We start from the raw sequence: 50,733 nt of genomic DNA on the forward strand, positions 1-50,733 counted from the left end.
ATCATTTTCATAACTCTTTGTATTGCCAAAAAAACTATTTTAATAAATTGGAAAAACAAGAAAAATATAAACATAAGTCAACACAGAAATCTGCTGTTTGATCATATCAGCTTGGAAAAAATGTCAGCCCAAAGCTCAAGTAACTTTGAAAGAATTCAGTCTCTCTGGTCTCCTGTGGTTGACTCCATGACTTAGGGGGTGGAGGGCCTGGTCGTCGCTGCTCCTTGCCCTTCTGCCGTGGTTTGGGGTGGGGGTCGGGGCTTCCGGTGCCTGGCGGGGGCGGTGGGGGGCTCCGTTGGTCGGGGGGTCGGGTCCGGTGCCTGGGTGGGGCGGGCTGGGGCGCTGCGTGGTCCTCTGGGCTTGGGTGTGGGGGTGCGTGGTGGGGGGGTGGGGTGGTGGTCTGGCTTGGCTTGGGGGGGTGGTCCCTTTGCCTGTGCTGGGGGGGGTTGGCGGGGGGCCCTGCTCGGGTGGGGGGGGCCCAGCGGCGCCGGATGGGCTGCCCATCTGCACCTGGGGCTGGGATCGGCCCTTCCCTGGCTCTGGGACGGGACGGGACAACCCTCTCGGGGCCCCCGGTCGCTCTGGGTGTCACCCGCTTCGGCTGCGGGGTCTGGGGTGGGGTGGGGTGGGGGGCTTGTCGGCCCTGTCCTGTGGGGGGGCGTTCTGGGGGGGAGGGGGGGCCCATTATTAGTACGGGTCGGGGGGGCTAGCGGGTCGGGGTCTCCGCTGAGGCAATCAGTGGTTGCCTCGGCCGGTTGGCCTCCTCGGTCCCGTCGAGGCCTGACCAGAGCTCTTCTAGGGCCGGCGTCTGGGGGTGGGGGCCTGGGCTTGCTCCGGGGGGGGGCGACGCTTTCTGGCTCCTCTCTCTCTGTGTGGGGTGGGTGGTGCCGGGCCTGGGGTGTCGGCGCCTCCGGGGGTGGGCCCCTGGGCTGGGTGGCCCTGGCCCCTTTGCTGGGGGTGGGCTGGGGGACGGCTGTTTGACCACCGGGGGACAGTCTACCAGCTGTCCCCAACTTACCCCCTTCCTTATATAACCTCATATTAGGGTGAGGGGGTGGGGGGTTTAGCCTGCGATGCGCCTTGGGGGGGGGCTACTTGGGAGTGGCCCCCCTCCTATGGTTGCCGTATGGAGTGGGCCCCCCCTCTTTCGGTTTTATTTGCACCTTAGACACGTAGGGTCCTTGGTAGGGGGGGTGCTTGGACATCACTGCCAGCAAGCAGCAGATGTCCTCCTGGCACCCTACCCGCCAATTTTAACCGCACCTTAGACATTTAGGGCCCCTTGGTGTGGAGGGTGAGGGGACATCACTGTGAGTAATCAGGAGATGTCCCCTTAGTGCCCTACTCGCCAATTTTAACTGCACCCCCCTTAGTACACACACCCCTCCCCCTTCAATATATACATTCAAACATAAACACACACACATGCACACAAACACCCTCTCAAACACCCATACACGCACACACATTTTACAAGGAAGGTGGGACCTGGGTCCATCTGTCCCCTACCCCGTCCCTGGTGGGGGGTGTGGGCCCCTTGGCGATGGCGGCCGTGTCCCTTGGGTGCCGGCTCCCTGGGCCCGGCGGTGCTCTCTCCGCACGGTGGGGGGGTTCATATTACACCTGAGCCGGGGGTGTTCGTGTCCCTGGGGGGTGGGTCCTGGTCCTTGCCCCTGGGCGCTGGGCCCCGCCAAACTTCCAACATGGCCGAGCCTGGTCGGGCCATATTTATAACATCCCTTATGGGCCGCCCTTTTTTCCCCGGGGTTCCCCCCTCCTGGGCGGGGGCGGCGGGCCCCTGCCTTGCTCCTACCTGGACCAACCGTGGGCCGGGTGGGTGGCTGCCTGGAGTGCGGAGCGGGTCTCCCTTGGGGGGTCCTGGCTCGTACCTGGGGTCGGGGCGGGGGGATGCCCGGAACTCCTGGGTGGTGGTGGGGTGCTCGTCTGGGGCTGTGGGCGTCCCTCTCCGGTGGGGCCCTGCGTTGGGCTCTTCCGGCGCGGCGGGGGGCTGCTTTCCTGGCTGGGCTGGGGCGGCGCTCTCTTTCCCTCTGCGCCTCCCTGCTCTCTGGCTCTGGGGGCCTCGCGGCGGTCCTGCTGGCCCTGGCCTGGGTGGCGGTCTTGGTCGCCCGGGGGGCGGTTGTTCCCTGCCTGTTCCCGTGTGGCGCTGGGGGAATTCCGGCTGCCGCTGCTGCTGCGGCGGGGGTATGGGTGTGGGGGTGGCTGGGCGCTCCTCCTCCTTCTTTTCACATTCCACCATCCATTTTAGAAGAACATAAACACTCACCTGAGCACAGGTGTTAGCTCACCTTTGCACTAATAGTTTGCATGATTGAATGAATGAAAGATTTCACACTAGTTGGTTTAAAGGCATAAGTATGCGTTCGTGAACACTATCTGTTTTGTGTGCATGTTGACATGTGGACATTTCTGCGGCTAGCAGGTGTGTTGATAATATTTGAGTGTGTGTGAACAGGCCCCGCCCTTTTTGTACTACATTTGAACCGTACCGTAACGATAAACAACCAGTAAACCTGCCTGCTCTATGCTGCTTCATGGTCTTACCCCCCTTCCCCTCCTATTATCACCCTCCTACCCCCCCTCTCTCTAACGTCCCTCTCTCTTGTTCCCCTCTTTCCTTTTCCGTCCGGTCCAACACCAAAGATTTTCAAACATGATTGAAATTAATAAAGTTTGGCCTCAATTACAAAAGGGGTTTATTCAGACATACCTTTGGTTTGTCTGAAGATGAATAACCCCTCTTGTTAGAATAAAATATGTCCAACACAAGAGGCCCTCAGCTCTCATCTGTTTGCCTAGCTGTTGGACAGGACAAGTTAAAAAAAAAAAAAAAAAAAAAAAAAAAAAAAAAAGAAAACATGAAGACATAAATAAAATGCAAATGTGAGGCAGATGTTAAATGACAGGAAATCGCAATGTTTTTCCTGTCAATAGTGCACTTTGGCAGCTTCAAAACAAACCTAAATGACAACCACCATCAGGAAAAATGATAAAGAATGCCAAACATTTTGGTTTTCTGTCAATTAACAAGCAAAAATAACCTCCATGAAAAATTGCAGTTGGTAAACAAAATAATCAATCAGATTATTCCCAGAGTCATTTTCCTCGAGCACAGAAGCCTTTCAAATGAGAACTGGGTTCTCTCACAAGTTCCTCAAAAGAAGAGAAGATAAAATTGACTGTCTACTTACTGCTGCCCAACCCACCCAATCAAAATCCACAAATTCTATTTCTCCCCTCAGGTCAAACGTCAGGATACAGTCCTCAACATGATCCTTTTTTTTAACTTCCCACTGACGCTAACTTAGTGCCTGGTCACCCTGCCTCCACCTCTGCTACGTAAACCGCCTCCGTCACTCAATACTCAAGTCCAGTCGACACAAATCCGCCATCCTGCTTGTCTTTCAGCTGTGGCTTACAACCCCCAGCCGGTTTCATTACCCCCCCCCCCCCCCCCATGCCATAGTGGTCAGCGAGAGGGGAAATTATCAGACACAAATACAAAAAGCACAACATCTTGTTGTCAGAATGTTTGTGGAATCAGTTCATAGCAAGCATTGCAAAAAGTCCTTCTAGCCAAAGCAGCTGACAGATGTTTTGTGGTTGAAGGAGACGTTGGGCTTCGGTGTCTCGCCTAAGCACAGAGGGACTGTCACCTCCCTGACCTGTAGTTTGGGAAACAGTTTTTGGTAACCCAATGAGGTACACTAAATAGTCTCTGTAAAACTCAGAGAAACCTAACATCATCATAGTTTTCCTCGAAAAGACAGAAAAACTTTGGGAAATCTTTTGTTAATTTTCCTACATTGGTGAAATGGTTAAACCCTGCAGGGGTGGACTTAGGTGAAGTTACATTTACAACTTCTTCACCGACAGCCGTCCCTACATGCACGACGGCAGGCTTTTACCTCCAGCGATGGGGTGGGGCGGTGGTGTTGGGGAGGGGTCAGGAGAAGAGGCATTATCTATTGAGACAATGTTCAAACCAACACAAAGCACTGGGGGGTTTCCCACAGAGTTTAGCGGGCGGGGGCAGGTCAGGTCCCAGGGACAAAGGCTAGAGGTCAGCTGAGGATCTGTGCCTGGGACCAGAATTCAAGAGGTTCTTTTTGATCGATAACTGAACAAGTTTTTCCTTTTTACCAGTCCTGCTGCCTGAAACTGCTAATTGTTTTGATCACATTTGTCAGATTATTCCAAAATGTGTATTTTTTCCATCGTGTTTGTGTTTTCTGTCAGCACACAAACTCTGAACCACTGCCATGGGTACAGGTGTCTGTTAGCTCTTGTCCCGTAGCTACAGAGAGGCTAACACACGCACTCCACCAAACAATGATCTAAACATCTCAAGAACACAAATAGGCTGTTAAGAACATTCAAACTGTGAACTTTGCTCACAAACTAGGGTCATGGTTTCCCCCCCAGTGCATTTGAGCTAAATAGGTGTTGCTGACCAAATTAAGGACAGCTGACCTGATGTGGGTGTTAAGTGGATGTGGAGTTGTCCCCATAATGGTAATCTTTACGCATGTGGGCTCTCAGCACTTTGCTTAGTCCAATCCTGTTGGAGAATAAAAAGGCTATAAGCTCCTTATTATCACCTTACAATTCTTGTGGGTGAATCAAGAACTCTGGCCCTCTGGGCTCCCAAAAGACCGTCCAGCCTCCCAGATGGCAGAGTTTAAAACGAGTCCCTGCACTCCGTCATTGTCTTCACTGGAGGAGTCAGTGCAAAACAAAGTGGTTTGTTACTGCCAAACAAGTGAAATACCTCCCACACTCCAATTTTCAAGAGCAAATGTCTTTTAAGAAACACAGGGCTGTTTCCCATGGCAAAGAGAGAAAGACAAAAAACACATGTAGCATGCAACGACATCGCCCCTCTCTGTAATCAGAAATATTATGTCACTCCACATTCCACCAAAGCATTAATGGGACCATTTTCAGAGACCATCGCCCATGAAGGCAGAATCAGCACTTTTTAGGATGCATTCAGACTGGAGAAATTCAAATCAAATTCTGCTTTCCAACCACCAAAGTGGGTCAAAAGCAGAATGAGATGTTTGGCATATCCAAGGAAGATTTGGTTAAATTATCTCTTGCCGGATGTATGAAGGAGAATGTTTACTACAAAAAATAAGTCCAACCCCATCATCTCAGTGAAACAGCTGCTTTTCATTAGTTTCTTCCTTGAGAAAAAAACATGTTGGAACATGTGTTCCAACACGCGGGAAGTGTTGGAAACTTCCCGCTGAAGCTCTTTTTCAGACATTTACTTCCTGTCTCTTTGTTCACTAAGCTCTTTATGTAATTATTTTATTGCAAGGAAGGTGGGACCTAGGACCATCTGTCCCCTACCTCTTCCCTGGTGGGGGGTACGGGCCCCTTTGCAACGGCGGCCGTGTCCCCGGGGTGCCTGCTTCCTGGGCCCGGCGTTGCTCTCTCCGCGCAGTGGGGGGGGTTCACATTACATCTGAGCCGGGGGTGTTCGTGTCCCTGGGGGGTGGGTTCTGGTCCCTGCTCCTGAGCGCTGGGCCCCGCCAAATTTCCAACTGTGGCCGAGCCTGGTCGGGCCATATTTACAACACCCCTTGTGGGCCCTCTTTTTTCCCCGGGGTTCCCCCTCCTGGGCGGGGGCGGCGGGCCCCTGCCTTGCTCCTCCCTGGACCAACCGTGGGCCGGGTGGGTGGCTGCCTGGAGTGCGGAGCGGGTCTCCCTTGTGGGGTCCTGGCTCGTACCTGGGGTGGGGGCGGGGGGATGCCCGGAACTCCTGGGTGGTGGTGGGGTGCTCGTCTGGGGCTGTGGGCGTCCTTCTCCGGTGGGGCCCTGCGTTTGGCGCTCCCGGCGCGGCGGGGGGGCTGCTCTCCTGGTTGGGCTGGGGCGGCACTCTCTTTCCCTCCGTGCCTCCCTGCTCTCTGGCTCTGGGGGCCTTGCGGCGGTCCTGCTGGCCCTGGCCTGGGTGGCGGGCTTGGCTGCCCGGGCGGCGGTTGTTCCCTGCCGGTTCCCGTGTGGCGTTGGGGGGATTCCGGCTGCCGCTGCTGCTGCGGTGGGGGTCTTGGGGTGGGGATGGCTGGGCACTCTCCCTCCTTCTTGTCACGTTCCACCATCTATTTTAGAAGAACATAAACACTCACCTGAGCACAGGTGTTAGCTCACCTTTGCACTAACAGTTTGCATGATTGAATGACTGAAATATTTCACATTAGTTGGTTTTAAAGGCATAAGTATGCGTGTGAACACTATCTGTTTTGTGTACATGTCGACAGGTGGACATTTTTGCAGCTAGCAGGTGTGTTTATAACATTTGAGTGTGTGTGTGGATAGGCCCCTCCCTTTTTGTACTACATTTGAGCCTTACCGTAATGATTAACAACCAGTAAACATGTTGCTTTATGCTGCTTCATGGTCTTACCCCCCTTCCCCTCCTATTATCACCCTCCTACCCCCCCCCCCTCTCTCTCGCGTCCCTCTCTCTTCTTCCCCTCTTTCCTTTTCCGTCCCAAGTCAAACCTATTGGCTGTCACTCCACTGATACCAACACCTCCCTCATCACTGAGTCAAAAACTGTCTCGCCAAACAGTCAACGTGTTCAGAACATTTCCAAAGAAATTGAATATTGTGGAAAAGTCAATTCATTTCTATAATTCCATTAAAAAGGCTTTCGTAGAATAGAGATTCAAGGCCCACTGTTTAATTGATTTAAAGTGTTTATTTGTTATTTTTTAAATAAATTGGGGTTCCAGCTCATAAACCCATCAACAGAGTTTAAAATACTCGAATACTGTGGAGATCTGCCCAAATTCTGCAGGATATGAATGTTTGAACCAGCACAGGTTCCCCATATGTCATTACATTGATCTCAGTTCAGTTCAGTATGGTGAAAACTTCAGACTTCTATCCAGAAGACCATCATTGATCCCATCCATAGTCTGGGTAAACTACTAAAGTTCCCCACTAAGGAGGCTGGCTGTTCACAGAGCTCTGTGTCCAAGCAGATCAACAGAAAGTCTGATGGAAGGACAAAATGTTGGAGGACAAGATGCAGCAGGAAAAAAGATAACTGTCAGCGGATTATCAAAAGGACAAAATTCGAGAACCTGCAGGCCTCCAGAAAGGTAGAATAAGGAGGAGAAACAGCTACAAAAGCCGCCACATTCAGACGCATTTAGGAGACGGGCTACAACTGTCTGGTTCCTCGGATCGAGAAACTTCTGAGTCTGGACGAACAGAAAAACGTCTGAACTGGACCAAAGAGAAGACAGACTGGACTGTTGGCCAGAGGTCCAAGGTTCTGTTTTCTGATGAGAGGAAAGACTTTCATTTGGGAATCAAGGGTTTGGAGGAAGACTGGTGAGGACCAGAACTCGAGCTGCTGGAGGTCCAGAGTAAAATCTCCTCAGTCAGTCAGGATTTGGGCTCCAACGTCCAGCACTGGTGTTGGTAAAATCTACTTCTTCAGTCCAAAATCACTGCAACAGTCTAGCAGAAAGTTCTAGAGGACTTCAGGATTCCTTCTGCTGTGGACCTGGGTGGGGATTTAAATGTTAAAACTATTTTATTCTTGAATGATTTGATGTGATGATAATCTCTGTCTTTATCTTCATGCAAAAATGCGTCGGTGAAACCAGGGTTCGAATCCGGGCTGCTCCCTATTCCCTTCTCTGCTTCTGTGCCGGTCCCAAGCCCGGATGAATTGAGAGGGTTGCGTCAGGAAGGGCATCCGGCGTAAAACATTGCCAAGTTAACCATGCGACTCATCCTCGAAGGAGAGGTTGTTTCGCTGTGGCGACCCCTGATGGGAAAAGCCGAAAGAGTAAGAGGAGGATCTTCATGCAAAAACTGAGAAGTAAATGTTGATGTTTCTAAAAAATCAACAAATCAATCCTTAAAATTAAACAGCATTCCCTGAATCTATAGCTCATGAAAGTTTAATTTTTTGAATGGAATTATGGAATGAATACATGTTTCCATGATATTCTAATTCTTTTAAAAGACAGTCTGCCACTCTTCCCCAACCTCCTCCTCCTCCTCACAGAAACTCATAGCTTTGAGTCCTCCGCAGCCTTCCTCCCCTTGACCGTGTTTATGAGTTCCTGCCCCCCCCTTACACACACACACACACACACACACACTCACACATATTTCTGACAAGTCTCACCTTGAGCGGCAGACAATAAAACAGTAAACGCAGAAGCCAAGAGGAGTCAAGCCTTCAGTCGTCCCTCCAAGTTTAAGCAAAAACAAACTGTAATCCCCCGGAAAGCTCCTCAATCTGCACTTTTCTCACCAATCAAACTCACCCCAAAGATCCTTCATAGCAGAGGGTTTGAGATCGTTTAACCAATCGACTGCCATTCACAAAGTTGATGATGCGATTCTCTGGCCTCCACCCCACATAATAGAAAAGATCTTTGTTTAAAACTCCAACCCTCACAATGCCTCTGATGTGTCTGGCTTTGCAATTCTGACTCAGAAAAAGGCAAAACTTTACTGATAAATAAAAAGTTTCAATGTGTGACTCATGCTGGGATGGGGTTTACTGTTTTCTTCCTTTAGAGTGTGACTCAAACTGGATTCAAACAAAAACAGAGAGCAGGTTTGTTCACCCATGTGTCATGCATGTGACTTTTCAGAAAATGACTGTTACAAATATAGTAGAGAAACTGAGGCGGTTCTCTTTGGGGCTTCGCATCGGCGGGCCACCCTTCATACAGGTGGGATGCATACTGGTGGACACCTGGAGTCTATCTCCCCCAGTAGACATAAAGGTCCAGCATCTAAATCCTGTCCTGGATTGCCTCCAAACCCAACATCCACGTCTGTCCTACACTTTTAACGCAATGGACCCGGTGCCCGATATTAACGACAAGGCAACGTCTGCCTTTTACCCCAAAAAAATGGACAGTTGAGGATTGAAGGCAGGCTCTTGGAATCTTTTGGAAGCTAGTCACGGTATAGGAGCGCCAAACAGTGTCAGGAGGGGGCTTTAAAGAAAGCGACTGACATAAGGGTGACAAAGGGCCGTGATTTCCTAGATGCAGAACAGTTATTTGAAGCATTGTGCAAAATCAACACAAAGCTGTAAAGCTTTTCTTTGTGAAAAGTGAAGAATTTGAGGAAGCAATTCAGAAGATTAATTTCATTCATTCATCAAGTTTAATTGTCTGTTAGAGAAGTGACTTTTAGCACACCTGTCATGTCTACACACACATCACACACATAAACCTCTTATATTAAAACTCCATTACACTTCAATTTGTATCTGGTTTCCTATAGTTGTATAATGATACATGTACATACAGTACAGAACAAAGGTTTGGACACACTTTCTCATTCAAAGAGTTTTCTTTGTTTTCATAACTATGAAAATTGTAGATTCACACTGAAGGCATCAAAACTGTAAATTAACACATGTGGAATTATTTACATAACAAAAAAGTGTGAAACAACTGAAAATATGTCATATTGTAGGTTCTTCAAAGTAGCCACCTTTTGATTTGATTACTGCTTTGCACACTCTTGGCATTCTCTTGTTGATCTTCAAGAAGTCGTCACCTGAAATGTTTTTCACTTCACAGGTGTGCCTGTCAGGTTTAATGAGTGTGATTTTTTGCCTTATAAAAGGGGTTGGGACCATCAGTTGTGTTGTGCAGAAGTCAGGTGGATACACAGCTGATAGTCCTACTGAATAGAGTGTTAGAATTTGTATTATGGCAAGAAAAAAGCAGCTAAGTACAGAAAAACGAATGGCCTTGATTACTTTCAGAAATGAAGGTCAGTCAGTCCGAAAAATCTGGAAAACTTTGAAAGTGTCCCCAAGTGCAGTCACAAAAACCATCAAGCGCTACTAAGAAACTGGCTCACATGTGGACCGCCCCAGGAAAGGAAGACCAAGAGTCACCTCTGCTGCAGAGGATAAGTTCATCCGAGTCAGCAGCCTCAGAAATGGAAGGTTAACAGCAGCTCAGATTAGAGAGCAGGTCAACGGCACACAGAGTTCTAGCAGCAGACACATCTCTACAACAACTGTTCAAAGGAGACTGTGTGAATCAGGCCTTCATGGTAGAATATCTGCTAGGAAACCACTGCTAAAGAAAGGCAACAAGCAGAAGAGACTTGTTTGGGCTAAAGAACACAAGGAATGGACATTAGACCAGTGGAAGTCTGTGCTTTGGTCTGATGATTCCAAATTGGAAATTTTTGGTTCCAACCACCGTGTCTTTGTGCGACGCAGAAAAGGTGAACGGATGGACTCTACATGCCTGATTCCCACCATGAAGCATGGAGGAGGAGTTGTGATGGTGTGGGAGCACTTTTCTGGTGACACTATTGGGGATATTTAAAATTGAATGCATACTGAACCAGCATGGCTACCACAGCATCTTGCAGCGGCATGCTATTCCATCCAGTTTGCGTTTAGTTGGACCATCATTTATTTTTCAACGGGACAATGACCCCAAACACACCTCCAGGCTGTGTAAGGGCTATTTGACAAAGGAGAGTGATGGGGTGCTGCGCCAGATGACCTGGCCTCCACAGTCACCGGACCTAAACCCAATGGAGATGGTTTGGGGTGAGCTGGACTGCACAGTGAAGGCAAAAGGGCCAACAAGTGCTAAGCATTCTGGGAACCCCCCCTTCAAGACTGTTGGAAGACCATTTCAGGTAACTACCTCTTGAAGCTCATCAAGAAAATGCTTGGAGTGTGCAAAGCAGTAATCAAATCAAAAGGTGGCTATTATGAAGAACCTACAATATGACATATTTTCATTTGTTTCACACTTTTTTGTTATGTATATAATTCCACATGTGTTCATTCACAGTTTTGATGCCTTCAGTGTGAATCTACAATTTTCATAGTCATGAAAATAAAGAAAACTCTTTGAATGAGAAGGTGTGTCCAAACTTTTGGCCTGCACTGTAAATATAAACTAAACAAATGGAAATTTCTAAAACTGCGTTTCAGAATTAGGAATTATATGTAAATCAGTCTTTGTCCTTTTAACCCATCACCATCTTTAACCCCTTTGTGCTTGTTTCAACCCCGTAACACCAACATTTAAAGATTTTATTTTAACATTTAAAAAATGTTTAAAAAAATATTCCATGTTTGTTGTTTTCTGTCTCAAATATTAAGATCTATTATATAGTGTCAGTGTTTTGGATTGCAATTCTTCAATTAAAAAATTGATTTCATGAAGATGGCGAGTGAGTTTCTCCCTTTAGTTACATTTCAGGATTTACCGTATTTTCCAAACTATAAGTCGCCCTTTTTTTCAGGGGGCTGCGACTTATACTCCGCAGCGACTTATATTAGAAATAAATTGAAATAAATACATTGTTAACCCTCCTGTTATGTTCATTTCTGAGGAACAGAAATGATGTTCCTGGGTCAATTTGATGTATGAGGTATGTTAAGTGTTAAGAGTATGTTAAGTGACTCAGAGAATCAGTAAACTTTTTTTACAGTAAGATCTTGAAGGCTAACAACATAATGTTCTATTTTCCAATGATTTCATAGATTCAGAAATGCAATAAAAATGACAACTGTTTCTACAAATACAGGATGAAAACAGAGTATTAGTTGGCCAATGATGCTTCATGAAAGGAATAAATAAATAAGTATGAGAAAGAATTTCTGTGAAATTATGAGATAAACAGTCTGCTATGATTGTGTCATATGAGGTTGTGCAAGTTATAAGTTCTTGGTCTCAGATTTTGTCAAATAAATTTCCCGTCAAAATGCGACTTATAGTCCAGTGCGACTTATCTGTGTTTTTTTCTACTTTATAATGCATTTTTGGGCTGGTGCGACTTATACTCCGCAGCGACTTATAGTCCGGAAAATACGGTAATTGAACAAAAATATGTTGTTCAATTTTAAGTTTCTAATAAAGTAATCAGAACAGGAAACATCTGATTATGTGAAAATACTGACTTTTTATGAACACATTTTATGATAATATTCAGAGAAGTATTGATGTACTTAAACATCACTGTAACCGCATGTATAAACATGGACCAATAAAAAAAGAAAGCTAATGCTTACGGTGGGAAAATGTTTCTTTCCTGACAGTTACACATATCTGCCTGTGGACTTGGAATATACACTCACTGATCACTAGGCATTCCTTTCAACTGCTCGTTTATACAAATTTCTGATCAGCCAATCACATGATAGCAACTTAATGCATGTAGACGTGGTCCAGATGATCTGCTGCAGTTCAAACCAGCATCAGAATGAAGAAAGTGACTGAAGTGACTTTGAACGTAGCGTGGTTGTTGGTGCCAGACTGGTCTGAGGATTTAAGAAATGCTGATGTACTGGGATTTTCCCCACAACCATCTCTATGGTTTACTGAGAATGGTCAAAAAAGAGGAAATATCCAGTGAGCAGCAGTTCTGTGGGCAGAAATGCCTTGTTGATGCCAGAGCTCAGAGGAGAATGACCAGACTGGTTCCAGCTGATAGAAGGACAACAGGAACTCAAAGAACCACTGGTTCCAACCGAGGTCTGCAGAAGAGCACCTCTGACCGCACAACACGTCCAACCTGGAGACAGATGGACCACAGCAGCAGAAGACCACACCAGGTACCACTGCTGTCAGAGATACCAAATTTGATTCACTGTAACCCTTGTGCTATCTTAGATGACCCCACCCTTACATTGACGTGTTCTCGCTACCATGACAAAGGTGGATAAAGGTGGAAAGATTTCATGTAATCCATGGACACCAGTGAAGATCACAAATAATTGAAGAAAAAAGGTTCAGAGCACTGACTAGTGGGTCTAGATGACCCAACTCCCAACGTTAAAGTGCCTAGAATAGCACAAGGGGGTCAAGTGTATAAAATATGTCCAGTCTGATTACAGCCTTCATGTAAGTTTTTACCATCAGCTAAAACATTTTGGGGAAAAAACATTTTATATGTCAGGAGGCATCCCTGAATGTATTTATACACTTTTGTGTTGATAAAATGTTCTGCTCAGAGTTCTCCATCGGGTCTCCATGTCTTATTTTCTTGCTTCCTACAGTTTTACAGTGAAGATCAGTGATTTCTGAACTGAAGCCACAACGCTTTACCCATCATTCATGTGAAATGAATCAGTTGACTGTGATGTGACTCGACCGCTGCCCTCCCGATCACACGCCACAGCCGCTCTCAGGTATCACACCGACTCCTCCCTCCAATCTACTCAAACTTTATTCATGAAGCACCTTTGTAACACGAAGAGCTTTACAGCAGAAAAACATCCTTCAGACTTAAAACCCAAAAGCAAAAGAAAGGAAAGGAAAAAAATACATTAAACACAGACAACGACCCCACACATTCATCATAATGAAAGATAAAATGAGACATAAATAAAACTAAAAATAGAAATCTGGCTTGATGCTGCAGCGATGAAATGATGATGATCTGTCCACACCAGCAACCCCCCCGGCCCCATGACACCTATGGGGGTCTTTTCTCCAAAGGAGCTGCTGTCAACACAAACCTGCCCCTTTCACAGGCACAGGTCGTCTCCTCTGGCCCGAGCAGACACAGAGGAACCAGGTGCATCATGGGAGCTCAGATCCGTAGAAGTTTCTCCCACAGAGGCCTTCCTCTGACTGAGCTGCTGAGCTCTATGATGGCTCCTCTTCCTGCATGAAGAGTCTGAATGAGCTTTTAAGACCAGGACCTTAGGGAGAGACTGACAATAAGCCTCCTTCAGCACGGTGAAAGTGACAGCATGCCCCCCCACCCCCCACAGCCATTAAACCCTTTCCTGGTAAACAAGGGGCAAGCTCTTTATGAAGATGGAGAGGGTCAAAAGAGGAGAACCATTGAGCCTGTGATGGCCCCGTCTTTGTTTTGGGGATACCAGGGTCTTCTGAAAGGATGCTATGATAAGAGGGGGGGCTGCCCCAGCTTTGTCTTGTGGTCCTCTTTAGTCTCAGCTGAAGGAGATGAAACTCAGTCAGGAGTTGAGTTTCAACAGTTTTCAGGACGACACAAAGTTTCTTGGAGTTAAAGAGCCTGAATTCTCATGGAAGCTCCTCTGTCGTGACTCTGAGGGACACGGAGGCCTTCACAGTCTGATGGCCATGAAAGCTTGGAGAAAAGTGACTGACACCATCACAGTCGTCTGACTGCGGCTGACGGACTGGCAGCCCGCTCCAGACGCGCAGGGCCGGGGGCCTGAGGCACGTTCGATGCCGCTCTGTGAGGGGACTCCCCGCCCACACACCAAGCACACCACGAGTCTGTCAAGTCCAAATGCGTCTCAATAAACTTTTCCTGCACAACAACGACATAGTAAGACCTTAGAGATCTGACATCAGCTTTAAAAAGGGTTTATTTCTCAGCATTTCCTGCATTTATTACTGACTGTCATGAACTGCGCTGCATCAAAAATAGAAAATACAAAAGAAAAACATCTCTCACAGTGTAGGAAACAAACAGACGTGTCTAAATAAGTCTCTCAGCAGGGTTAAGTATTTACAAATGATCTGACAGTATGGTTCTACCACGGCCTCCACACACTGTCTGAAGTGAGGGCGGGCGCAGCGGCTGGCGCTCCGCCGCTGTGCATGCCCAGTGGGGTGAGGCCTGCACTGGGAACAAGCAGAGAAAACTGTCCATCTGGGGATGGCACCACCTGGAAGCCAGCAAACAGTGTAATAGTGTCTGTGGAGGCAGGCATCTGGGAGCAGCTTTTGGTCGTCTGTGGGCCCGACGCCGCAGGAAGCAGGGCGGCGCTCTGTCCTGGAGCGCCTGGATGCGGTCCACACACGTTTACAGTGTGGATCTGGCTCACGCAGGAGGCCAGGTGGCTGAGGAGGCGAGTTCTGGCCTCAGAGTTCACCCCTTCATACGACGACAGGAAGCGGGTCACTTCTCCGACACACTCGCTGAATCCGGCTCTGTACTTGCTCAGGACGGACGGGTCGGAGTGCACCGCCGCTGCAGGACAACAAACACGTGAGTTTAAAAAATCAATGATTATCAGGCAGGTCAGTGCTCCTCAATCTAGTGCCTTTTTGCACAAAAATATCCAAAAGTTCTGTTCAAAATATAACTGTAAAACAAAGACAAAACTGGGTGAGGGGTGGGAGGGTATTAAATAGTGTAAATGTGATATAATAGCCCCCTTAGCCACTCCACTCTTACAGAGTCTAAAGGTTTTACAGAGGAAGACAGAAAGCATTCCCTTTCTAAGGTAGGGATGGAACGATTCATTTCCATGATTCATTTCATATCATAATTTATGGTTGAAGATCCGATTCACTTTGGTTCATTCTGATCGATCCGATTGGATCTGATCCTCTGACCTAAAGTGGATCCAGATCATCTTCATCCAAACTTCCAGCAGTGAGACTCAGACAGAAATTCCTGCTACTGAACAGTGAAGTTTTCCAAATACTTGGATTTCTTCCAGATCATCAAGTATAAATGAAATCTGTGTCCAAACAAACAAGTAAAGTAGAATGAATGTCAAATCCATTCACATGTTAGTTTCCTAAAGTTCAGCCCACTGTTGTTTTTGATTATTCATTACACCTCTTTTTAAAGTGATTATGAGCAACAAACCAATAAAAAGTTGATTCTTGTTGTTTTTATCATGAAATTTTGGTTGTAAAATGTCAAAGGCTCAACAGCAGACCTGTCCAGGTGTTCTGCGCCTTTGCCCCATGATAGCTGGCTTTGGCTCCGACCGCGAGTCAAGACGCAGCTTAGAGCAAAGGATGAACGAGAGGATCTCAAAAACATGAGCGGAAGTCTGAAAGTTCAAAGCTCTAGAGCAGGAGTGACAAACTCATTTTCACTGAGGGCCACATCAGCATAGCGGCTGTCCTCAAAGGGCCAGATATAACTTATACATGTAACTAAATGTAATGAAAAATAAATGTAACTACTCCTTAATGTTAAATAACTCAATAAATTAATTTATTATAACTTAAAGTGACAATTACATTGCACAAAAAACATATGTTTGCTTGTTATTCTAGCATAAATCCTTTTACATTTGATTCTGTCAGGTTAGGTTATATTGACAGAGTTTAAGTCCTAATGTATAGTTGCCCAATCCGATATTTCAAGTCCAATTCCCACTAGGTATGAATAAATACACACCAATTTAAATGTTTATTTTAAGAAATTAAAAACTTTTATGCTCTCGCGGGCCACAAAAAATGACATGGAGGGCCACATTGGGCCTTGAGTTTGACACGTGCTCTAGAGGGAAAACTTCCTAAGGAAACTGGTTCTGACAGAGTTCTGAATGAGGCTGTAACCGGGTCGGTTCCTGCTCACCGCTCACGTGCAGACGCTGCAGGTTCCTCAGGTGCTTGACGGTCATCTCCAGGATGTCCGCCTTCTCCAGCTTGGAGTGTCTGCAGCTCTAGAATCAGAAGACAGAGTTCAGTGTCAGCTGTCAGACTGCGCGTCGCGGTGCGCGCAGCTGCTTACGTCTTTCTTCAACGCGTCCAGGATGAGGCTCTTCAGCTGCGCCAGGCTCTCGTTGATGCGCGCTCGCCTGCGTTTCTCCATGATGGGTTTGGAAGACTGTTAGAAGTAAAGAACAGAGAGATGAAGAGGTTCATGTGGGCACCACAGCATCCCGGCTCCTCAGCAGCCCACCTTCCTGCTCTCAGACGAGGCGCGCACTTTCTCCGGCGCGCCGGCCGGTCTCTCCAGGGGCCCGGTGGGCATCCTCAGGCGGTGATCCGGAAAGCCAACAGCGGGGCTGCGGGACAGCCGTCTGACTGCGCAACTCACGCCAAACTCACGCACAATGAGTCCTGCAGACTTTATGGGGGGGCTTATGGCCCGCACGCGAGGGGCACGGCTCGCGCGCGAGCTCTCTGGGGTTCCCAGTCTATCCAATAAGCACGCGGAACACGCGTGACACACGCTCCCATTGGCTGGTTGACGGATTTACAGAACCTGGTCGGAACCAGCGGCTGCAGAAGAGTTCTGCTGCTGGATAGGAGCCGTCCTCTGCAGGAAAACTCACTCAAAGCTTTTAAGTCTGGTTCTGTCTGGGTCTAAGAGGCTTGAAACTCTGGATTTGAACGAGTTTGACATTTTTTGAGAATAATTACATGTCTTGTTTCCTAAATTTCTTTTCAAATGGTTAATCCTTTCTAATTTTGTCTGACTGTCCTTTGGGTGTTTTGTGCTTTTGGTTTTTTTTTTTATATTTTGTCTGTTTCTGTCTATAAACACATTTTCATATTTTTTAATATTTTATTTGCTTTAATGTGAGGCGCTTTGTGCTTCAACATGAGTGAAAAGCGCTAAACAAAAATAAACAAAGTTTGAAATTGCAACAACCAGCATAAACAAATGATTGTGGAAAATTTGTAGCTGCTTATTCCATTTTTTCTTGATTCACTTTTAAACCTTTCATTTTCTTTTCTTTTAATTTTAAAAATTGCTTTGTTTTTAAAATTTGCTTTTTTCCTCAGCTTCTTTCTTAAAATGAACAGTTTCCACTTCAGGACGAATGCAGACGGTTTTTTTCTTCAAATTTCTCCTTTTTAAACTGAAAATCAAACAGAAAGAGCAAAAAGATCTTTCAGCATTTAGTCAGAGCATGTATTAATGGAAATAAAAGTTGCTCTTCGTCAGACAGTTTTCTATGCTGCAGACATTTTAACTGCTGTGATTTCTGCATTTTTATTCAGCTGAACAGTTTTGTCTGTGTGATCAGGGTTAACAATAGGTGCGTAACAATAAATCAACGTAATACATTTATTTATTTCAATCCAAACAGATCGATCTGTGTGAGGCAAGTTTATTGAATTGACGTAAACCATTAAAAAATGGTTTCAAATTTGGTAAATCAATAATCAATCTTGTCAGATACCATTTGGATTGAGGTGGGGTAGGTTTGTTATTCTAAGGTCTAAACGACCAATCACAGCGGACAACACCCATGTGATGTCATTAACACGGATCAGTCCATCATTCCACTCCAGTCCAATGTGTGGACAGACTTTGTCTAAAGTCACGTGATAATCCAGTGTTTTAGAATGTTCTAAGAATGTTCCCTTTGGATTCTTTGGATGTGGAAAAACAACAGTGGGCTGAACTTTAGGAAACTCAAATGTGAATGGATTTGACATTCACTCTAGTTTACTTGTTTGTTTGGACACATATTTCATTTACAATTTATGATCTGGAAGAAATCCAAGTTTTTAACAGATCTCATTTGAAGAGAAAAAGGTGAATGAAGGTAGTCGTGGGTTCAAATAACCTCTCATTCCATAATATGACGATTCAAAATGATGACAAACGACAAGAAAACCATGTAAAATGATAATAAAATAATACTAAACTTTATTGTATAGCACCTTACAAGATAAAAATCACAAAGTGCTTCACAGTAAAACACAGAATATAAAAAGAATTATGAAAAAAGCCAAAAAATATGTTTTCAGCTGCTTTTTAAAGAAAACACTGAGTCTGCAGATCTGAGGCTGAGAGGAAGGGAGTCCAGAGGGATGGAGCCACTACTAAGCCTCTATCACCTTTAGTCTTTAACAACCAGCAGACCCTGGTCACATGACCTCAGAGACCTGCTGGGAGTGGACGGCTGCAAAATGTCTTTTATGTAGACCAGTGATTGGCTATTAAGACCTGTGTATGTTAAAACCACGATTGTAAAATGCACTTGGTAGCAGATGGGGAGCCAGTGCAGCTGGATTAGTAACAGGGTGACGGGTAAAAATTTGGATGATTTAGTTAAAAGCCTTGCAGCAGCAGAATTCTGGACAACCTGGAGCCGTTCTAGAGATTTTTTGCTGAAACATGTGAAGATGGAGTTGCAGTAATCAAGACAAGAAGATATGAAAGCGTGGATGAGCATCTCCAACAAAAACGAACAAGTGACCCGACATGATCCATGTGTACATTAAGATGGCCAACTTTTCTTTATTTGTTGACATACAAAAAGGAGAAAATATAAATCTGCTTTAGCTCTATCAGATATAAACTTCTTTTGTTAGTTCACCTTTTGGCTCATCCCTTCTGGGGTCGCCACAGCCAATCAGCTTTCACTGATTCTCACTGGTGGTTTGGCAAAGATGCCCTTCCTAACCAAACACAGTATTTTATCCGGGCTGGGGACCAGCACAGGGAGCCCCCCTTGTCTTGTGGTTACATAGTTAGGCAGCAGAGCGAAGGGTCTTGTCCGAGCACCCACACTGGGGGAAGCTCATTGTGTCTCTTGGGAATCGAACCCCGATTTCCCATGTACCACGCATCCAGCTGAACCATCCAGCTGCTTTATAAAATGAAACACACATAAAGACTGAATGCACGGCTGTGAGAGGTCAAACTAACCCTTGTGCTATCTTAGATGACTCCACCCTTACATTGACGTGTTCTCCCTACCATGACAAAGGTGGATAAAGGTGGAAAGATTTCATGTAATCCATGGACACCAGTGAAGATCACAAATCATTGAAGAAAAAAGGTTCAGAGCATTGTCTAGTGGGTCTAGATGACCCAACTCCCAATGTTAACGTGCCTAGGATAGAACAAGGGCTAAAGCTGCAGCTCTGCATGGAGCACGCCGTGCACCAATCAGTGATCTGCACCGCTGCTCTTCTCTGAGCACGCTCCACCATGAGCTTCATGAAACGGTCCTCATCAAAAATATCCGGATGGTGGATGCCTGAAAAGGAAAGAGGAGGCTGGTGGGGGGGTTTGAATGAAGCCTATATTATGGTTCTTGTTGAAAGATAAAAACACACAAACATTGAATTTGGTGTCCTCAGAAGAGTGCTGTCAGCAACTCCGTTTGCCATCAAGCTGTGCAGTAAATTAGTTAAAATCTTAATTCATTCTGTCATCACATCTAGAATAGATGACTGTAATGCCCTCCTTTCTGGGGTAAAGGAAACCACTCTTAATCATATGCAGCTAGTCTGGAACTCGGCTGCACGTCTTCTAACGAGAACCAGGAGGAGGGAGCACATTCCACCTATCTTGAAACCTCTGGCTTCCTGTCAGCTTCAGGATTGATTTTAAGATTCTTTTAATAGTCTAAGAGTGTTCTTGGTCCTTCTTTTATATCAGATTTGCTTATAGCTTATGAACCTCCCAGAGCCCTGAGGTCCTCAGGCTAAATTGCCCGGCCCGGTGTCCCACGTTGGACCCTGGGGTCAAGGGAATATTTATTATAGGTCAGTTAATACATCATTTTTGTTTCAACAAAATATTTTTGCACAAGCAGAATTTTTAGCCTACAGTAGAAAAACAAAAAACAGGGAAAAAAACATTTAATAATCAACTTTTTCATAAGAAATGTAGAGATACAAAAAAACAAAAATAAACAGAGGGGTTCATACAAATTCACACCCTGGCTATCCCAAGATCCATAACCCCTTTTTGTAATAGTGAAACCGGTCCAACACAAAAGGTCCTCAGCGCTCATCTGTTTGCTCACTTGCTGGACAGAACAAGAAAAGAAAAAAAAAAGAACTGTAGAGATGCACCAGAGATGAAAGGAAAAAAATATAAATAAAGGCTTTGTTATATGCAAGAATTTGACGGAGCCGGTTTAGTTTGTGCTGGTTTGCGGCACCTTCCATCTGTGAAACCAGGGTTCGAATCCAGGCTGCTCCCTATTCCCTTCTCTGCTTCTGTGCCGGTCCCAAGCCCGGATAAATTGAGATGGTTGTGTCAGGAAGGGCATCCGGCGAAAAACATTGCCAAGTTAACTATACAACTCATCCTCGAAAGAGAGGATGTTTCGCTGTGTTGACCCCTGATGGGAAAAGCCGAAAGAGGAAGAAGAAGATTGGCAAGAATTTGCATTAAAAAATACTGCAAATGTTTAAAAAAGAATACAAAAATGATGAAGAATATGAATTGAAAACCAAGGCAAAAGTAATAAATATTATTGCATATTTTTCTTTTGCACAAAACCATTCCATGTTCCACTTTCAAGGGTTTAATTCTTTTTGACTTTTTGCTGTCTATTTCGTTCCCGCCTCAGGATAAATGTCTTCATCAGTCCTTCCTCAGCCAGAAGCTGCTGACTGACGTGGACTCAGTCGGGCCTAAACGTTCCTGACGTGACGTCGAACGTGTTGAACGCAGAGATTGGCCTTCCTTCCTCCCATCACTGGTCAGATGCTTCAGCTTTCCTCCGTTTCATTTTTGTGTCCAGGTTTGATGCTTGTCCCCCCGAAGGAGCTGGTCTCAGGGCTGCAGAGCCCCCGTGACGCGGGCAGTGAAATGCCCATCATCAAATATTGCAAAGTTTCTCTTTCAACTTCTGTATGAAAACATCTCCGACCAGGAAGGGAGTGGGCGGGGGGCGCAGACAGAAGGGATCACTTAAAGATCCCATCCAGCACTCTGCTCACTCCTTTTTCCTTTTAATTCCCCCATAAAGAGGCAAGGGGGCTCCCCCTGCCCGCCTTTTGTCCCCCGCCCCACCAGCAGTTTCTGCTCCAGAAGACTTAGACAAGGCCTCCATTAATTGTGAGTCTGTGTGGAATACACAGGGGACAATGGCCCCAACAGAGGGTCCAGCCCCCAGACAAGGCTGGAAACAAGTGGTACAGGAATCTGTCAGAATGGACTCGTCCTGGCTGATGTCACTGAATACATTTACCTACCTCAGCGCACATTCACTCTGCTCTTTGTTTTATTTCCCACAAAAAAAGGAGGGATGGGTGGGGGCATCAATGCTGCGGAGGAGCTGACGCCGAGGGCTTAAGGATGAGAAATACGGAGTTGTCATGGCGACACGCTGAATCAGAAATATGGAGGAGTTTAGCTGAGGCCGAGAAGGAATCAGACAGGGGACGTCCGATTAAACCCGGAGAGAGAAAAGAGGCGCTTTTTCCTTTTTCAGCTGTTTATGTGGCAGCAGAGATTAGGAAACTCGAGTTCGTCAACAGCAACCTGAGCAGCTTCAAGTCAGGTTATTCCAAGTCAGTTCATCTCAGAGGAATGTTGTGCAAGAAAACGGGAACCATAGCAACACATATTTAGAAACCACCTGCCATCTGTCACCTAACGCGAAGGGCTCTTTGATTAAAAAGAGAAAAGCGAGCGTTTCCATCATCAACTTGGTGGCAAAGAGACTAAAGGCTGATTGAGCCGCCTTATCCCTCATCAAACTGAAGACGCGTTTAGATTCCAAGAGAGGCCTTGCATTACATTTTTAAAACCCAGACATGAAAGTAGTGCCTAAAGCACATTCAGCTCTTTAAAGCACTTGTTAGCATGTAGATTATATGCATTTCAGAGCATTGTCTCAGTTTTTAAGTGTATTTACATGTAAATATGTTCAGTGACACTAACATCTTGAAAAGGTATTGGGGGTAGATTGCAGCTCCCTGCATTTTCCCTCTGTGCACCATGGGAAAAGGGATTTCTTTGTGCACTCAAAGTTCAAACACATTCTTGTAAGGCGGAGATTCTGACGGGACGGCACCAAACTCTGCTCCTGGCAGGAAAAGAGCTGATGCTCACGCGTCTTTCCTGGTGGACGCGCCGACGCCGGCTGCCGCGCGTTCTCATCCTCGTCCGTGCCCCCCTTCCCTGAGTGTTTTTGTGTTGGCATTTTTCTATGTGAAGATGCCCCATTCTTGCCGCTCAAGATGTCTCACAAGACCAGCATCACGGCCACTTACGCGGTGAAAGCAGCCGCCTGGGGGACGCCCTTTCAGCACTCGAGGGCCGCTGGCTGAGCCCCCTTAACACCCCAGATCATCCTCACTGTGCAGAGAGGAGCCGTCCTGGGACACCAAGCCATCCTTCACCTGCCGTCTTAGCGCTCATCACTTATGCACATAATCCCTGGTTACTGCATGTGATTCAGCCACCCGGGCGCAGGACCCTGGGCCCTGCGCCTCCCCTGCGGGAATGCTTGCTGGGTGGCTTGTGGGTGGCCATGGCAACCCTCATCTTCTCATGACAGTCAGGCTTCGGCCGTGGAACGTCTGTTTCTGTCTCCCAAAGCCCTCCGCCGTGTGAGCGTTTCGGTGGTCCTGCCCGGACCGTTCCCATGCTCCTGCACAGCCGCACAGAGGCCGGGACTCCCCAGCAGTATGGCTTCTTCAGGGACCACAGGAGCGCATCAATGCCTCTCCAGTCCACACGCAAAGAGAGGATTTGCTCCCCCTGTAAATTAATGCCGCCTTATTGTAGCTGCAGCCTGCAAACCAAGATGGTCAGATACATTTGTTGCCCCCCCCCCAACTGCGATCATCTTTCTGCAGGGCCGGCCTGCAGCCTGAACTGCTGGTTTGTTTGGAGAGCTGAGTGTTGCACAGGCTCTGGAGGGGAGGGGGGGTCAGCGCTGGCAGCCATGTGCAGACTAACAAGTGTCACAGTGATCCATAGCAGGGCCCCCCGCATGTGTGAGGCGGCTCCATCCATGCCCCTGGCACCTTCGCACAAGGCCCTCCATTGACTTCTAACCTGATGAGAGACCGCGGGGGACAAAGAAGCGAGGGGCGGGGCCCATCCCTCCAACAAGCCTGTGAACAAACGTTAACACGGCTGCAACTGTCCACCCCCCGAATCACTGAATTTATTGACCAACCACAGAGCCCATTCAGGCCTGGAAGAACTGATAAATGAGCCGGGCAGAGGTGCCGGGACGTCCCGACTTCCGAGGACAGGAGGGAGGAGAGGGCCTTTGTGGGTCACAGACCTTATTCCAGACGCGGGGGCCTTTGTTTCGCCTGCAAAAGCGAGCGCCGCGTTGGCCTTGTGTCCCGACTATTCACCAAGAGCAGCGAGTGCAGAAACTGCCTCTGCACAAATGAGCGGATGCGCTCAAACGAAGATGACTTGTGTCCACAGATGCCTTCTGGAAAGACCCAGCGGCTCCGTCTGTGGATGCCTGAGCGGGCTGTGTGCACAGACCCAAAGCTGTTAAGTACACAAGAAGTGTTGCTACTTGAAAGAAAGTCACAATCAGTTAGATTGAAAGTGTGTGCAGATCCAGCAGACGCTGCAGCAGCCCTGCTCTGCAAGCATCAGCGTTTACGCAGATGATGATCCACGACGGTCACATGAATTCATGGTGCCTGCTCATCCTCATCATGAATATTCCCCAACAGGGCGCTTCCCTGATCTGTGGGAGATCCTTTTCTTCAGCAACAACAGACTTGTTCACGGTGCCCCTTAAATCCACCCATTCACGGCCCGCAGGCCCTGATCTCCACATGAAATGATGCCCCTCTTTCTGCTCCTCTCTTACACCCCTAAGCGCCCATATGCCAGCCGACGCGGGGGCTGGGAAAGCCCGTAATTGATCAGTGCGCGGCCGATGAAAAAGTCTGACCGAGGTCGGCCCCCCATGAAGACTGGTTCAATGTACAGATTTGTGGAGGAATCTAACCAAGGATCTGCAGAGCAGCACCAACACCATCCAAAGCCTTACTTTAAAAAAAGAACACACATTTTGGACATTTCTATTCAAAACTACCTCGATTTATTTTAGAAACATTCAAAGGCGGATTACAAAGAAGTCGACAGTTAGCTCCCCCAGAAGCAAAGATTAACACTAAATTCCTGCTATGATTTAAAAAAATCAGAGGGAATTAAGGATGGAACAGACTGTAAGACATTTAGGATGATCATTCTAAAAGGATTCCTGCTTTTCTCTTCCACAGGAAGAAATCTCATGTTACATCACTTAAGTTCAGCAGCTTCTACATTTGCTCAAGCATCACTGTTAGGGTGGGTTTGTTACAGCAGCAGCTAACGTGATGATGTGCAGCGCCACACTGATGTTTGCCTCCACGGATAAAAAAGGACTGGGACGGGCAGCGACAAGGCCAACATCCACAGCAATGTTTCCCCTGCAACTGAGAGCAGGACACTCCAGCGTCTGACGTGGGGGGCAGAGCCGGCTCACAGGTGAGCGCTGGTTATTCACCTGTGCTTGCTGGAAGGTTCTGGACTGAGTTGGACTAACATTCATAAGCGTTCAGCTTGGTTTCATGCTGCTAAGACGGCTGCAGTTGTGAATTAATGCTTTATAAATTAACAGAATTAAACAGAATCACAGGTGGGTCACAGAGGGGTCAGAGGGTCTGATCTCTGCTGTCCTTAGCAGCACTTAGTTTCAACACAGGAAATGGAAAACGGGAGGCGTCCGAGTCCGTCGGGAGGCGTCGCTTCTCCGCGCTTCAGCTCATGCTGTGGTGATGGAGCAGGGAGTCGCCGGCGTACGTGACACTGGAGGGTTTGGGAGGCCAGTCGGCATCTTCCTGCAGCTCCAGAGCCAGGTGTCTGTAGCGGCCCTGGGGGGGCTTGTTCCTTCGACGGAAAAGCCGAGAGAAGAGAGCCGAGGCCCAGCGGTCATTGGCTGCCTGCAAGTATGGCAAAACTTGGATAAATCCCCATGGTTCCACAGGCTGCAAACACACACACTTTCCTGTCACAACATACATGTTTTTATTCTTCAAAGTTTACAGTTTAAAGTAAATTCTTTGAATTTGATCCAATCATACATCTCTTGGATCTCTGTAGAAATGTTAAAGAAAAAGCATGCAGAGCACAAGAGAAGAGAGCTGCAAAGACACCACTCTGACAGAAGATTTCCAACCTGTGCTGGGTCAGCAGAGGACGCCTCTGTGGGGGTGCATGAGCCCCCACTGCCTCTGAAAACAAGCCTCCACAAGCAGACGTCAAGGATCAAAATCTACGGGAGAAGTCAGCAGGAAACTGGAAATCAACTCATCGTGAAGACGCTTCCATTCCCAGAAACACTTAGAAAGAGAGTTTGAGAGAACCGCAGACTGATTCGGATTCTGATTCCTGCAGAGGGGATGGAGGGGTCACTGAGGGCTGAGGACAGACGGGATGCGTGCAGACGGCAGGCGCAGGCAGCAGACGGGCCAGAGGAACCCTACCTCCATCAGAAGAGATGCAGCAGCATGTCCGACCACGATGATGAGCAGAGTGAGCCTCCACTCCCTGGGAACGCACACAATCTAAGGGAAGAGGGAGCGTCACAACAGCTCAGAAAATGCACGCACGCACACACACAATCTAAGGGAAGAGCGGGCGTCACAACAGCTCAGAACACGCACACACACACAAACTTTCATCTGAATGGATAAGTGGGTAAAACAGTGGTCACCAGCCTCCTTCAGGCCACAGAAAGGTTTCATGTTGGATAATATTTTCACAGACCCTCTGTATGAGGCTGAAGCAAACGTCTGATTTTTTTTTTGCTTTTTTAGCTTCCATTTTCCCTTAAAAACTCTATGTCCTGCTATTCCTAAGCCTTCTAGAGTAAACTATATCCAGATATATGATCACATATACCTTAAATAAAATATTCGTTTTTTCTGAGCTAATTTTTCCTACCAGGATGTAAGACGACTCGATCTCTGAGGCTCCGCCTTTCTCTCCTTGTGGGTGTCGCCTATGTAACAACATCATCCCAGAGCCGGCCTCAGCAGTGTCTCTGAGTTTCTCCCATGAAAACAAACAACATTTGAACTTCTACAAAGATAGATGTTCGTATTGTTCATATTAATGAAAAGCGTTTAGCCGATCACCACTAGCTCCACTGAGAAAGTGGGCGTGGGTGTTAGCCTGGAGTCGGGGCTGGCAGTGCAGACTCTTCCTGGAAGGGGCGGTTATTCACTTTGTGATGTCACAATGTGAGAACCCACTCGTTTTTGGGTGGATTGGGAGGGGCTGGTGCTCAGAGAGCAGGTTTTTAGAGGAATACTAAGAAATGTGTGAATGGATCCAAATACCACTTTCGGGTTGTTTTTTGTGAGGAATGAAGATTATTATACACTTAAAAGCTCAAAACATTGATTTTGCATGATATAGACCCTTTAAATGTTGAAGGTAGAGTTTATATGAATCCTCTGTTAAAATATCTAAACTTCATTTGTTCACTAGATTTCTTGTAGGAACCATTAAAATGTGATTTCGATTTTAACCCAACTCTCAAAGTGAAAGCTAAAAAAAAAAACAGACGCAAACTTCAGCATCAACTGACTTTTACGGTGCGACGGATAAATACAAAAAGCCACTAAAACAGCTGTTTCTAAATATAATAATGAACATGAATCCACCCTGTGAATAACCTTATTAGCAGCATCTTCGTAACATTAGACACCCCATTGTTAAATGTCGATCACCTTTCGGGGTTGCTATTATTATGGTCTGTGGGAACAGCTGTCCCAATAAATCCACTGTTGAAGTAAAGACTCCTGGTCTTTGTCTGCTAAACACAGATTTATTTTATGTTAAAGTCAATGGTTCTTTTTCGTTTTTTGCTAACTTTGCCATCCTGGGGACAGCTGCTTTAAAGTAACGGATGGATTTTGGACATCTGACCGACAAGAATGAGTCGATGTGGTGGAGAGAATCCTGAAGTTTTCCAAAATAAAACATCCCCCAGAATCAGATTATAAAGAAAACAGAAAAACTTTTTTTATCCAACTGTCTTACGGTCTAATCCCGGACCGATCCCGGACCACGGGGGTCGGGGACCACTGGTATAAAACCCTGTGTTCTGTTGAACGCTGCAGTGGACTCAGACCCAAAGGGCTTTGGGCGAATGTTTACCTCCAGGAAGCGATCGATGGCAGGGACGGGGTGAAGCAGGATGAAAAGCAAAAAGGTGTAGAGAGCAGCGCAGGACACCATGAACGGCCCTGCAAAGGGAATCGTTTCTTTCAAGCAGCACTGAAATCAACCATGAAGAGCTGTGTCCATGAAGGCCTCACAGTTCCTGTAGCTGGGTTGTCTGAAGGGCTTCCCTTTGGAGAAAACGATGGCCACAACCAAATACTGGAAGGAGGACACGTAGAAGAGCGAGGTGTTCTCGTAGTTCCTGATGTTCTTGTGGTCGGGAGCCCTGGTCGTGTTCATGCTCTGAGGGAAACTTTGTCTGGAGATGTTACAGGCGCTGCAGGGAGAGGCAGAGCACAAACGCCATTAAGACTCCACTCCCACTTCTTTCAGTGGAAGCAGGAATCAAGTATTCAGCTTGTTTAAGATAGAATAAAAGCTACTTTTGAATTTTTTTAGCTCCTCTTTCCCTGAAAAACGTTCATAAACCCTGAGACCAAGAGCTTTTCTGTTCCATCATATTATTTTTGTTTGAGACACTTCAGTCTTTTCAAATGGCAAATTTGCGATGACCACTTCCTCTTAACCACCTCCCATTTAAAGACCCACTACAACAAAGATGATGTTTCTTTCATAATGGGGGTCATGTATGAAATAACTTACGATTAAAGCTGCAGCTGAAAACCGGATGTTTGACAAAGCTGGGACTTGTGACACAGCTGCTGCCAAAGTCTCCCTTTCTCCACTCTGATCCTAACTCATCCTCTTGCAGACAAATAGATGCGTTTGTCTCATGGTCTGCAGGTTAGCTATTAGGTGGATGTGTGGACAGGGCATGGGTTGCGTCTGAAACTGTAACAATGCTTTTTTGTCCTGACCCTTTAAAAGAAAAACATCCTCATTTCCGCAGCTGAGCTGCCATCTGGCACTAAACTGTACGGCTGCATAGCGCCGATATTGCTCGCCGTTTTCTTATGCTACACCAATGTTAGCTTGGGCTTTTGAGGTGCACGTCGCAAGTGAGAGAGAGTGTAAACAAATTAGCTAGGCCAACTTCACACCAACAGTCCCGCCAAAACCCAAAAGTGAATTTCTAATGAGCTTCTGCCGCTTTGGAGATAATATGTTTTAAAAACGACACAGCATTTTTGATTATAGCTAAAAACTCCATAATCATAATTAAAAATGAAACACAATTTTAAAAATAGAAAAAAACATAGGTCAAGTGGGACTGAATTATTTTCAGACTTCGACTCTTTCTCAATCTAACTCCGGAAAAATTCATCAACAAATACGCTAAACACAGAGAATATAGAAGTATTTACTGAGGTCAAAGCTAACAAATATTCATCCAATAATTAAACTTCAAAAAAGAGAAATTAGAGTAATAAATAGAATCAAAGCCGCAAGCAGCGTTGTATGGCCCACAGACGCAACCCGCCTTCCACGCCCTTCTCTACGCACCACAACCGCGCTATTACTGCCCACATCTACGCAGCGCCGTCGCCCTAACCGCCCACCTTTTATTAAGGCTTGTCAAAGCGGCACCTCTGCTAATTATGATGAACAATGCAAGTTAAGCTAATGATGTGTTTTGTCAGTAACAAACACACCTGGGGAGGTTCATTAGTTTATGAAGAAAAGACTGGATGGACATGTGCTGGAGGAGAACATGGTACCATGGCACAGCATCCCCACGGCAAAATCTGAAAAGACCTTTGTTTCAAAATAAAAGTGTCTTATTTTCTGTCTTGCGAGTCAAATGATCTTATTAAGACAGTTTTTCCTTTCAGTCTTAATAACTAGAAGTTCTTCAAAGGAATTCTCGGTCAGACCATTCTTTGTCACCGTTTTTTTTTTCTTAAAGAAAATCAGAATTTTTGACTGCTTTCCAACAGGCCTGTTTTTAGAGCGGGTAGCAGCTTTGAAACCCGGCAGAACTCTGCAGAAGTTCTGATGGATGGCGAGCCGTTACTCACTCCGACTGAGGCGTCCACGTCTCGTACCAGCTCTGCTGCTGCACCAGCGTAAAGACCAGGACCTGGAAGAGCAGGCAGGTGAGGATCTGCATCAGCACGGAGCAGAGCAGCGGCCCTGAGATCAGACCGGACGGGGGACGGCGCCGCACCAGCTCCTTCCACGCCGGGTTCAGGCTCACTGCAGATAGAGCACAGGGTCAGGGCGCCCTCCCGGCTCGCTCAGAGGAGCGCCGATTCTCGCGGCCACGGTGCTCACTTGTGAAGGCGATGACGAGAATGATGACCAGGTCAATGAACAGAAACTGGAAGTCCCCCAAATTGCTGAGAATCTGAATTTAGAGAGACGTTATGAGGTCAGCATATTAAAGCAGCGTCATATTTTAGTCCCCACTCTGGTTGCTCTGTCCGTTAGGTGAACGGTGAAGGGGGGACACTGCTGTAAAGGACCCCCCCCCCCATGAATTTCCCTCTCCTTATCATCACTGCGATTTCCTGTCTGCTATGCTTCCACATTGAACTGTAAGGATGAGTGTGAAGCTAAAAGTCTTTAAACTCAATCTATATGACACATCAACACGTTCTTTGTCTCTTCTTATCAACTCATCCTGTGTTTTATAGAGCAGCCGTCCTGAGGGGACCTTTCCTCAAACTATCCCAACTTTTGCATTAATACACCATCCTGTGAAAAGCTGGGGTAAGAGGAAGAGGGGTAAAGCTTTAATTTAAAATGAAAAGGCCTGTATCGTGCAAAATCCACTTTTTGAGCTTTTAAGTGTTTGATAATGTCCATTTCTCACTAAAAAACAAGCCCAAAGTGGTATTTTGATCCATTCATGCGTTTCTGAGTATTCCTCTAAAAATCAGCTCTCTGAGCACCAGCCACTCCCCATCCATGAAAATAACTGGGGTCTCACATTGTGACATCACAAAGTGAGGAACCGCCCCTTCCAGGAAGAGTCTCCACTGCAAGCCCCGCCCCCAGGCTAACACACACGCCCACTTTCTCCGTGGAGCTAGCGGTGATCGACTAAATGCTTTCATTTGTATGAAAGGCTGGATTACTGTAACTCCTTGTTAGCAGCGTGTCCTAAGAGTTCCTTAAGAAGTCTCCAGCTTGTTCAGAACGCAGCAGCTAGATTGTTAGCAGGAACTAACAGAAGAGATCACATCACTCCTGTGGTAGTTTCACTCCATTGGCTCCCAGTTGATTCCAGAATCAAGTTCAAGATCCTCCTGCTTACCTATAAGACCTTACATGGAATGGCCCCATCCTATATTAAGGACCTCATAGTCCCTTACCACCCAAATAGAACACTTCGCTCCCAAAATGCAGGACTGCTTGTGGTTCCTTGAATTAGTAAAAGTACGGTTGGAGTTAGAGCGTTTAGTCATCAAGCCCCTGTTTTATCAGGGGCTTACAGAGAAGGAGGGTCTAAGGGCAGGGATGCCAGTTTAGTTTCGTCTGTTTGGTTAAAGTTTAGTATTATCCTATTGAATTCTATGCATTTATAAACCTTTTTGGTTGTATGTTTACCTTTCAGTTACCGGTACGAAGCCCACTGAGACGACTGTTGTTGTGAATTCGGGCTATATTAATAAAATTGAATTGAAAAATTGAATTGAATGAACAACATGAACATCCATCTTTGTAAAAGTTTGGATGTTGTTTGTTTTCATGGGAGAAACTCAGACACACTGCTGAGGCCGACTCTGAGATGACGTCATGAAATGGGCGACACCCACAAGGAGAGAAAGGCGGAGCCTCAGAGATCGAGTCGTCTTACTTCCTGGTAGGAAGATGAGCTGCAAAAATAACTAATATTTCATTAAAAAAATGATTGTTTAGTGTTCCAAAAGTAATATATGATCATGTTTATGGATATAGTTTACTCTGAAAGGTTTAAGAACAGCAGGATACAGTCCCTTTAAATCTTTCCCAACATTCAGTTAAAAGCAGGAAGGAGCAGTTTACCCAGTAAAGGAGGATGACACTGATGTACTGGATGATGCTGTACAGAGCCATGAACTTGAAGACGCAAAACGATGTAATGAGAGCCGCTCGGCCCTCCCTTTGGAACGAACAAGACAAATCCCTCCTCAAGTCAGAGAATAAGGTACAGGGAACAGCAAAGGTGTTGTGCAGAGTCACGTCGGAGCTGGACTGAGGCCGTTCTCATACCTGATGAGGTTGGGGACGCAGGAAATGTTGGAGGTGGAGGAAGTGAAGGGTGAAGCCACGGAGGCTTCCAGCTCAGACAGAGAGATGCCGCTGTGAGCTCTCTTCAGGGCCTGAGGGCGCAGAGAAAACTCACTGTGGGTGGGTTCCTTCAACATTCACAAAGCCTCAGCTCAAAAGTTTGATTTTAAAAAATCAATTTATTAGTCAAATTAAAGAAAAAATCTGGGTTAAAAATGTCATTCTGCTGCACCTCCACCCACTAAAAAAAACAAAATGTTTTGCAAAATGAATGACACATTAGACTTTCTACCCAAACGGATGAAAACAACAACAGATTCGACTATTTAAGACAAGCCTGTGTGAATAAACAGGCCCTGAGCGGATTTTAAGGACGTTCAAAAGAGGTAAAAGTGGTGCTTACTCCACAGTCGTTGGCTCCATCGCCACACATCCCAACAATGTAACTGCAAAACAAGCAGACGTTCAGACTGTCCCGCTGCACACGGGAAGCGCCCAGGATGGATGCACCACACTCACTCCATGCTCTGCAGGACTTCCACCAGCTGAGTCTTCTGCTCTGGAGCCATGCGAGCAAACACGGTGGTCTTCAGGGCGAGCTGCAGCGCCACCATGAGGAGACAAACGAGATTGTTGTAGAAGCAGCACGAAGAAGAAGAAGAAGCAGGTGTTGGCATGAAGACGAGGCTGCACCTTGTGCATCAGCTGAGGGAAGAACTCCGTGATGACAGCAAAGCCTCTGCCGCTCAGGGCAAAGTGATACGGGCCCTCCTCCACGGCGATCTCAGCGGTCTGCAGGAGAGCGCCTTCAGTGAGGTCAAACCAGGTCAGATTCTCTCCAGTTTCAATGACCAACAGACTTCTGTGTAACCCTTTAACCTAAGCATAAACTTGTGTGACTCCGGAGTGATGACGTCCTGCTAAGAGGAAGAAACTTCCAGCAAAATCTAAGTGAAAAGTAGATGGATGCCTGCCTCTACTTCCCATCATCCCTTTGTTTACATTGACGGTCTGATCCAAATTCCAGCTCAGACCAGGAAAACAAAGACGTTCATGCAGGTGGATGATCAGAATGGAGCAGAGCAGGGAGATTGTGGCCCCGCTGACTGCAGCAGCTGCGTCGCTGCTACGATCTTCTTCAAGCTATATTCACCACAGTCTGACATGAGGAAGTGACAGTTTAGTGTACTGTGAAAGATAGTAGAATAACTCCAGGAGCCAACGCATAGATCCTGCCTGGCTTTGTCAGGTTTGAGGCATTCTGTGTTTGTAGCGAAGCGTTTGAGACCATCAGAGCTAAGCCGCTGCAGCTGGGACCTCACGGTGGAGATGGCGTTCCAGCTTTGTGCAGCTGCTTTGATCTCAGTTCAGCATCATGGATGCAGAACTGAGATCAGCTGCTCTGCATCCATGATGCTGAGAAGAACTCCAGCAAAGCAGACAAAATGCAAACGCTGCCTCCAGGTGGACAAAAGGAGGAAGGACACAGACGTCCGGCTGTGATGTGGTTCTCCATAAAAAATATCCTGCTTCACTGTTGGCCAGAATGTGAACATGCTTGAGATGAGGTCACATGTGTTCAGCTGGGAAGAAAGGTGTTTTTTTGGGTCTCCATCTTATTTTGGAGCCTGTTTCAGGAGCAGCACAGACATCTGCTTGCATTTTAATGGGAAAGACTGCATTTTAGCTGTTTGCTAAAGGTTTTCAAAAGTTACACTACCATATACACTTTCATTAAAGTTTATAAAAAAGGTTTGCTGAAAATGAAAATAAAAATAAATAGAAAAGTACTTTGATTGGGCCTCTTGTGTGATTTTAGGTGAGACGCTACGACGAATGACAAAAGTAGTAGCATAGTCACATATGTGAGGCTGTGCAGAAGACAATCAGGCCAAACAAGTCAAAGTAAACAGCTTTCAGGGTTAAAGTACAAAGGTAAAATGGCCAGTTTGACTCTGGACTCCTAAAAGTTCAAAACCACTAGAACAGCAGGACTGCTGAGGGTTTAGGAGCTCTCATCCTTCATGCTGCTCCCCCTGAGCCTGCGGCCATCTTACCTGGTGGTCCTTGACTGCCTGAGGGGTGTTGTCGGTGTAATTCCACCGGATGCTGGCAGGTTGAGAATCTTTGGGAGGAGCAGCATCGACTATGATGATGGGCTCGTGCGCGTGGACCATTCCGCAGTCGCGGGCCACAGAAATGGCCGTCAGCATGTTATCACCTTGGGAGGATTCAGAGCAGACAGGGATGACCTGGGTCCAGGTGAGGCCGCAGACACACGAGCTGTCGTGGTCTTACCTGTGACCATCAGGGTGCGGATGTTAGCACGCTGCAGGTCGTGCAGAACCCCGGCAGTCTCAGGTTTGATCTTGTTCTGCATGATGATTAAGCCCAGGAAGTCCATGTTGGTCTCGATCAGATCCCTGAAACACAGATCAGTTCCAGCAGGAGATTCAGAAAACTAGAGGACAAAAACCTCAAAACGTCTAACCTTCTGTGCATCACATGTTCCTCTGTTTTCCATGTTTTGCAGAACATGCGTGTGTCTGTCCTCATTCCAGCAAAAGTGAAAATGAAGAAGCATGGAGGCTGAAAGGCAGACTCACCTGCTGAGGCTCTGGACTTTATGCCATGAAAGTTTGGGCTCCAGCTGTCGATGTGCCAGAGCGATGACCCTGAAGCCCTGCCTGGTGTAGCTCTCCAGAGTCTCCGTGAAGCTCTGTGGGACTGTGGACGGGGGGGTCAGAGCAGACATCAGGTTAGAGACCTGCCCTGAAAACCCTTCAGCTGTCTGGATCCCAAACACAAATCTGGTCTGCAAATACCTTCACGCTGCATTCACTGCTCCTGGGAAGACCAACACTCTGTTTTAAAAGACCCAAATCCCACAGAAGATTACCCCCCCACCACCCCTCACCTGTGTGCACTTTGCAGAGGGAGGCCACAACCTCTGGCGCCCCCTTCAGGTAGGCATCCATGTGCTTCTGGCCCAACCTCCTGACCACCACACTCATCCTCTGCAGAGCTGAGGAGAAGGGGAACTGATGCACGATGCCGATCTCACAGGACTGAGGAGGAAGTCACAGGTCTTAGAGTCACTGAATTTTATACTTCAATGACCACACAGAGCTTCAAATGGTCATTTTTCATCTAAGACTGATTCTCAAAAGTTGCAAAAACTCCAAAAAAGTGGATTCCATCTGCCACATCAACCCTTTAACATCCTGGGTGATTCCTGGGTGACCTACCGTAACTCCTCAACTGTTTACGCCATCAGTGTGTATCAGCTCATTCTGATACAGAGAAAAGCAGCTTTACATGTAAAAACCCTTTTTCTCAGCTTCAGAATCCACTGAAATGACGTTAAACGCTTGAAAAGTAACGGTGGTCAAAAGAATGTCAACCCTGGAGCTAAAGCGCTGGTGTTCAAGGTTTAACTTTCATAGATGACCTGAAGATCTGTCCACAACAGAATCCAAGCTACAAGACTGAACTCAAAGCATGACAAGCTAGGACGAGTCCATCTATGGAAACTCTTGAGGAGCGAAACTCTTTCAAAACTCTCTCCAACGGAAATGATCGGTGGTTTTCACATGTTCTGATGATGCAGGACATGTAAAAAGAAGATTAAGCTCAAAGTCTCTGTGTCTTTATTCAAACTGTGGTGATTCAGGAGCCCAAAAGGAAATTTCACAAATTGGATTTACGATAAATTCGCCCAAATGGAAACTCGACAATTTTTTAAAAGTCTCATATTTAGGAGGAGGTGGTTTCTGAGGCGGATTGAAATGGATATATTTCCCAAAACTGCAACGGAAACACTTTTTTTCAAATTTAATGAGTCACGTGACCAAAAAACAGATGGGAGAGCGATTCTTGGTAGGAACTGGCGGCCTTGGGCGCTGCACAGCGGGCGCCACCAGATATCCCACGGCATCACAGCTCTTCAAAGCTGTAAGGCTGCACAGCTCTGATATCGCTCGACTTATTTAATGCACTGGTAATGTTAGCTTGGGGTTATGAGGGGCTGTAAACTAGCGAGAGATAGTTTAATCAAAGGGATGATGGGAAATGAAGTGAGACTTACTCTGTACCAACAGTCCCGCCCACAACTCAGAGGTGAATTTCAAATAAACTCCTGTTTCTCTGCAGAAACTACGTCCTAGAAAACACAGCTTTTTTAATTTCGTCTAAAAACGGCATCATCATTACTAAACACCACGGGGAACGCTTTGAAAGTAGATGAGAAGATGATCGAAGTGGGACATTCAGAACCCAACTAGTCTCCTGTTGACTAAAGGGTCCCTTATGATTGGATATTTATTATTCTGAAAGCTTTAATAATGATATTAACGGTAATGTCAGTCCGACATTTTCATTCCTAGCTTTGGACAAAGCCTTCAGCTGTGAGGAAAAGTGGCGTGGAGTGTTACGGTACCACGTCTCTGCCCGGTGGACGGTCCTGATCCAGCCCAGTGAGGCTCGGCTTTGGGGGATGGACCACTGTCGGCATCAGCTGGTTGTGCAGTGCAGTCTCTTCCTCTGTGGGCTCCTCTAAAATCTGAACAAAAGCATCAAGAACACCTGAACAGGACTGTGACATTACAGGAAGCGTGGACGGCGCCACACTAAGGTCCGTCCCGCTGGCCGCTTCTCCTGACTGCAGTCGTCTGGATTGGAACCTGCTTACCCAGCCAGTCGCAGCAAACATCTTCAGGTCTAAAGGGTCTCCAGAGAGTTCCCCCTCGATCTTGGTCAGGGAGTGGCAGGTTGCCATGCAGGCCACAAAACTAGAATTCAGCAGACTTTCCCCTGAAGCCTCAGACTCAGGAGGAACAAAGCTGTAAAGGCAACAGATGTCAGCTGGAACTAAATCTGCTCAACAACTTCAAAAAATGAAACATTTCAATCTATTTCTGATCAAACCAAAGTGGTGCTAGGGAATTTCAACAACAAAAGTTGGTGATTGTGAAAAAGCTTTTCTCTCATCAACGTATAAATGTCAGAACACGTTTCTGCAGGTCCATGGATCCTGTTCCAACCCAGACAGGAGGGTAGAAAATACCAAAGTGGTGTGTCAGAGAACCGATCGCTCCAAAAACCCACAGAGCAGACAGGAGAGCGTTTCAGACACGGGCGTCTCACCTGCCTGCATGAGCCCTCTGAACGCCCCACAGGTCCAAACCGTCCTCGGTTAGAGTCCCAGTCTGCAAGACCAGAGCAGAGCGCCTGATTCACAACCATTTGAACACAGAAAAACTCCCAGTTAAACAGCAAAAACACCATTTTCATTGGAGTGGGTCTTTAAGAGATATAAAACATTAAAGACAGAGCTAGAGAAACATGTTTTGGGTTTTGGATTGCATATTTGTCCAGTAAATTACTGCAAAAACATGTTAACCCTTGTGCTATCTTAGATGACCCCACCTTGCATTGATGTGTTCTCCCTACCATGACAAAGGTGGATAAAGGTGGAAAGATTTCATGTAATCCATGGACACCAGTGAAGATCACAAATCATTGAAGAAAAAAGGTTCAGAGCACTGTCTAGTGGGTCTAGATGACCCAACTCCCAATGTTAAAGTGCCTAGGAAAGCACAAGGGTTACAGACTACATCAAGAATGTGCTAAGCAAAACCAATTGTAAAAAATAAGGTTATACTTTAGAAATCAAAACAAAATTCCATAAAAATCCACATGAAATGTTTCGGAAAATAAAATTAATTTGTTGAACTAAAAATGAAATGCTAAAAAGACGAAACTGGAAACGTTAGCTACCCTGGAGAATCCCTTTCAACCTTTTTGTTGGAAATTGTGTTTTGATTTCTAAAATGTTGTGTTGCTTTTTGTGATTTGTTTTGGTATTTTTTAATTGTTGTTGTGATCTTTAAAACACGGAGTGATTTGCTTGTTTGCACTTCATGACCACCGTATCAGAATCAGAATCAGAATCAGAATCCTTTATTGTCATACACACAGCTTTTACACTGACATACGATATTGTTCCAGTGCAACCCGAACAAGATCAGACATACAACAAATACACATACAGTTCGAGTTTTACTGAGGCAGCAGCAGCGACTGCGCACCTTTTTCTTAGGATGGGTAGAGATGGTTACAATAGGTGGGTAGGGTGATGATTGGTGACAAAAAAAAAAAAAATGATGATGAAACAAGAAGTAAACAGAAACATCCGATTTTGTCCAAAGTCCCCATTTTCTTTTTGAACTGATCCCTCCTGCTGGATCAATAAATGGCTTTGGCAGAAAAACCTCTTCAAGAGCTTTCAGTCTGAAAAGACATTTCTGCAAACCTCAGAGAACCAGCAAGAACAAGCAAACATGGAACACAAGTCACCAACCGCGGCTTCCAGAGCAGCAGGGGGGTATTCCAGAAAGCATCTTTAAACTCCCCTGACTTTAGGCCTGAACTCTGGCTGAAATCCACCTGAACTTGCTTACTCTGGGTATGTCGGTTCCAAAAGACCGGATATGAGTTAGCGTGATTACTTGGTAACCCTGGGTTAATGCACGTGCACAGCAAGTACATACAGACATTCTCAATAGATCGCCGATTTAGTTACCATGGAAACGCGTGGAAAAAAAAAGAGAGCTCTATACTTTAGTGAGACGGAGTCGGAGATTTAAATGACGGCGTATGAAGATTGAAAGTAAATTAACTGTCTGATAACTAGTTGTTATTTTTAAGTTGACTGAACTCAAAAAAATTATTTATCTTAACTGAAGCAAATATTTAAGTTAGATCAAAGTGAAAAAGTTTATCTATCCAACATCCAAACGTGGTCTTATCACCCTCTCATGGTGGAAAAAGTATTATCTGAGCTTCTTCATCCACTAAATCATCTTCAAATGGACACGCCATGCTGCCTCACCTCTCTGAACACAAACTGGCCTGCGAGCCATATCTGGCTCTTCTGATGGCCACATCTGGCTCGCAGACAAATCTTTAAGTTTTGTTTTTTTAAGTTTCATTAGACGAGCCCTTCTCGGGCGGGATGCGATGCCAGTTTGTAACGGCCTGAAACCTGTGAATTGCCGTCCCGGCAGACGCGCGTTCCTGTCTTTGAGAATAAAAAGGGGAGGGGTAGTGGGCGCAGGCAGCGAGGTGAAACGGCGCTCTGATTAGAACACGCTGCCCGTCACATACCACACACCGCCGCGTGAGTACTGCTGTACTGACAATGTTTGGCTCCACTTTTGCATGTGAGCAGTCTTTCTCACATCTAAAGAACATTAAGACCAACCTACCATCACGTTTAACGGATGGAAGTCTCAACGCCTGCATGAAGCCTAAACTCACTACGTTTCAACCGGACAAGACCATCAGCAAAACCACCATGCAGCACCAGAAGACTTAACCTCTTATAAGGTTCTTTATTCTGGTTACTGTAAGCTGTAACCAACGCTGTACAACTTATTCAGCAACTCCCGAATCTCTCCCGCTGAGAGCGCTCCCCCCAAGTTTATATTCCCCCGCTCCCACACCAGCACTCCTATTTCCTTAATCGGCCCATAGCTGAACCCCATTGGTCCGAACTCCACAACGACAGGCTGAGCGACAGAACTGAGGGCCAATCAGGATCTCTGCTTGATGCGTTCAATGAACTCCGGAATTTAGAACGCGACCCAACAGCCACCCAGTCCAACTCAGTCCACTACAACAACGTTATTAAAAGAATCCACAGACTTATTGTACTTTAAAAGTGTTGAAATTACATATAATCCACACATTCACTTGTAATTTAAGTTTTAAACATATTGTATGGCTCTCACGAAATTCCATTTGACCCTTGTGCAGACTGGTTCCAGCTGATAGAAGGACAACAGGAACTCAAAGAACCACTGGTTCCAACCGAGGTCTGCAGAAGAGCACCTCTGACCGCACAACACGTCCAACCTGGAGGCAGATGGACCACAGCAGCAGAAGACCACACCAGGTACCACTTCTGTCAGAGATACCAAATTTGATTCACTGTAACCCTTGTGCTATCTTAGATGACCCCACCCTTACATTGACGTGTTCTCCCTATAGGGAGAACATGGTATACCATGACAAAGGTGGAAAGATTTCATGTAATCCATGGACACCAGTGAAGATCACAAATCATTGAAGAAAAAAGGTTCAGAGCACTGTCTAGTGGGTCTAGATGACCCAACTCCCAATGTTAAAGTGCCTAGAATAGCACAAGGGTTACAAATATATGGGGCGTTTATGGCTCTCTCGGCCAAAAATGTTCCGACCCCTGTTTTAGAGTCTGGTTTCTTCTGTGTGAAGTCACATGACAGTGTCTTTAAAAAAGAGCCATTAACAGGGATTTGAACTTCACATTCCTGTTTCAGGTGAGTCTTCCTCTCAGTGAGCCCCAAATGCTGTTTCCTTCGCATTTCTTCACTCCTCAGAGTTTCAGAGGCTGAGCTCACCTTGTCGAAGCAGACCAGGTTGAGCTGACCGCACATGTTGATCCTCTGAGGACTGATGCAGAAGATGCCGACACGCTTCAGGCGGCGCTGTGCATACACGATTCCAGCTGTCATGGCTGCGGGCAGAGCCGGGGGGATGGTGATGGTGATGATGTCCAGAGATTCGATGATGATGGTTTTCGCTGGAACCTGGACACGTTCCAAAGAGAAACAAGTCAAGTCTGCCGGCTCAACGAGGACGTTCCATCCTCTGAAGGAGCAGCCGTACCCGGCTCATGATGCTGAGCACGACGGTGTAGATGAAGCCGATCCCTGCAACCCCGACCAGACACAGCAGGAACAGGTACGCGTCTCGATACAGCTTGAAGTCTGTGGGTTTGGGGTACAGGATGGAGCGCACCAGCTGGCCTTTCTCTGTGGAGAAGCCTGTGGAGACCACATTGGGTTCTGAGCTTTCCTTTCTGGACATGCTGATGAGGACCATACCTCACATCTCACCTGTTCTGACCACCACAGCCTTCACCAACTCTCCAGCGTAGAAGCGGGTCTGGATGACCTGCGTGCCGCAGAACAGGGTGTGACGCTTGTGTTCCTCCATGTTGTAAATCTCAGCGGCGTCGTGGCCTGAACTGGGCAGACTGGTTTTGGTAACTGGGATGCTCTCTCCTGAGGATCAGGTAATAATGCAGAGACGTTCTGTGACAACCATCCTCAGACTCATGACAGAGCAGCTCAAAACCCATCTGACAGCTTTGTAGGAACACTTAACTTCACTCCTGCTCAGAATCTACATTAGAAATGAGGGACCCACCAAATATTAGGCAACCGGATATTTTCAACCAAATATGGTAAATGGCGTAAACTTGTATAGCGCTTTTCTACCTTCCTTGAGCGCCCAAAGCATTTTACACTCACAGTCCCATTCACATGCTGATGGCGACTCTGCTGCCGGACACTGGCGCCACATAACCACCAGACGCTAGACGGGGTTCAGTGTCTTGCTCAAGGACACTCAAGGAGAAGTCAAGGTAGGAATCAACCCTGTAATCTTCCAATCAGAGGTTGACCACCCTACCACTGCACTGCGGCCATAAAAAAGCCACGTTCTGCTTTGGTGGGAGTGAGTTAAAGTAAGGGTGTATTCAGACTGGATGAGTCTGCTGGTCTGGACCGAGTCCTGACCTTGACCCCTTTATTCTGAGCGTCTTCAGTCGGAAATTTCTGATTCCAACAAAAGGTTAGTAAACAAAAGCACGTGACTTAAGACCTCTTTAGTCATTGGCCAGGAAATACGAGGGCGGGGCAAAGCAACAAGAAAAAGGAGAATGGAAGTCATGCGCTTTGCAGTCCTTGTCAGAATGGTTCATGGATTCAAACTGTGGATTTGACTGATGAGATATTAACGTCTGGATCAACGTCAGGTTCAACACTTTTGACTTTGGTGCGGTGGAGGCGTGCTGCAGGACGGTTCCTAGGGGTGTGTACTGGCAAGAGTCTGGACGATACGATACGTATCCCGATATTGTACCGGAACACATTTTCTTTTTTCTTTTAAGACTATGACTTAGAAAAAAACCTCTACATGAATTTCAATACGTCTTTCATTGTAGTAAAATTGTTTATTTAATAATTATAATGTTGAGCACTGCAACTGTTTCTCTTATATAAGTTGCTTTTACCCAAATTCATAGTGCTTTTATTTTGGTAACTAAAAATATATAAAGTGAACAGTCAACGTTGTCTGATTTCCACAACAAAATATTTTTCAGTATAAGAAAGTGGAATGAATGCGCCTTAACCTATAATGTTCTAAAAGTATGATTAATAAAATAAAATGTTTAATGTAGCTTCTCCAGTACCTTTGAACAGTTCAGGAGTCTGAACGGTGCTTGAAAAAAAAACGAATTCTTTCCAGAAACTATAAAGTGATGATGATGAGGCAGCATGACAGGATGAAGGAGACGTTTCAATGTGGCTAAGATGCTTTATTTCTGCTCTGCAGCTGCAGCTCCACTTTCTCACACATTGAAGTAGACACGCATTTCACCGCTCATCGCCACGACGATGGCCTTTTTCCAGAGTGTTGTACACATCACTCTGATCCATCAGGTCTCTGAACTAGAATCTATTGCTGGGAGGTTCTGCAGAACTTTGGCCCGCTTTGCCGACAGCATTTTGGCTCTGTGCATTAGCCACTGTGCAGCTGCAGAGCTTCACTCTGTCTGATCTGAGCTACAAAGCACCAAATCCACGTTTTTGTATGTTCCTGGCAGCAACATGGCACAGAGTTTGGGTTCGGTACCAATCCCAAGTAAAAACTAAGTAGTTCATGTCTGATATCAACAAAACAAGCTGCTTCTCTGAGATCTTGTTGTTTTGTGCGTGTAGAGCTGCTCAAAGAGGCTCAGTGGGCGGGGCTGAAACTAGCGGTGGGAGGTTTAAGTGGAAAACAAGAGTCAGACGCTGAAGGACGCTCATAAATAATTAATTAAATATCATCCTGACAGCATTTTGAATCAATACAAGTATCTCCAAATGAAATATCAAGATATATCAACAAATCGATTTTTTCCAACTTCCTTATCTGTTACTGAGGAGACGACAGCTAAGAAAGTGTTTACGACATATAGATTGTCAGGAAAACAGTGAAAAGCAACGTGTGTCACGTTAAAAGCCATTGCTCATTGGTTGCTTCCTTTCCACTCTGTTTACATCGTAATGCCTGGTTCCGGTGGCTGTTTTGGTCCAGTTGCTCCGCTCTGAGGACGGGTTGTATTCAGACAGGAATCTCAGAGCGAACCGAAGCTCAGTCTGAGATGGGTCAGAAAGCAGTCCACTTGGGTGTGTTCCGACAAAACAAATTGTATTATCGGAGGAAACAAACTCTGGTTCACTTTAAAAACCAAATGTGTCCAGTCTGAATACAGCCGAAGGTCGAATGGTGGCGTGCGATGTTTGGATTATTAACGTGCATCTTTAAAATGTCAGCAGTGTGAAAGAATGAGAGTAACAAAAGAGCTGCTGGTTGCAGCAAATGTGGAACCAAATGACTAAGAGGGGGTTCCTATGCTTAACCAGTTTAGCATCTCTGTGTTAATATGCCGTTTAAAAGCCAAAGACCCGGAACAGCATGATGAATATCAGACAGACTGTTCAGTTTGAAAATGTCTCCTGATTTCCTTCTTTTTATTTTGAAGCTGAAGTTTTATTACTGACAAACTGGTGTGAGGTTACATGCATATACTTTACATTAGGGGTGTAGGGAAAAATCGATTTGACGACATTTCATTTGGCGATACTTATTAAAATTGCTGTCAAGGCGAGGTTTGTTTAATCATCTATGAGCGTCCTTCCACTTCCTGTTTTCCACTTAAACCACTGACCGCTAGTTGGCAGCACCGCCTACTGAGCCTCTTTGAGCAGTTCTACACGCACAAAACAAGATCCTGCGAGAATCAGCTTGTCTTAAATGCTAAATGTTCAGTCGGCCTCACAGTTTTTGCTGTTCTGAGACTCAGTTTGTACTTAACTGAACCAAAACTCTGTGCCACGTTGCTGCCAGTATCATATAAAAAGGCAGATTGTGGTGCCTTGTAGCGGGCTCCAGATGAGAACGAGTGACACTTGAGATGTATCGCGATAAATATCATATAGTGAGATACCTAACCTGATTTATATCATATCACCAGACTCTTGCCAATACACACGCCTACTTTACTTGAGCCTTCTGTTGACTGTTTCCTGTCAGAGTTTTGTTTAAAGGCCTAGCATAGTATAAGTGAAAAACACAGACATAATAAAAGGAAATAAATTAAAGGTTGACTAAAATGTATGTATTATTTAAAAAATCATTTAAAAAACTCAACATATACATTTGATGTTCAGTATTTGAGCAAGCGTTTTGGTCTTTTTTTGGCTTAGGCTACAAATTGTCATTTCGGTGGATCCCTGTTAGAGACATAAGTCGTGATGCAGCGTTTCATCCTGACAAAGGGAAGCTCAATAGCCTTTTAAACAACTTCAGCCTCAGATTTCTATCTGTTTTATAGTCAGGATTTTCCTTCAGACGATTGAAGATCAATGTAACAGAACTTTTTTTTATTGAGACTGGTTGGGTTGAGGGTTGCAGATCAAGGCGGACGTTGTTCTACGTTGACGCGTGCTTCTCCATCAGTCTGCTGTGGTGCTCAGGACTCGCTCCTGGTTCAGTGTCAGTGAAAAGCTCTTACTGCTTTACAATTGCTTGTTTCTGAAAATCCTCTAACTGTTTTCACATCATTGTTTTTCCTGAAAACATCCTCTGAGTTGACAACAGCCTGACGTTTGGAGGAGAGAACATGAAAACCCCAGCTGGTCTGTCACTGTGAGGAAGAATAAAGGTTAAAGAGACAGGAAAAAAAACTCTGGCAGAAATGGAGACCAGACCACGACGACCCCCCCCCCCAGGACAACAGCAGAACTCTGGAGATGCAGGTAAAGATGAGGACCGGATGCATCCCCACCCAGGAGGGAAACCCAAGCTAATCTCACGAAGGTCTGCCAACACAACCTGAACTTGAAGATGACAACTACCATTTGTTTTAGTCTTTTGGAGCCATAAAGTTTTTCCTTTTTTTGTTCTCTAATAAGTAGCTGAGCTAAACAAAATAAACTAAAGTAAGTGCAGACAGAAGCTCATCTTCAGTTTTGGAATGGACCTCCCCTTACCTGTCAGCATGCTCTCATTCACCACACAGTTCCCGTGGAAAAGGATGGCATCGCATGGCATCATCATCCCATTGGCTGGAATGACGATGACATCACCAGGAACGAGTTCGGTCGACATGGCCTGCTCGATGTCTGGGATCCAAATGAGGAGAAAGGAAGACGTGAGCAGAAAGTGTGAGAGGGTTTGGAGGCGAGGACGACCTCGACCTCAGCTTTGTAGCAGGATGAGAAATGAGAGCATGCCTTTGTTTCCTCTGCACACAGAAACACGGAGCACACTGTGCGCGGCCACCATGTCATGCAGCATCACATATTGCTGAAAACGAGAGAGATGCGGATTCAGGGAAAAACAATCTACCGACAGCACAGTGATGAGTGAGAAGTGGTGCTGTTCCGGAGAGAACGCATGGAGAAGCCGCGGCAACACCACAAACAGCAGCAGGCTTCACAGCGCAGGTGAGACTCACCTTTTTGATGGTGTACAGTGAGGTAACTATTGAAATGACGGACATGAAAACTATGGCTGCAGCATAATAGAAGTAACTTTCAACACTCCAGAGGATGACGCTGAAGAGCTGGAAGACGTAGAACGGATTGAGGACCTGGTGGAGGAGAGAGACAAGACTGAGCTGGTCAGTGCGCTCACGCCACCGTCCCCGTCACCTTCCAGCCAGGAAGCATGAGCTCACCTCTTTAATGAGAAGCTTGAACAGAGACGGCACTCTCACTGCGATCTCGTTCTCCCCAAAGAAAACCCTCCTGAGGATAACCAAAAAATGGACCTCAGCGTACGACAGCAGACGCTTGGCGTGAGCGGCCGCGCTGAGCGTGTACCTGAAGTCCTGCTGCGGTTTAGAGAGTCCAGAGCTGTGGTGCGAGTGGATCTGTGCACAGCTCGCCCCCACATCTTCCAGGCCACTGCAACAGTAACAGCCGTCTCTGTCAGACCCCCCAGTTCTGGCGCTTTATTAGTCACATGTCAGTCTAGTTCTTCTTCTGCCATTCTGCTCAAAAGTCGTTACCAACGCAAAGGTTTTGCTGTAACCCTTGTGCTATCCTAGGCACTTTAACGTTGGGAGTTGGGTCATCTAGACCCACTAGACAGTGCTCTGAACCTTTTTTCTTCAATGATTTGTGATCTTCACTGGTGTCCATGGATTACATGAAATCTTTCCACCTTTATCCACCTTTGTCATGGTAGGGAGAACACGTCACTGTAAGGGTGGGCTCATCTAAGATAGCACAAGGGATAAGTCTCCATCATCTGCATCTTTCCTCATCCAGCTCATCCTTTAGATCACATTCCTGCTCTCAAACATGTGAACGTGTCACAGTCAGCTGCTTTTGACCCCAAAAAGACACAAACCTGGCATCATCATCCAGGAAAAAGATGAAAAATGATGACAGAAATGGGAGAGAGCAGGTTTAGAGCCCCCACAACAAGAGGGATGATGGCGGCCCATCAGGGTTCGCCTTTTTTTACCTGACTATTACATGCCAAAAGCAGCTAAAGGGGGAGTCCACCACCCAAAATCCTTTTTTCAAATGATCAAAAAGACATCTCGTAGCTCTTTGTTCTCATTTCCAGCCAACAGGAAACCCATTCATCATTGAGGGAATTAAATGTTGGAGAAAGCGTGGAGCGCTGTGGGGTCAGCTCTTCTTCATGACCGTTTCAGGGAGACTTACTGATAAAACTCAAAGTTCTGCAGCTCATCGTTCCAGTAGTACATCACGCTGTGGTGTGAGAAGACGTGGATCTGTAAGGACAGAGAGGCGGAGGGAGAGCTCAGAACTGCAGTCTGTTAGAATATTAGACAGACTCGGATATTTTGTATTTGAATACGCCAATTTATACATCCTGAAAGCGGTGTGGCAACAGGTTTAACGTAATTTAGCCAATCACAATCAAAAAATCTAACAAAAAGTTCTTAGAAAGTGCTGTCGGCCACATCTTATTGATTTTATGACAGGAGCCTGTCAGCCAGATTTGGCCCATGGGCCAGACTTTGGACATGCCTGTTGAAACAAGTGAAAAAAATGTATACAAAAGATATTAAACTCCTCTTTTTATAACCATTAGTATTTGAATATTGCAATTGTAAAAACACATTTCAAAGAATAGCTCTCTTTGATTTGTTTTTTCCAAAAATCCACTGATAGCTCAGAGAACAAAGCGATGATGGTTTTTATTTCCTCCGTGCTCACAACATGCAGCCAATCACTGATTTGAAAAAGTGTCAAACAAACAAAAAAAAAACGGCGAGCGATATCAGAGCAATGCAGCCCAACAGTCTTGATGAGCTGTGTGATGCTGTGGGACCTCCGGTGGCGCCCGCTGTGCAGTAACAAGGCAGCCGCCTGTTGGTCACGTGACTCATTTAATTCCAAAAAAGTGTTTCCATTGCAGTTTTAAGAAATACGTCCATTTCAAAACGCCTCAAAAACCACCTCCTCCAAGCACAATAGGGCTGCACGCCATGAGGAAAGCTCACAATATGCGATATTAGTGATCAATATTGCGATGATGGTCTATAAACAAATAGAAAAACAATCAAAAACATCATTTCCATTTTTCTGCAACAGTTAATTTAAATAAGAGTCAACATAACTTCAATCATAGTCCAATTGAAACTAGTCTATATAGAGAATCTAACATAAAAAAGCTCCAAAATAAATGAATAAATAAAACAGCTTCATCCGATTGGTCAAATGCATAAAGGGATTCATTTGATTCCTTAAATACTTCAAGCTGCCATAAGATTGTTTTAGCACATTTAAGGTAACCATTTATTGCAATGCGTATTGCACAGCTTGATATAACTATAAATTTGTGATCTATGGTGCAGGCCTAAAGCACAAAAACTTTTTTTTTTGTTGTGCTTTAGGCCTCGGAGGCCCGTTAACGTAGGGAGAGGGGTCATCTGGACCCCACAAGATAGCACAAGGGTTAAAAGAAAAAAAACATTGTTATTACTGTCATCGAAAGTATGTTTCAGTACCTTAACACCCTCATTAAAAAGAAACTTCCCATGATCCTCCTTGTTCACCTTTTGGTCTCCGTTGGCTTGATGGGTTTTCTGGTGCAGATCTGGATCTTCAAATGGTTTCCTCCCTCTAGCCAGCATCACACGGACTCTGGCTCGAAACCACTGCCTGAACTCATCCTGAGGAGAGTCAACAGCAAACTCAGCTCACTTCTGCCTCGGAGGTGCTCCTCCTTCATCCCGAAGAGGAGGAGTTACAAGAGAATGCTCTGAGTGCGAGCTAAACATCCCTCCGTTACAGGTTAAAACATGAACACATCTGCACACATAGCTAGGGTCTGAGTCGCCATACAGGAGCTGGACGGGTGCTGCAGGGTTCTGGCTTTCCCAGGGCTCGCTTCCTACCGTCGTCCGGAGCAGCAGTGTGTGCGCATCCTTCAGCGGGGCGGGTGTGCACGTGCTCTTGACCCCCCATTCAGGCAGCCAGTAAAGCAGCAGCAGCAGGAGACCGCATGAGCAGACCGCCCCCACAGCCACCAGGACCCTCTTCCACAGACAGGGCTGGTACCCCCACACCTCCTGCAGACACAAAGCTCGTTCAAGACACCGACATGCTGCAGAACACAGACCACATTGGGCGACTGGCTGCTCTGAGAAAAAAAGAGGCCGCACGCAGGGGTGCAGTGTGCTGCCCGACGTAAGCAGCAGCATCGACGGTTTGATTCCTGACAGCTGCATGAACCAGGGGGACTGCAGTCGTACCGTCCTGCAGCTGGTTTAGGGAAGAACTATAGATGAAGACCAGGAAATACTTAGAGGAAAGGTTTCATGATGAGCTTTGGGAAGCTTCCTCACAGATTCCTTTTATTTTTTTTAAATCTGCGTTTTACCTACAGTGGTCAGGTACAGACCACTGAGAGCCTGCAGTCCACGGAGGGGGTGCAGCTCACCGAGGTGGGGCAGTTTGCAGCACCGTAAGAGTTTAATAACTTTATGGCCGCACATAAATCTGATCCCATATGATTGGAGATGACACGCAAAGGTCACCCAGGTAACTGTGGCTGTTTTCACTTATTAAAGGTTTGAACCTGCAGTCTGGGTGGAAAAACAAGCCTGATAACCTCCTCTAAAAATGGCAACAGCTGCTGCGGTTTGCAAAAACCAACAATATCGCTGCATTTCTCTCTGCAGAATTGTTGGAAATCAGGGAGATTTTTCATAACTTCCAGCATGAATTCCTGCTTAAAATCCTGAATCTAATTCTCCAGTCCAGATTATCAATTTCACAAAAGGACATTTCACGTGTTTGATGTCTTTTTCTCTGCAGAACAAACCGGATGCATGGATGTCAAGACGGACATCGCACATGACGAAAACTGAAAAATAGCCTGAATGATTGTAATTATTGAGCACAAACCACTAAAAGTGAAAAAGAGAAAAGAGCATGAAAATGTTTACCATCTCATCTTCCAGGCCTCTGTTGATCATCTTCATCTCCTCCCTCATCTTCATCCTGTCAAAGTCACAGACAAACGTCCTCTAAAGACACGGAAACCAGCAAAACAGCGCACACAAAACTCAGACATCTTGGCACGGAGCTGCAGCTGGATGATGCTGAAGCTCCCACAGCTGGACCTTCACAACCACGGAACCGGCTTCGGTCCAAACGGGAAGGTCGAGAACCACGTTTCCTCATTTCTCAGCCTAAAGTGAAGCTGCATCAGCACCAGTCCTCCGTGATCACGGGATCGGGATGCAGAGATCACTGAGTTTTGTTCTCATGATGACAGGACCAGTTCTGCTACAGGTGGGTTCTGTTGTCAAAAAGACACGTGTCCAACATCAACATGAAGGGCATCGCTGCCCTTTGACCCCTCCCGGCTAACTCACATGTTTCCTTCAGCATGGCTGTGACACATGGAGACCTTTGAACCACAAACACATTCTTATGGTTCTAAAGTTTGCCTGGCACACCTGCCCTGGACCCGCGCCATGCCCGCACACATGCGCACTGACTAACTCCTCCAGATGACACGCCGCTGCATGCATCTTCAGGGAATTCAGATTCCTTCCTCTACGTGCGTCCAGATTCATGAAAACCCAACAATCCTTTATTATATCACATGCATCCATGCGAGCGGTTCCAGGACCAGAACCACACCAAGAAGATCCAAATGTAGAACTTTGAGGGAGAAATGATGGAACTCTTAACCAAATCGTCTGCTCTTCTCTGATAAGACTCCCAGTTCGCATCACAGAAGGACTAAAGTCCGGAGGCGAAGCCCCGACCCATCCTCGGGCAGAACCCCGCGGGTTCGGCTTCAGCGGAGCCTATTGCATAACTGCAGCCCTCTCTCCAACGAACTTCCACCGAGAGAAGACGCAGCCCCGCTCCGGGAACCCCCGACCGACCCCGCTCCGCTCCGCTCCAGGCAGCGCGAGCGCAGGCTCGTGCACGGCTCAAACTCACCGCTGCGGCCTCCTGTCCACATCAAAGTTAGAGCTCAGCGCGAGGGCAGCTGCACGCGCCTGCACCGCACACGTGCGCGCTCACCGTGCACGCACGCCGCGCGGCCACCCCAGTCCTTTAGGGAGGAAGTGGTAAAACAGGATGTGGCGTCATCACAACAAAACGACTTTAGGGGGGAATTTGTAAAAGGTCAAACGAAAGGGCGCGAGCTCAAACCAACACTTCAAAGGCGCCGCTCCAAGCATGCAGCTGAAGGAGCAAACTTATTCCAACTTTTAGAATCCGTTTCTAAAAGTCAGTGTTCGTGCAGCCAATTAGGTTAGAGCAACCAATCAGCGCGGTTCGACCATCTACTTCTGGTTTC

General features: G+C 46.2%; 2 protein-coding genes across 5 annotated transcripts; both read right to left on the reverse strand.

Moving 5' to 3' along the window:
• Positions 1-14,527: 14,527 nt before the first annotated feature.
• LOC100049440 (Her6.2) lies at positions 14,528-16,716 on the reverse strand. Its single transcript, NM_001104814.1, has 4 exons — positions 16,645-16,716; positions 16,474-16,569; positions 16,318-16,405; positions 14,528-14,967 (listed from the first exon to the last, which is right to left on the reverse strand). Exons 1-4 carry the CDS (start codon positions 16,714-16,716, stop codon positions 14,528-14,530), a joined length of 696 nt encoding a protein of 231 aa, NP_001098284.1.
• Positions 16,717-24,448: 7,732 nt separating this feature from the next.
• Positions 24,449-50,502, reverse strand: LOC101158052 (probable cation-transporting ATPase 13A3). Of its 4 annotated transcripts, none has more exons than XM_020710765.2 (32): positions 50,370-50,501; positions 49,358-49,412; positions 48,305-48,478; positions 47,963-48,079; positions 46,602-46,672; positions 45,747-45,830; positions 45,602-45,671; positions 45,380-45,514; positions 45,156-45,228; positions 44,913-45,044; positions 40,704-40,871; positions 40,474-40,631; positions 40,206-40,394; positions 36,910-36,971; positions 36,455-36,605; positions 36,203-36,325; positions 34,682-34,832; positions 34,371-34,491; positions 34,063-34,187; positions 33,822-33,985; positions 32,458-32,556; positions 32,284-32,363; positions 32,168-32,210; positions 31,747-31,856; positions 31,540-31,636; positions 29,824-29,896; positions 29,568-29,745; positions 27,744-27,925; positions 27,583-27,671; positions 25,902-25,982; positions 25,595-25,690; positions 24,449-25,358 (listed from the first exon to the last, which is right to left on the reverse strand). In XM_020710765.2, exons 2-32 carry the CDS (start codon positions 49,409-49,411, stop codon positions 25,176-25,178), a joined length of 3,633 nt encoding a protein of 1,210 aa, XP_020566424.1. In that variant the 5' UTR covers position 49,412; positions 50,370-50,501; the 3' UTR covers positions 24,449-25,175. The 4 variants fall into 4 exon arrangements, 3 of the variants coding, with proteins under 3 accessions (XP_020566424.1, XP_011484407.1, XP_020566425.1); XM_011486105.3 differs by having other exon boundaries at positions 47,915-48,079; XR_002292142.2 differs by having other exon boundaries at positions 25,331-25,358; positions 25,595-25,806; positions 47,915-48,079; positions 50,370-50,502.
• Between the last annotated feature and the right edge of the window lie 231 nt (positions 50,503-50,733).

This window comes from Oryzias latipes, chromosome 17 (assembly GCF_002234675.1).
Source record: "Oryzias latipes chromosome 17, ASM223467v1".
NCBI lineage: Eukaryota > Metazoa > Chordata > Actinopteri > Beloniformes > Adrianichthyidae > Oryzias > Oryzias latipes.

Bases quoted from the DNA above. Each gene is read 5' to 3' on its own strand.
- LOC100049440 (NM_001104814.1), bottom strand. From the start codon at position 16,716: ATGCCCACCGGGCCCCTGGAGAGACCGGCCGGCGCGCCGGAGAAAGTG. The intron at 16,570-16,644 runs GTGGGCTGCTGA...TACTTCTAACAG, and splicing joins CCTCGTCTGAGAGCAGGAAG to TCTTCCAAACCCATCATGGA. The intron at 16,406-16,473 runs GTAAGCAGCTGC...TTCTGATTCTAG, and splicing joins TGGACGCGTTGAAGAAAGAC to AGCTGCAGACACTCCAAGCT.
- LOC101158052 (XM_011486105.3), bottom strand. From the start codon at position 49,411: ATGAAGATGAGGGAGGAGATGAAGATGATCAACAGAGGCCTGGAAGAT. The intron at 40,632-40,703 runs GTGAGATGTGAG...TGGTCTCCACAG, and splicing joins GGCTGTGGTGGTCAGAACAG to GCTTCTCCACAGAGAAAGGC. The intron at 36,606-36,909 runs GTGAGACGCCCG...TTGCCTTTACAG, and splicing joins CAGAGGGCTCATGCAGGCAG to CTTTGTTCCTCCTGAGTCTG.